We start from the raw sequence: 72,089 nt of genomic DNA on the forward strand, positions 1-72,089 counted from the left end.
GCACATGGAATATCTTCTCCCAATCTGGTGATTTCAAGACTGGAGCGGTAATGAGTGCCTCTTTCAATTTCTTGAATGATTCCTCACATTGCTCTGTCCATTCAAAGTTCACTATTAACCTGTAAAGTGGTTGGCCTATTATAGCGTACATGTAAATGAATCGTCTATAATATCCGCAATGTCCCATAAAGCTATGTACTTGTTTCGCATTGGTTGGTCTAGGCATATCCACTATAACTTTTATCTTCTCTAAATCCGTGGATATTCCGTTTTGTGAGACAATATGTCCCAGGATTCTGCCCTGTCGGACCATAAACACACATTTCTCAGGATTGAGACAAATGCGATATGTCCTACATTTCTCAAATACTTTTCTTAGGTGTTCTAGATGCTCATCTCTCAGTAGAGAATGTACACATAAGTCATCCATGTATATTTCGAGAAACAGCCTTAAGTATTCTTGGAAAGCATGCGTCATCAGCCTCTGGAAGGTTGCGGGAGCATTGGTTAGACCAAAAGGCATAACCCGATAAGCATAAATTCCCCACTCCGTTGCAAAAGCTGTTTTATGTTGATCTTCCAGTGCTATGGCTAGCTGGTTATATCCTGAAAAACCATCAAGAAAGGAGTATGCTGTTTTCCCTGATACACGCTCTAGAACATGATCAGTTATCGGCAGGGGATAATTGTCCCTGATTGTTGCAGCATTCACTTTCTTTAAGTTGACACACACTCGGAGTTTTCCGTTCTTCTTAGGTACTACCACAATCGGAGATACCCAATCAGTGTGTTCAATCTCGTATATGAATTCAGCTTCCATTAGCTTATCTATCTCTTCTTTGATTCGCTTAGCAAACGTTTCATTATATGTGTATGGTCTCTGTCTGCTAGGCTTTGCGTCTTGTTTCAGTGGGATTGTGTGTTGGCATATCGATGGGTCAACTCCCTTTAAGTCCTTATAAGACCATGCAAACACATCCCTATACTCTCTGAGAAGACTCAAAAGTCTCTCTTCCTCGCCTGGAGACAAATCTGTGGCTATGTATACCGGTCTAGGTGGCTCACCTGGAGCTGCTAAATCAACTTTTTTCGCATCCTCCGGTCCATCATAAGATTCGTTCTCCTTCCTCTCTCGAATAGGTGGGGTTAATATCACCTTCCTATCCTCTATTGTGAATTTCCTATAGTGAGAGGGAACATCCATGTTTTCCTTGATTTTGGCGTTTTTGTCCTCTCCACTCTCAATTTATGTAGTCCAAACTTCTTTCAGAGTTTTCTTGAGCTCTCTGTACTTGTTTCTACGTTCTATCTTGGACTCCGTGTGTTCTCTGTTGCGCTTGTTCTTTTCTGATTTTTCTGTTTCAGTTTTCGTACCATTCTTTTGAACTTGATTTCTTGAGCCTCTTTTGTCTTTTCGTAAGCTATTTTGATCACTGCCTCTCATTCTTCCAGAAATCTTATCCTTAACACAATCTTCAGCCTTTACTAGCATTAGGAATTGATTTTTTCCTCTTATTCTAGGCATCGGATTGGTTCTAACCCCTTTTGTTTTTTTCTTTGCTCTACAGTGTTTCTGGCGTTGTTTTGTTTGGTTCGAAAAATCATAAAATCGGACATCCATTATAGTTTCTTCGTTTCTGCTTGAATTGTCCGTTGACTCGTTGTCTGCTTCATTTCCCCACTCTGGATGATTGGGAATGTCGTGAAACACCTCTTCTTCATCTTCCTTTTCCAGTGTATCGTTCTTTTCGGTTTCTTTTTCGAGCACAGTTCTCAACATGAAATACGGAACCACGTCGTACCCGTCCTTATCGCAAAATTTGTTGTGGGACCATCCGGAATTGCACAAACATCTAGGGTTGCTAGAATGTGTGTCCATTCTAATGGTTCAAACGTGTCCTCTGGAAAGGGTTCTCCTACATAAGTTTCGTCTTCGATAGCCCTTTCTAAAACACATTCTTCTCGTTTTAGACTTCCACATTTCGAAGCTCCACACATCCATAACTCCTTGGGTTTACCTAACCAAGCTGGAAATTCGGATCCCGCCAAAGTAGCTGAATCAAACTCCTCTACCGGTGTTCGGTTCACATCTTTGTAGCTATGGTCTTTCAGGTTCACACGTGTAGTGGTTTCCATACTTCTCAGGTATATGTGATCGTAGCCCCAATCCTGGACCATTTTCAACTGTCTCATGAATGGTCTTCCTAGTATGATATCATAGTTATTCTCCTTGCCAAAATCGACAATAGCAAAAGTATGTTCGTATTCAATGCCGCAAGAAGTCACTACAACTTTCTCTAATAATCCCATAGGTTTCTCCATGTGTCCATCTGCTAATTGGAGTTTCAACCTAGTCTTTCTTATTGCTGGTTTCCCCCATTTTTTCCAGATTTCTTTTGTAGCAATGGCTACCCCTGCTCCGCTGTCTAGTATTGCCATCGTCTTCACTCCTTGGAATTCAACTGGTAAGGTTGTATTCCCCTCTTCACCTTCGCAATACTCTCCGACCTTGTTTAAGGGTACAGGCTTAGCGTTCTTTTGTGGCTTGCTCAGCTCCTCTATGCTCTCTTGCAATCTCGATGTTGGATCTTTTATCCCGAATTTCTCCAAGCATTTTCCTACAGTGGTCCACATATGTGGTCTTAGCCTCAAAAGCTCAGCTAGAGTGATAGTGCATGTCACTGGTGTTGACAAAATCTCTATCAATCCTTGCGAGTCCATGACTTTTTCTGATGAGATTTTTCTTGAGGGAAGTGCTCTAATCTCGGATTTTGCTTCATACTCTCCTAAGTATGAAGGTAAGGTTTTCAGTGAATGAGGTTTGCTCTCCATTGTTCTAACAGAGCCCCCATCTCCCCAGTAAGATTGCAGATCCAAGTCCACTTGAGATCCTGCCTCAAATTCCACAATGGGAGGATTTCTGATGTCCCTTTCCCAATTTGTCTGATTAGCTTGGCAACTTAGCTCATTTGCAAAGTTTGCCTCTCTCACTTGTTTCCAAAATTCATTGTAATCCTCATCTTTTCCGTAAATCCTCTGTATGAATGGATGAAAACTCTCTATCTCCTGATCGGTTGTGTTCAATACTATGCGGTCATCCTTTTGTGTATTTTCAGGCTTTTGTGCACTAGGAGTCTTTTCAGCTACCCGTGAAACGATAGTCTCTTGCTGAATTGGGTTTTCCTTTCCACAATTCATTGTTTCTTTTGGTGGTTCTAATAAGGCTTGTGCAGTCTCGATCATTCTCTGGCACATTTCAAGTCTCTGCTTTTCCAATTCTGCGTTTGGGTATGTCATCCACCTCTGTTCTTGTGTTTGGTTGTTCTTTAACCTAGCTTCGTAAGCTCTCATCAGTGCGTCCAATGGTTCGTGTACCTTGTCGACTAGCACTGATCCCCCGGAGCTTAAGCTCGTTGTTTCTTTGATACTCTTTTGTTTCGTTCTTTCCGGGCTCATCTCTCGTTTCCCGTTTTGACTCTCAAGTTTTTCTAATCTAGCTTTAGTTTGCTTTAGTTCCTCAGCTAGAATAGCGTCTTCACGTTCTTTTCTCAACTTCATGCGTGCTTTTCGAGCTTTCCATGTGTTTTTCTGACTCCGCTGTCCTTGACTAACTACGTCAGTCACTAACTTTCCATTCTCAGGTTCTCTAGTGGTTTTCTTAGCTTGAGCTCTAGTAACAACTTGCGTTGGTATCAGAGTTTCATTTTCAGATCCACTGCTGGTAGGAATAGTTTCTAGCATATTCAATGTCGTCTTTTGCACTTTGTTTGGATTCTTTGAACAATCCTCAATGAAGTGAGTAACCCCACACTCAGTGCAATAAGCGTTAATTCTAATGATTTCCGTATGTGGGCAAACATTCATCAGATGGTCACCCCCACACTTGTAACAGGGTCCTAGTGCTGGTCTTGGTCCCATTTGATTCGTCCTTTGTGGATAGGATGGTCTCTGTCCTGTTAACCCTCCATGAGCTATGAACATCAAGGTTCTTGCGTCCATATTGTATCTCTCTTCATCAGAAGCACTTGTAACTGTTGGTGTTCCAACATTCCCCATCATGCCCCATGGTTCTGGTTGTTTTGGTTCTTCTGGTGGGTAATACACTGTCGGAGACATGTGTGCACCCGATTCTTCGTAATAGGCTTGAACAGGCACTAAGGCTTGTTCTTCCTGATTCTCTAAGGTTGGTGCATATCTAATGCCCACTGGTCTTGCTCCTGGTAAAGGTGGTTGTTGTCCCAATACCGGTTGCGGTCTTTCTATCCCCATAGGTCCTGGTACATTTCCCGTTGGGTATCGAGGTACTGGATGTATCTGAGGTGGTGCTAATTGAGCAGGAGGTGCATACTGGCGCTCCCTTACATACCCTTTGTTGTAATAACACTCCTCTGTTGGATGATTTGTCCATTTTTGTTCAATAGCACACCATTTCAGTGTTTTTGGCAATGGTTTTTGGTATGGTGCCATCCTTTTTAGAGCATCTTCTATCATTTGCTCTACATTTGGCATGGTTGTTGTTGGAACATTCTTTTTAGTGGTAGTCTCGCTCGCTACGGAGGAGGAGCTACTGGATGCAAAATCTGTATCCGCTGACACTTCTCCATAAACCGTACAGTTATCCACTAAGTACAATGCCTCTCTCGTTACTTGCTCGAAACTTGTACAAGCTTTCAAGTGCAAGTCCTTCTTGAGAGTGTCGTTCCTCAGTCCCTCTATAAAGAGCACAGATAGTCTGTCATCTTGTGGTCGTTCACGTACTGGACATCTCTCAATGTATTGTTTGAAGCGAAGTGAAGCTTCCTTCACTTTTTCGTGTTCTCTCTGTTTAAAAGCATATATTTGTGAGACCGTATTGTGCTTAATCCCTCGTTTTGAGAATTCCTCAGCAAACTCTCTTAGCAAATGGTCAATGTCATGGAATCCCCCTATGTTCAGTGGTTGAAACCATGTCAATGCAGTACCTTCTAGAGTAAGACCAAATCCCTCGTATTGTGTATGGAAATATGTTATCTGCTCAGCTCTTAAGACTTGCTTAAAGAGTGACACATGTGCATACGGATCTCCTGAACCACCATACTTCTTTGGCATACACTTGGCTACTTGAGATGGTCTCATACGTCTATGATCTGCTACCAATCTCATTGCTCCTGTGTCTCGGCTAAAGCTTTCTCTAGCATCATGGACTTCATGGGTTACCCTTGTCGGTTCCTCTGCCCTGAATCTACTACTAGGAGGTAAATGCGATGGTTCCGCTTCAAACCTTGGACCTGGCGTGGTATAGGTGGGGATTGGAACTGCACTACCTCGATTCGTCTCCATTGACTCTCTGGAATGTAATGATCCCATTGGTCCGGGCTTCGAGTACTGAGGTTGACTGAAAGAGTCAGCAACCTGAGTTCTTTGTCCTCCTGTTGTCATTGAGTTTTGCACTCCAGTTGTTGGTGCTGGTCTATGTGAGCTAGAAGTAACATAATACTGATGTAGAGGTCCCCCAAAGTATGTATATCCTTCTAATTCTTTCTTGCCCATTGTTGAGTATTGCCTGCCATACTTATCGTAAGCGGCAATTTTCACTTCCGATCCCTCTGTGTAGGTAAAGACATAAAGTCTTTTTTGGTCTGTCAACTCTCTGGTGTAGGGTTCTTCACATCTATAATAGAGATCTTGCTCCCCATTATTATATTTGTACAGCCCCACATAGATGTTATCAGTGTTGATCCTTGTAGTTTCATTCTCTCTTCTTAACCTCGCATTAGGGAAGTTCATTATTGGTGCTTTCTCCTCGAGTTCTTCATCTATTTTGGCTTTGGTGCCCATCAATCCCCACTTGTCCACAATGTTAGGGTTTAGGACTACCAAGTACATGGTACCCTCGTCATCTAGATATCTATCTCCGCTATAGCTCACAGGCACTAAGTCCTTGAACTCACTAGGTCTATCTTCTATCTTTACACAATAGCGGTCCATTCCATCTTTGTAGATCTTGGCACCTTGCTCATTGTCGTACTGGTATTTTATGAACAGTAGCTTCATTGTGGCGGAAGGGTTTGATGATCCTACTGCCATATTTTCTCTGTTGTTCCTTTTCGAGTGTTCCAAGTTTTCAGTGAAAATCTCGTAAGATCTCTCCGAAGAAGTATCAGAGACACTTCCTTCAAAGATCGGCTCTAATGGTTGCACCCAACTTTGGTTTACACTTCCCTCGGTTGATATGACACTTGCTGGTTCCCCTTGTTTTGGTTGATTATTCCGGAGATTCCTGCCCGATCTCAAATTCATCAATTCCCCTAAAGGACTGTAGCTTTTCCGTCTCGGCAATTTGTTTTCCCCAAGTTTTTGTGGTCAGAATTGATCCAAACTGACTGATACTTGGTCAATTGTTTAATCTTGTCAGTTGGATAACTTCCGTTTCATCAAGTGAGAATTTTGTTGCAGTTATGCTGAAAAAGACATTATACGTGTATGATGTCTTTTTTCACAGATTTTGACTATTTTGGTTATGCTCACTCTCAGTGACCCCTTTATGCTCTGTTCACTCACAAAATTCAGTTTGAACTCTGTTTGAGCAAGCTATGGCTAGTTCAGGCTTTTCTTGGCAATTTTCTGCTTTTGACTTGTTTTTTGGGTCAATTGTGATCCAAATGGTATGAAACTTGAAATATAACCTCTAGACAGCTATTACAATGGATCTGTGTTAGCAAAGTATCAAAATATGTCCAAAATTAAGTCAAAGACATCATACGCGTATGATGTCTTTTTCATCAATTTGAGTCCAAACTTGATATTTATGCTTTCTACAGTGTTTGTAACAATCTTGTCAGGTCAGATTTCAAAAATAAGCAGTGGAAGTGCCAAAAGACATTATACGCGTATGATGTCTTTTTTCACAGATTTTGACTATTTTTGGTTTTAAGCCTTCTCCAATGTTTATAATTGAGTTTCAAGTGTTTTTGTCAGGTTTGAATGTAAAAACAAGATCTGAATCCAAAATTTCCTATTCTTTGCGTTTCTTGGACTCCGACTTGTCTTTTTGGGTTTCTTTGAGTGTGAATGTTCTTGTTTTAAGTTGATCTTAGGGTAAAACCCCCCTTCTAAACACTCTGGCAATGTCAAATTTTCAATTTTAGTCTCTGTTTAGGTCCTAAGACATCATACGCGTATGATGTCTAAAGTTGCAGATTTCCAGTTTTTCAGCACAGAACTCTTCCTATAGCTCCTTCAAGTGCTCAGCAACAATCAGTTACACAGAAAATTTTTCTGAACTTGTTTATTGCATATTTCACTACCAAAGCGACTTTTTCAGTGATCTAACATGCAATCAAACACATCAAGCAAATAGAACACCAATTGATAGCTCTAGATCAGGATCAAATCAGGCCCTACCTAAGCTACTTCTAATCATAAAATGGATTTTTTGCAATTGAAAATATAAAGAGATTTACTACCACACAAGGAGTAGCAAATGCTTTTTATGTCAACAACCACTTAAACACCACTTCGCGATACGGAAGACCCAGGAATACCCCACTTCCTAGTATCTCTCGAGACCTTCGGAGTCCACCACTCCTAGATCTTTTCTAACTAAAATATACAAAGTAGTTTATACGACTCACCTCGTAGGATTAGTCTAAGGTCACCTACTTAGGGCTCTCGTCCCCGGTAGCGGCGCCAAATGTTAAGGCGGTTACGCCGCTAGCGGAAGCTAAATAGCGAGAACTCAACCAACAACAGAATTTGTCAGACGAGGACGGAGCTTGACCCGCAGGCGCATGGAAACAACTAGGTGGGTGTCAAATCACCTACTCGACCTTCTAATGACAATCACTACTAAGGAAATCAAATCTAAGTTCTAAAATACGCAAGTGACTGAAATCCGTACTACGAACGAATGCTATACGAAACAGGATCTAGAATCGTCGAATCGATCTCAAACTCAAGGGGAAGTCTATGCACTAGGTAAGAACAACACCCTAAAGACTTGAACTACAAAATCAACCTATAACCACTCCGTGCGGTAAACGCGTATGAAGACAGGCCGAAAAATACAGGTGACCGAAACTTGACCCCGATGGTACTAATGTGTAGCTCTACTCGTTGTGGTTCTATAGATATGCTGCACGCTCTATTCCGACACACGAGTTGGAAGAAAACTCACACCGAAGCTCGTAGGAACTTACCACACGTAGAAGCCGATAGCGCGCACTCTTGGTATCTGTGCATAGCTCTCACCGTTGCTAACGCAATGGTGGTGTCGCTTCTCCAATGGCGGTCCCGTAGCTCGCGTAGCAAGGAGATAAGACTCTCTCTCTCTCTCTCTCAGACACAGTCACGGCGCTCAAAAAACTCACCTTGATTAATAATTGAATCTCCTTTTAGGTTACAAAACTTTGGCTTATATACCTCAGCCTTGGAGGTGAAAACATCTCTAATTATTTACATCAGCAGGTGAAATTACGTCGGGATTACAAGCTGGAAACTCAATTGAGTCCCGTTACTTAATGAATGGCTCAAATCAAAATTAATGTCGGAAAGACATTTATTATAATCAATGGTTACATAATGATGGGTGTGAGCAAAAATGCGGGTGTGATCCTTTGCTGGCTCAACAAGCACCAAATGGATTAGTCATCTATCATGGAATGATGTCGGCGGGTAAAAAAGGATCCTCTACCCGCTAAGACAAATTGACTTATCACTATGACTTTATCTCTTTTACCTCATAGTCGAGGACGCCTATGATTTCAAGAGAGAGGTAATGTCATCAAATATCTAATATCTGACCAACCGAAATGATTTTCTCATATTAAAATGATCATTTAATATGGGATAATAAACGGGAACAAAGGATAGAATATAGACATGTGCTTACCGATCTATCTCAACACGGGGCCAATAGTAAAGGGGCCCAAATGAGAGATGGTCTGTCAAAGAGCAAGGTTAAATAATGAAGCTTAAAAGACCTTAGGGTTAGCTTCATTAAAGACCTCCAATGGTTAGTGTTAAAAGTCCTTTTGACCTTAAGCAAGCTACGGTTGATTCTAGGTGGGAACCTTAAGCAAGCTAGGGCTGTGCTTGAGGTGGGAACCAGACCTAAACTTAGGGAAGCTAGGGTTGTGCTTGAGGTGGGAAGCCGACCTAAAGTTAGGCAAGCTAGGGCTGGGCTTGAGGTGGGAACTCCACCTAAGGTGCTTGTCATGCTTTATGACTAAGGTACTTGAGGTACTTGTCACATTCGATGAGGAAGTTGCTTGAGAAGCTTCCTATGCATGGGGGGTAAGATGCTTGAGTCAAAAAGAGAACCTACTCACTTAATGAGAAGTTGCTTGAGAAACTTCCTATGCATAAAAATCTCAAAGTTAGGGGAATTCTAAAAGAGCACATGGGACACATGTCAGACTCTCACTAAGCTTAACCACATGGTGTGCTTGAATGCTATTGTTTGGGCTAAAGAGGGGTCCAATGAGCTTCTACTTCCATCTAACAAATATCTAGATATTTTCAAGCTCTCTCTCTCTAAGGGGTAAGGAGGACACTTGTCAAAAGTCTACCCATGTACTTGACTGCATGCTACATGTGATTGGCCGGGGGAGAGGGATCCAATGAGCCTGCAATATGTGGAAAAGTCTCCACTTGCCCAAAGCAAGGAGGGGGGGTGCTAGGGGGATATACACCATCACACACGCTCATTTGAGACACCATTCTCACTTGCTGAAAGTTGAGGAACACCACCTCCTTCTCCAAGATTGTGAGAGTGAAAGCCTACACCAACACTCTTGGCTATGGAATGCAAATCCAACCAAGAGCCATGCTTCAATGCTTAAGCTTTCCATCTTCTCCATCTCCATTACTATGCTATTATGTATGCTAGCAAGAAGAGTAATGATAAGTGAGGAACTACTTCTTTTTCCTATGGAATGTTTCTTCTTCCTCTTCCCTATCCTCATTCCCCGCTAGCTCTCTCCACCTTCGAAGGTGTTTGAGGTCTTGGGACTGAGGCTTGGGATAGTTAATGATTTCTTCAAGTTTATGTTATGTTTGTGATGCATGAGGCTTTCCATCTTCATTGCATCACCTAGGTCACAAGGAACACAAAGATTGTATTGTACCAAGTCTCTCTTGATGGGAGAAACTATAATACAAATGCCTATTGGAAGGGGGACCGGCTCCATATGAATCCGGTCCTCAACTATTGTCATGTTCTCTAAACTCTCTCTCTCTTGCAAAAGCATTGTTCATGCAAGTTAACTAAGTACCATGTTTATGTTGCTACCATCAACTAAGTTCACCCCCTATGCTCACAAAGTAACCTCTTAAAAGTGCTTCACCTAATTTCCTAATTCCGCTACTTCCAAAATTCATAGGAAATTTCCATTACAGCCTTGGTCGACATGTATCACAAATGTGGTGCGCTTCTTAGAGCACAAAAAGTGCGCTACAAGCCTCGACCGTGATGTCTCTTAGAATGCGCTAATTACGGGATATGTTCAACTTGGGTATGGCCAAAAAAATGTATGTTGTTTTCAACAGATGTGAATTGAGGGTGTTTCTCCAAATGCATATCACATTCGCTTGCACCTTGAAGGCAAACATGGCAAGGTGAAGGGAGAGATCTATGACGAGACGTTTGTAGCTCGGGCTCTATAATGGGGGAAGGAAAGGTAAGGGTCAGGGTCACAAAGCTCTGGGCTATTTTTAGAGGGGACATAGGGGTATAGGTAGCGTACACACACACACACACACAGATGGTAGAAGAAGTATTTGTACCAAGGCAATAGGATACATGTTGATATTTGTGATAGTGGGTTGCTTGAAAAAAACACACTATCTATATTATAGGTGGGCGAGGAGGGTTTTCGGTCCCTCCCTCGACCACGTATCATGAGTAGCTTGATCCAATCATGTTCCCTACAACCCTGACGACACACACACACACACACATATCCCTAGCTTTGTCTTCTTTCTTCTAGATCTCTTAAGATGTAGTTGTAGGTCAGTTATCTCTTATTTTTCTTTATTTGAGCTCATGGTTTATGGAATCTTTTTCCAATGCTACCACATGATTGTCTCTCATGAGAACATCTCTTTCGGCATGAAGATGCATTGGGTACCTTAGAAGTCCTGCCAACAATCCGTAGCAATGAAGAGCTACCAAAAAATGTGGGAAGGGGGGGGGGGGGGGGGGGGGGGGGAGGGGATCTTTTGATAGAGTCCATAGGATAGAGGCAACCACCAATCAATAAGTGAAGATGCTTCTTTCCTTCTAATCTCATAGTATGTAATGGAGCCAATGAAGGATTGTTTCTCATATCAGGAAGATGATACATACCTGGGTCCATCGTTCCATTTATTAATTAATTTCCTAGCAAGATTCTCTCAACATTTTAAGTTTTAGCGCCAGGGCCTTAGTTGCAGTCGACGCACACGGTCCAATCTGCTTGGTCTATTGCACAAACAACTCCCTCCCTCCTCGGACTCTCTTGTCATGACTATCTACTTACACAAACAATTACACACTTACAGCAGTCCATACTCTCCGACCTCGGCTAGTCAAGAGGACAACACAATCTCTCTCTCTCTCTCTCTCTCTCTCTCTCTCACACACACACACACACACACACACACACACACACACACACACACACACACACACACACACACACACACACACACACACACACACACACACACACACACACACACACACACACACACACACACACACACACACGACAGAAGAGTGAAGACGATGGACCAATCCTCCTTTGGGTTGCATAGTGGCCCATGTTCTGCTACATTGTTCCTCAACCAGTCACAACGATGGCACAAAAAGTCAATCTCTCTCTCTCTCTCTCTCTCTCTCTCTCTCTCTCTCTCTCTCTCTCTCTCTCTCTCTCTCTCTCTCTCTCTCTCTCTCTGCGGGTGCGTCAAAAAAGCCAGCATTGCAGACATCATATACTGCCCAATGCTGGCAACACTGAAAAAATCCCACTACCGCTTGGCTCGTCACACTGAAGAATGGCACCTCTCTCCTCTCTCTCTCTCTCCCCTGCACGCTGTCGGAGGATTTGTGTTCGAAAGGTGATCCAGGAAGTGCGAAGCCTCTGGCTATGAGAGGTGTGTGGAAGAGACTTGCAGCAAACACAATTAATGTAGACAAAGCTTAAAACTGACAACTTGAACACGGTTCTGAAGCTTGATTATGGAAAAGCGGACAATTAACAGTACCGCTACTTAAATTATTTAAATTCCTTACATCATGTTAATTTTCCTTCATTGGCTTGTCGAGCTTGCCTTGATAATAATTGTCTCCTTCGTTTTTCCTCTGCTGCTTTAAGATCGATAGAGAGAGAGAGATCCCAGGAAAATGATTAATTATGGCTTGAGAAAGAGATTATGACTTGAGTTATGGCTTCTTTGATTAGAATGGCTATGGAAGCTTGGATTAGAGTGGGCTATGGAAGCTTGGAAAAAGAGTTAAGAGTGGCTTATGGTGGCTTTGATTAGATTGGCTATGGAAGCTTGGATTAGAGTGCGCTATGGAAGCTTGGAACAAGAGTTAGAGTGTTCAAAGCTTATGGCTTCCTCCCCTGATACAATAGAGAACAAAACCTTGAATATCTCCTAATCGGTGCAGATTTAGCCTCTGTACGTTAGACGCAAAAATATTGAAAACACCCTTTTCCTTCTCCCTACTCAACCTGTTTTACAAAAATTTTACAGACTAAGACTTTTTCAGCTTCCCTCATGCAGAGGTGTGAAGTCTCTCACACACTTTTCTTTTTACCACTGACCACATGTCTTCCTTTACCCAAGTTGCCTTGCATGTCTTAAGATCTTTTTCACATGTAAAACCCTTTTCTTCAAGCATGAAGTATGTACGCTTAGGCCTTTATAACCACATAAAACATACACTTTTTGGATCTCCTTCCTTGTTCTCGAGCCCTGGTCACTGCTTCAAAAGATGTGTAAGCTTCAAATAGACTTTTTCTGCTTCCCTTTGCTCTTTTTCCCATCATGGAAGTGGAGCCGCACGACATCGCGCCCTTCTCTTTGTCAGTGCGTCTGTCTCACTCTGTCTCTTTTTTGTTGCGCGCCAGGTGTTGATCAAGGCATGCTCTTTGCTTCCAATGCCTGGAATTCCCAAAATAACAACCCCCCCCACCCGTTTTCGACATTAAATTTCTTCAAAGATAGGAGAAATTGTAGCTTTTCATAAGAAGACAAGTTTGTCAAGTAGGCTTTGGAGATGGATTGCTTCATTAGTTTTAAACATAAGTTCCTTTTAAGCACTCAAAAAAGCATCTCAATTGTCAAAAAGGAATAAAGATCAGAAAATCTGAACACTCAGCCAAAATACATACAAGGGTATTTGGGGATTTTTGAAATTTTAGAGGTGTTTTGGGTATTTTCACAAATTAGAGGGATATTTTGGTAATTTTCCCTTCCACTTATTTGTATTACACTCCAACTTTAGCGCGAGAAGGTGAGACCATTCTCTTACCTTCCATGTCCAAGTTTCCCTTTCCTTTTGCATTTGCCTAATCTTTTCACTCCTTCAAACCCCAAGGCATCACCCAAGATACCGCTTAAAACAAATGAAGGAGGAACATCTGCGCCCGTATTAACTCGAATCTACCCAGACGTTCCTAAAGTCCACGTATGCTGTCCAGGTTAGCGGATACTGCGTAGCGCCATGGATGCACAGTGTTGCCTGCTTGTCTGGCGCTGCACCCACAAGCCTGTTGTCTCTCGCATCGCATCTCTTCCACCCCCTCCGCACCCAACCTCCCCCCACCTGCACCCACAACCCTGCTGTCTCTCGCTTCGCATCTCGTCCACCCGCTCCGCACCCAACCTCCCCCCGCTTGCATGTAACCTGTGCCCAACACACATACACAGGGCATCTCTTCGTTTCTCTCTGGCATCAAATCTCTTCCTCCCCCTCTACACCCAACCTCCCCCCGCCTGCATCCGCTGCACCGAGAGACAAAGACAGGAGAGAGAGAAATGAAATGTTAATAATACGCGCCCAACACATAGCATCTCTTTTTCCTCGCGCCTCCACCTGTGTCCTTGCTGCTTTTTCACTACAAACTCTTCGAAGGGATCTCCCAAGATACCCCTTGATCGACCTGCTTCCAAAATTGGGCACACCTACTTTATCAATTCCAATGGTTGCTTTCTTGTTGTTTCCTCTCTTAGACTTCACTAGGCTCCGATGCCATTAAAAGAAAGAGGAGATAAAGAGAGACACCTTTCTTGCAAGTTCACACGTGCACACCCATAGGAGAAGAAACACAAGTAGATCAATGACCCAAAACATCTTCTTCTCTATAAAACTAAGCATTGGCAACATAAGATAATCCTAGCTACATACTTAATACAAACAACGGTATACACGGTCCTTAGTGTGAACCTGCTAAGTAGTTATGCTAACGAGATAGGTATACCAACTGTCGAGTCACCTACAAAGATATGCCATTTTTATCATCAACCAAGTAAATAATGCAAATGTCACCAATGGTCACCAAGGCCCATCATGAGTGTTAGCTGATGGAGAGCTCAACATCTCCACACCAACTTGCTAGGTCTTCTCCTTCTAGTGATGTGTTGTGAGGCATGCACACGACGGGGCAGGGGGACCTCGACACTATTTGACACAGGGTCTTAATGACCACCAAGCAATGGGATCGGCGGTCTTAGTTAAAGCGCGTGGATGTCGATGCAGACAAAGGGTGGAAAAATATCAACGGCAATGGTAGCCAAGGATTCGAACCTAACACCTTGGCGTTGGCAGCTCCATGAGCTAACCATGCCGGTGCATGCAACTTGTTAACACCCAAGTGAATTTACATTATTATAAAGCTCATCGCTACCCCCCCCCCCGTTTTCATGCCCTTGTCTACTTTTTTCATCCATGTTTACTTTTGTTGTCCTTGTTTACTTTTATTCGCATCCGACATCTGTACGTGTCTTTGGTTTCGTGTTCGCACTTCTGCGACATTGATCCCAATGCCTTGGCTGCATTTATAACCCCGTGTTAGATAGTGCTTTTTTTGGGTTTTTTTTTGGGGGGGGCGGATCATTTCTACTTAGAGTTTTGAAAAGTTACCCTTTGAAAAATATGGGAGTCACTTCCGTTAAATCTTGAAAGGGAGCGCCAACATTGGTGAAGGTAGAGGCTTTGGATCACCTCATTGTACAGTTGAAAGTGGTAGCTTGTAATGCTACAAATAAGATCTACACCAAATAGGCATTAGCTGCCCCCTCTCTCAAATGCTTCAATCTTCTTATACTCAATAGCTCAGGTCTGGTCTCCACTTGCGGTTAATATGGGTAGAGGTGTAGGCTTTTAATATACTTAATACTAAGCTAAAAATGGTTTTGTTTTTTCAAAACTCACAATTTGTGAATGGATTGTATTAAGCACAACAAAGAATTTACAAAACAGCCTCAAGCTCAAGCCGAACCTTGAGAAGATTACGAAATGGATGTCTACCGCCTCTCACCGAGGCTAATCATAACCGGTGAACTATAGTTCTAGGCTTTTACTTCTCCCATGTCGACAATATAGCATGTGTAGCCTTGAACCACTCTCCCAAGTCTTGCTTGCTTTCAATCGTAACGATCATCATGACTTTGCTTTCTTGTATAATCTCTGAGAAGCTTGCTGCATCAAGGTCTCCCTCAAACACACAATGGTTCCTTGCTTGCCATATACGGTGAAAGAAGAAGTATCTGATAGTTTGAGAGCATATAAGAAGAGCAAGGTTTCCCATCTTCTTGTCACCAAGGAACAAATCAGTCTTGAAGAGCCTGATCTGCCATGTCTTTTGGATCCACTTGTAGATTTTCCCTGACAGACCTCTGATCCTCTGGCATTCCATGAAAAGGTGGGGCAGATCTTCAGTAGCTATCTTGCATCCCAAGCAACGATCAGACCAATTCCTCTTTCCTAGATCTTTACGCCCGTCTATAGAGCACCCCACATCACCTTCCACAAAAATATCTTCATAAACTGCGGCCACTTTGGCTTCAAGATGTTGTCTGTGACTTCCTCCCATCGTTTTTTGGCCATTGTCTCTTCTGAGGAAACTAGAACAATTATTCGTGTGTATTAATGCATGATAGATGCCTTTAGAATGGGGTTTCTAGAAAAGACTACTTCCAGACCATCTGCGGGCGTTCCACTCAAACCCAAATTTATAGATTGGCACTACAACCTTGTCCAAGTTTTTTATCACTCTGTTGACTAACAATATCTCATAGCCATTAAGTTGATACTGGGTTTCCAACAAGTCAATGGTTTTCCAGCTCTTACTGTTACTGTCCTAGAAGTGAACAAGCCAATTCGGACCCTTATTATTCACTTTCCTGGGAGTTTCTATCCAATAGGGGCTTTGTGGTGGTCCTAAAACTTTAGCGAGCCAGGGGGGCGAGTGTAAGATGGAGTTTTTAAGTACCTAGTTTCTTCCCCCCATTCTAATACTGCAGCTGCTCTTTTGCACTTCCTCACCAATTCCCTTGAGATGCCACCCAGACTTAGGCTAGATCACGTTGGGACTAAAAGTTTGTCATGAAACTCTACCCCTTTCAAATTCCCACCTTTCAAACCAAGATTAGCTACATCTAAAATATTCTTGATCATGATAGCCCAAGATTGGTTCTATTTATCCAATGAGATCATAAATTTGGTACACAGGGTCTCAACATGGGTAACTAGGTTAAGAATTCTGAAACCTCCTAGGTACACTAGTCAAACGACTCACTCCCATTTGGCCCACTACCATGGTTTTGAGGTTTTCATGTTTTCATTTTATTCATAAAAACTATTTACTGGTTTTAAGAATTATTTCCACTGACACTTAGCCATCGTGAGAAGTGGGTTGTTGAAGGCAATATAAGGGAGCATAAATGAATTTATCACTTTAATCTGTCTCGGGAATGGAAGAAGAGCATACTTCCACCTCCTCATTTTTATTTTGACTTTTTTCCAAGACCCAATGAGATTTTTTTTTGTGAGTCATATCCATCCCCAAGGGGGCTCCGAGGTGCCTAAAGATATTCCTATTTGAGACAATCTCCCTTGTCCAATTCGAAGGGTTGAAGGAGTCGTCAAGGAGATCACCCTCGACTTCTCTATATTACACTTTGAACCCGAGGCTATGGCAAACATTTGCACAATCTCCATAGCTTTCTTGACAACTTGGGGGCACGCCCTCAAGAAGAGGAACGAGTAATCTACAAACAGTTTTGCCAGGAGTTGGTCATTGCTCAGTAAAGTCAAGCCTTGCATATCTCCTCGTGCAACACTTCCTTCAAGAATTGTGATGAGAGAATTCAATCCGATGGAAAAAAGCAAAGGGGCAATGCCTGCTTAATAGACCTTTTAATATCAAAGGAGGCCACAATTCTGTCATTAAACAAGAGCTCTGAGTAGCTACTAGCTCCCAGAGTGCGTATGAGGCAACATTGGCGAGGCCCAAATCCCAGAGCTTCCATGACATCTTTTATATATGATCTTGTTATCCTAGCATAAGCCTTGTCAAGGTCAAGATATAGCAGAATGCACTCTTGCTTGGTGGAGGCTGCATATTTGATGCCCACCACTACTGCCAAAGATGTTGTCATAAATGGATCTTCCTTTAATGAACCCATGCTGATGGGGAGAGATGATCCTGTTTAGTAGGGGGACCAGTGTGAGGGCCATTACCTTGGATTTTTTTTTATAATCTACTGACATCATAGTAATAGGACATCAATGCTTTAATTGAGAGTACCAAACCTGTTTGGGGATGGTCTTTATAAGCCCTCTCTTCATGCTTGTATCCAATCACCCTTTGATAATGGCTTGGTTAACCAACCATGTGACTGTGACCTTGAGATCATCCTATAATTCTCTGAAGAATTCATCCATCAGCCCATCCCAACCGAGGGGACTTCTCCTTACCAAGATCTTGCAATGCTAATTAACATTTGTCTTCGAAGAATTCCACTTCCATGCGGTTGGCTTACGATTGGGAAACCTTCTTCTCGACACTCTCAAGAAAAGTCGATATGGCTTCATCCACTTCCTAGGACCGGGTCTTTGGATGACAAATAATCTAGCTTAGATAATTTAGCATTAGACCAACCATCTCATCTTGGTTATGGACTGCATTCCCATCTCATCATAGAGCAAGTGGAAGGGGCCCCGGGTCTTCTTGACTTTCAAAGCCCTAAAAATAAGTTCTTGATTAGAGGCTTTCGATTGTAGGAAGGCCTCCGTGGAGAGCAATCTCATCTTCTTGATTTTCTCAACCACTTGTGCTCATCCTCTATAGCTAACCCAATAGCCTTTCTTGAGGTTAGCTGAGCCACCTTTGCTATGAGACATTTGAGATGCGTCTCAGTGGATTTTTTAATCCGAGGGCCTAAGCTTTTGATCGCTTTTTGAATGCTTCAAGCGAATAGATCCCAAGCATTAGGTTTATTGAGATCCACATCTTTCTTGAGATTACCTAATGCTTTCTTGGTGAGGCTTCTGAAAAGACGGTCTTTTGAAGAGATGTTTCTTTATTATAAGAAGGTTTTTCACTCCTTTTGGGTATGTTCCTCCACCTTTGACTTCTTGAGCAGGATTTATAAGGGCATCTACTTAGATATTAAAAAGACAGTCTTTTGAAAAGGTGTGTCTCTGTTACAAGAAGCTTTTTCACCCATTTTGGGGTATGTTCCTTACCTTTAGCTTTCTTGAGCAGGATTTGTAAGGGCATCTACTTAGATATTAAAAAGACTGGCCGGGTCATCTTCATGTGACTACAAATGCTTGCAGACAGGATGCCCCTCTCTTTCTCTTCCTCTACCAAATGCTTCCTTTTGCACTTCCCATGCCAACGTTGGTTGCCAAAAGAGTGGTTTCTTCCCAAAGTGGGATGCCAACGTGGGCACATAATGATGGGCCATCAAGTTGCTACACAACCCTCTCAGCTCATTCTAAATATTGTTGTAGCCAATGGATCATGCCAATTACAACGTATTAATAGTGAATTGACTCCTTGAGTTGCAAGCGCTCTCAAGGCTCCCAAATGATTAAATCAAGATTTCTAGTTCATTTGCCACTTAGTTCTCATGCTCTAAATTGGGATGAGCATCACATTGACGTTGAGAAAGCCGTTATGAATTCAAAGTCAAACCTACATTAGTAGTTTTTGTTGCCTAAGATTTTACAAGCAGCTTGCCAATGCTACTTCTAGACATAGAGGCAAACCTCTTGCTCTTTATACCATTGATCACACTCTCAAGCCTGGACATGATTGATCACACTATTGAGCTTGACCTAGAAATGATCATACTCAAGTGTGGCCATGCTTGCAGGTAACAAATGGTCCTCATTAGCTCCCTCTTACAAAGCTACCATGGTCTTTGTACAGATGTTGTTTGTGTTTGGTGCATTGTAGGTTGTGAATAACTCCTCAAGGCAACATCAAATGCTTCTTCTCGCTAGGTGGTGGTTTACCTTTCATCTCTTGGCCAACCTAAGGTCATCAGGGCTCTCTCTCTCTCTCTCTCTCTCTCTCTCTCTCTCTCTCTCTCTCTCTCTCTCTCTCTCTCTCTCTCTCTCTCTCTCTCTCTCTCTATGGTGGCATGCTTCTCGATGCACAAGGTGATGGGAAATGCACTAAGGCTGTGAGGGGGTAAGAGAGATAGATATATGGATTGAATTATTGCCCACAAAGGTCAGATATGACCCATGGGACCGGAGACCAAATCATTACAATGTGACCTTCTAAGTAGGTGCATTAGATACATATTAGTTAAGGACTGAGGGTTTGTCAACAAGGTGGAAAAGAAAGAAACAAAACCTAGGTGGGATTGGGTAAGGGGAGAGCCCCTTTGGGAGTTCAAAACTCCTGGATGATGGCCTTACCCCTTCGGTATACTGCCCATTTACCTTTTTTTTGTGCTTCGTGGACCTTTTTGAGCTCCTATTTCTTCATCTTGAGTTGATTTGTGGTCAACTCTTCAGCAATCCAAACCTTTGTTCCCAAGAGTAGATGGGTTTGGTACAACAGCCGCACCTACTCCTTTGTCCTTGAAAGTCAGAAGGCAATGCTCTGGTGGAACTTGCTTATGTGTGTCACTGATCCAAGAAATGGCTTCTAGCTTGATGTTGATTGTTCGTAGAATATTGTTGAGCTTGATAATTGCTTCTTCGAGGGTATCATCGAGGGTGCACCATGGTGAGGGGAGCCCACCAATCTAGACCTTGAGGGAGTTCTCTTCTTGAAGTTTTTGTTTTCAAAGCTCCGTCGTCATACAGATCTGGACTTTTTCAATGGCTGCAAAGTGAGCTTGGGTGACTTTGTTCAACTTCTTTGAATTTTTTTGCGACCAGATTCACCATAGAGTCTAAGATTTCCTCAAGCTTGATAAGGCGCGCTTTGAGGTTGTGATTCTCTTCCATAAGTTGATCAACATCTCTTTGAAGCTGTTCGATCCGATCGTGTTTGCTCGATGTTGCTACAACAGCCGTGAAACTAGACTGACTCCTCACAGTGACCTTTAAGGTATTCATGATGAGATTTAGCTTTAGTATGACCTAGCTATAAACCAAGCCTAATTAGCAATTCAAAAGGGTTTTACAAAGCTTCGTTAAATGATGGGATGTTGTTGTCCGAGTGGGTTTGCAAACCTTTGGCTCGGATTTATAGAGCGACGAATTGGAACTGTTGTTGTGTGAGGTGGTTTGTTGAGAGAGCTTGAGCTCGTGACCAATTGGTTTGATGAAGGAGTTGGAGCAAGGGGCATGGTACTGCAGAGGCTCGTCCTGGCTTGAGTTCATACAGGGCAGGGCAGAGGCTAACGGTTTTTGGGTTGGTTGAGTTTGTGTAGGGCATCATAGAGGCTAATGGCCCCCATAGGGCAGCCCCTTGCCCATAGGGAGGCTGAGGGAGGCACGAAGCAGCAACAAATCTAGAGAGAGAGAGAGAGAGAGAGAGAGAGAGAGAGAGAGAGAGAGAGAGAGAGAATAAGAATAAGAAGAAGAGCCCTACAAGTCTCAAGACTGTCAATCACCAAGAAACGTAGATAACCAATCTATCAAAAGTACCATGGGTAAATTTGAATGTGGAATCCTGCTAGGAATATACAAAAAATTAGGTAATATGTCTCTCCTTTTTGTTGCTGTCATAGGCAACACTGCCACTAGAGGTGGCTAAGGAGAGGGCACCCTAGGATGGTAGAGATTCTTCTTCTACTTATGCATTGCAAGGCATTCAATTCTGAAGGTCAAACTCTATGCTTGAAATCTTGGTGTCAGGACAAGGGTGCTATGGGGCAAGGCCCAACCAAGGGGGTCAGGGACCTAGGCCAAGGGCCTAGACTGGACCAGTGCGGACTGGGGATCCGCCTAGGGCAAGAGCTAGGAGCTATGCCTATATAAGGGGCGGTACGGAGGAGGATCCTATGTTCAGCTACCCTAGGTCTTACATTGGTATCAAAGCTAGGGAGAGGAAGGAGAAGAACGAGCTATGGAGGAGAGGGGAAAGGCTTGCATGATCTTGCATGTTATCTCTCTCTCTCTCTCTCTCTCTCTCTCTCTCTCTCTCTCTCTCTCTCTCTCTCTCTCTCTCTCTCTCTCTCTCTCTCTCTCTCTGGAGGACCGTGGGCAAACTCCATGAGGAGACCCTACTGCAAGGCAGGCATGGCCCCTTGAGTAGAGGAAAAAAAAGTCGGCTAGCCGCGGGGGAGTAAGCCCTTGCATGAGGGCGTGTGCAGATGACCATCAGAGAATTGGTTTCCCTTTCTCTCGTTGTGCTCACAGCAGGGGGTGGAGTACTTATCATCAGAGATGCGCTGCAAGATGAGCTACGCCGCAGGTAGCGGGGGCGCATCCTTCTTTGCGTAGACGGCCGATGCCGTCTTTACCCCTGTGCCAGAATTTCTTTTCCGATTGGGTCGCCCATGGTGACCTTTGGACAGTCAATAAGATAAAAAGAAGTTTATGTAGGGGTGCCCATGGTCGGCCCCCCCATCATCTTCTTGGGTGGTTCGACGAGGCTAGCAAAGTACACGGTTGCATTTTTGCAGCATAGCCAGTTTCGAAAATTTCACTAAATTATAGAGACTGTTTCTTGAGAAATCAACAACAATTTAACCGCATGCACAAAAGGCGCCATATGCAACAGAATTTTGATAAGGCTACGCACCAACATGCATGCAAGGTATGGATGGCGAGGTGCGTCAAGAGGAACAAACGGTCTTGTAAAGGCTATAATTTCCAAGGGCCATTTTCTCACGAATGCAGCAAGGGAAATGACTTTGCCGGCGCGAGGGTAGCATGCAAGCATAAGGCAACGACATCTGACATGTAGGTTTCCTCGGTGTTTCCTTTGATTAGTACGACGATAAACTGGGCAGCAAGAGCACTTACTGAGGTAAGCAGTAGCTTTTGATTTTCCCTTTACTTTCAAATTGGTTATGTCACCATCTGCATTTTGTTGGGTTTGTGAATACCAATTTATGCCATGATGGCCACCCAAGGGGTAGGTTGGACTTTATCAAGCAAGGCTTGATTGTCAGTCCAACATGGCTAATATTAACTTTAGTCACTTACATTTCTTGGCATGGAAGATTAGCTAATATGCCTGATCATTCATGTACAAAATGCATACGCCTTCAGCATGTGGGACATATTTATCATTGGAAAAATTGTTTTATGCATGTCTTGGCATAAGACCCATGCTTCCCTTGCCAACTTGAATCAAGCATGGCTTGAGTATGACATGGTTATGATGTTTCTAACAGCAAGGCTGTGTATTGCTTAGGAAGCGTATTCTTTAGATAGAAGAAGTATCACCTCTATTGCATATCTCTACATGCATCACAGAAAGTTCATCTTCTGCACTCCAAGCACAAGCATGGCTTGTGAGAGTTATCTGAAACATTAAATTTTGTTGCCTACATTGTTGGTAAAAGCCCAAAGATAAGCTTGAAAACTCAAATCAAGCACGGCTTGACTCCCAAGCACCTGGCTCCGAAGCACGACTTCTTAGCGGTTCACTTTGATGCAAAAGCATAGCAAATTCGTGATGCTTTAGAATCTCAAGGAGATGATCGGCACAACCTATTGCTCGACTTGATGAAGGGTGCAAAGTACTTGGCATGGATGACTAATGGTCACTGCTTCTTGAAGTCGACAAAGGATGCTTGCCACACAACACTAGCCAATTTTGGTTGAAATTGCTTGACAAGGTTGATTTTCCTTTGCTACGACATCTGTCTGTTAGCAGGAGTCTCCGTTAGCTATGAGCACAGAAACTCTATAAGTACTTATGTGAAGCAAGGCTTCAATTTCTACATCTTTCATTGAAGCTGGCCACGTTTGGCATATGCTATGAGGATACACAATGGGGAAGGAATAGGCAAGGTGTTTGCAAGTTGATTCAATTTTGTAGGTTATGGCCTTATGTACCAGACGAGTGTATAGGACATACGAGGGCATCTGTGCAGATTTGGCTATGGGTTGTTTTGGAATGAGTTTTTCTCCCAACTTTCATGACAATTGGTTGTAGCAACAACGACCAGGTTAGCCAAGTTTAATTTTTTCCCGTTTCTTCCTGTTTACACTTTACTTGGCAATTACTGTCATTGTGCAAAGCAAAGTGCTTTGGCAATTTTATAGGAAGTACGGCTTTAGAGAACTGGCAAAATAGGGGATATCAGCTCACAGAATCCCTACCAGTTTCAATTGTGCAAGATACTTACAGTTTTGGTTCTCACGGTTGAGGCCATCACTCTGCACAAGGGCTTACCATTCTTTATGCAAGGCATGCTAGTGACGTGAATTCAATTCTGTCGCTTCATGCATTACGCTTCCACTAACACACTTGCAACTCTGTCAAGGATAGAGTACGATTAGATTGTTGGTTGCTATTGAGGCAAGCTTTTCCATGCATGGGATATTTTTTCTCTTTTACCAAAAATATTTCCTATTATATAAGTTACTTTTGATTTTTCTTCCCTTTTTCACAAACATTTTTGCCTTTATTAAATAAATAAGACTTATGCTAATCAATCATGATGTACCATAAATAAGTAAGCTTTCTTTGTTGATCTCTCTTTTGACCTTAAATATTAAATATATATATTTTAAATTACATTATATATTTTAATATTTTCTAATATATTTTTCATGTATATATATTATTCCAACCTACCAAATATTTTATTCACTAGTTTTCATTTTCAAACCTCAACCCCACTTTCAAATTTCAATAATACCTCCATCTAGATGATTGCCAATCTTTTCAAAACTCTAGGTCATGTTTTTATACACATGAAGGAGCTTACACTTGAAGGCAAGAGAGAAGTCCACTCAAAGGGGACCACCAAAAGACCTTTGCAACCACAAATAATACATTATTTGGCTGAATTTTTTAAGTAGAGAAGAATCCCGAATTTGAAGGAGCGCTCAACATGAAAGATGTAGCTCGTGATCTCAAATTTTAGCTCAATTTTTTTCAGAATATTTGGAGCCATGAACGCGGAGCTATGATTTTTGTGGTGGACCCCAGTTTTCTCGTGTAATTGTGACACAGGCCATCCCCAATTTTCTTCCCTCTAGAATGGCTATGGTTCTACAAGTCTTCAAGCATGATTACAAGAGACAAGGCTCTTTTAATGAGGTCTTGGCAAGTTTAGAGTGATTCTATCACCATTTTTGGAGGATCCATCCTCATCAACAAATATCCACCTTCGACAATCTCTCTTATAAATTTCTTACCTCTCTCTTCTCTCCCTAATAAGCTTATGTCTAGCCAAAGCTAGACTATTGTAAATATCTCCTATCCTCTACATCCTACCCACATTTTCTCGTCTTCTCTCTCTATTGAATCTAGTATTTTAAATAATGAGGAGACAAGATGGGAGCCACAGTCACATGCACCCCATTTTCCTAGTCACCAAAGTGGGACACTCACCTCAAATAGAAATATTGCTAAATCCTTCCCTCCTTCCCTATATAAGGAGGCCATGAGAGCTCACTAAGGGGGGATAGAGACACACACACACACACACACACACCCCTATCCATACACACTCTTGTGCTACATGCTTGTAGCATGAACCCTAATCACATAATCACAACACCATCATCATCACCATCACCATGCACAAAAGTTGAGCACCACACCACTTGTAATTAAGGGTTGAAGGCACAATTTTGAGAAGAAGAAGGGTGGACACACTCATGATATTCCTCGCCATCAACTCCCATCTCTCCATTATGCCTCCTACGATCTTGCTCCCTTCTCATTTTCCTGCCATACGCTACCTATTGTATTCATCTTTTGCAAGCAATCAACACACTCAATTTTGGTGCCATACTTTGTGTCGCTTTGGATACATCTCATAGTGAGTATGGTATATGCTTGTTCCTTGCCATTTTTTTTTTCTGTTTATGTTAAGGTGTGCGGATTCATCACCATACACACACACACACACTCTCTCTCCCTCTCATATTCCTATCATCTTGTTACTTCCATGTTGAGGTGTGCGAATTCGCCACCTCTTGTATGATAAGTGAGCATACTTGCATGTATCCCTGACCTCGTTATCTTCCTTACTACATGCACGAGTAGCGAGCCCATTCTCACTCACTCACCACTCCTCTCACCTTATTCTCTGACCACCCCATTCCACATTTGGGCGTGGATCTTGAATTTTTTTTCCATGGCATGTTTCATTGTGTATATGTATGCGTCCTAGCCGCATATCTTGCTAGGTGGTGCCCCTATTGCGTATTTCCCATGATGAGGCCATTGTGCATAGTCTTGGTGTAGAGGCCACCGGGTCTATTTTTTTTCACTTCCGCCTCTCACTATCAACACTCAACAATACTAAAAAGAACCTAAAATTTCGTCTAGATTCACTGGCAAGGTGCCCCTTTCAAGTCATCCTCATACAATCATGACCCTACACGGTAGACGGTCAAGATTTAACTTGTGTTTTCTGTTGCCTCTCTCGATGAGAGCGTCATACAGACAGATTATGGAATGCGTATAGGATAAGATACAATTCAGGCATAAGATGTCTAAGAGCACACATTCTGGGCACACACTCTACAAATTTAAGGAAAGTTCCTCAGCCCAGCATGCTCTTCTTTTCTCTCTTTTTCTTATTTCTTTCAAGAATAACGAAACTCTTCTGAGAAGCTTTTGATACATATTCTGCTCGTGAGTCAGCTTGAGCCAAGGTGCTCTAACTCACAGCTAGCACGTGGTTAAGATGCTACTCAAATTAGTCTTCATCGGTTTGTCGATTGAACACTATTTTGCATAAGGGCTATGAGCCAAACAGGCTAAGAGCCGATGTCAGGACAAGGGTAAGACCCAACTATTGGCATTCTTTGGGTGATTGTTTTCCAGATACACCCAAGGAAGTACACATCGACGTTAATGGACAAGAAAGTGTCTTGTCATTATGGATGTTTAGGGTGTCATTTTTGCACTACATGTTTTTAGTGCGACACTCAAGTTCAGTTTTTGATAATCTTCAACTCACAACAGTTGATCTCTACAAGAAAGTCTAGATGCGGCAATCAGTTGCGACAGCATGGCTGTCCATAAGAGCTCGACAGCTCAATTGCATGGGTCTCCTGCTCTCTCTATAGCACTACGAAGTGTCTATGGACATACTGTTTTGGGATAAGATCTAGCGGGGGATTGCTACATCACCCCATAGACATTAAGGATCACAATTTGATCTGCATTGAGGATCACAATTGATCTTTACCAGTTATACTTTCAAGGACAAAATTCTGCAATCTACCAAACGCGATAGCAGATGAAAACACTTTTCAAGTTGATTCCAATCATTCTGTACACGGTTGACTATGTTGGTTACCGTTACCTGCTAGTTGAGCGGTTTCTACAGAGAGTCTTACCAAGGGGTTTGACTACGTAGATTCTAATCCAAGGGCTTGGATTGCAAACGCAACACCCAGGGTTCCTAGTGCAATGTTGTTTGTTTTTTTAGGTAGGGGATGTGCTCCTCTCCATTTGAATACAGGTAAGTGTACATTACGTTCAAATCTCCACGTACGCATCTATTGATTTGGTATTATTCCATTTTTAGTATGCTTTGCTTGGTTTTTCAAGACGTTTAAGTACGCTTGAATGTTACAGAGCCATGCCAAGGGCATGTCGGCACAAAGTATTTTGGGCCAAGTGTCCAATCTATTTTTTTGTCTTATGCTGTTACGAACGTACTTGTAGGGTTCAATTTGGCACATGTTGTCACATGGGATACAACATGGTCTAGGAACTCAAGGAGTTTGGTTTAGCCAGTGTGGAGCAAGATAATGAGGGTCCCTCTCACTCTTGTCGCGGAGTGTTTTGTAGTTCCTCCACACACAAGTACATCTTGTACTTGATGGATGTCGCTTTTTCAGCCATCTTTATTTGAGACATATTCCACATGTGGTGAATATGAGTCTCATATAAGTGGCGGTAGGGAGAAGGATCCAAGAGCTAGGAGCTAGGCCTATATAAGGGGAGGTAGGGAGGAGGATCCTATGTTCAGTTACCCTAGGTCTTACACTTGGATAAACCGAGCATGAACTATCTACCATGATTGCCGATTAGGAGCGTCTTAACCCCTCAAACCAAGCTTTGGCCTACCCTCGCATCACCAGCGGCACAGTCCTTGACTTGGCTACTTCGGTCACCATCCGCATCGACAACATCCAGAGATCCACATCTTACATCCAATCTTCAGCATCTTGCTCACCTGAGAACTCTAACTCGCAATCTGGCACCATGTTATTGAACCACGCCATCACTTGAGCGATTAGTGTGATCCTCCATGGGGGCACCACAAGATGGAAAGGGGAAAATGGAAAAACACCCAACACACACAGTGTGAATGCCTCTCTATGGCTGAGAGTCTCCACAATACGCCTAACCCCTAGTAAACACACAAAGACTCCCAATCTGTAAATGACTATTGAACCGGATCCGTACCCAACCAATCCCGAATACACATATCATGCCATAGAACTTGTAATCATAGCTTCAACATTCGACCATTAAGAGCACTCTTTAAGCCCTTTCCAAAAGATAAGTCACACTAGATACCTTTGTCATAGGCTTGCATATACAACACACTAGATACCCACAAACCCTTTGAGATCACCGACATACACTACGTCTAGATGCAGATCATCCATACAATCGACAAACCCAACCTTGCACCAAAATCAATCACACATACAACACACATAGAGGCATGAGAGAAAGGGAGAAAATGGTAATATTTGTAAAAATAGTAAGATAGGGATACTATGAGTATGTCGACTCGACTAGCTTCAAGAGTGTACAATGATGGAAATATATCAAAAACGTTTGCCTTTAGTGTAGCATTCGAACAATCAACAATTCAGCAAAAACCGGAGAGCCCAAACCTTCTTCTCAATACCACCACCGCACGTTGGACGTAGTGCTACGTTTTTAATGCCACCCTCAACAATCTGGTGCTCACAACCTTCAACCTGCAGTTATCGGCTGCTGGTAGCGCAGCATATGCAAGAACACCAGCCTGCCTCAACTCCTTGGAGGACTTCTTGTCCTACTCAGGGCACTCCTCAGCAGCTAGCCCCCAAGCAGCCCCTTCTGCATTCCTCCATGCGCTCTTAAAGAGCATTGATTGCTCCTTCTGGTGACCTCCAACCTGTCCTTCTCCTTTCCGGTACTCCCAAGCTTTCTCCTTCTCACGGTCCTCCAACCCGCAGCTCTGCTCCCTTTGATCACATGCCCTTCCCGCATACCCAACAGGCGGTCTATCACTCTTGCTCACGAACCTACTCGCCTGCAAATGCCTGGTAGCCTTCTCTCCAATTTAAACTTACTGCATATAACCATGCACTCCCCCCCCCCCCCCCCAAGATCATGCTCACGGGATCCTTTGAGCCCTCTATAACAACCTACCATGATCGACACAAGTTGCTCCTGCTCATGCAAACCCACGTGCCCCCTCTACAGTGCTACCCACCTGTCCTCTTACCCCTTAGAGCACTGCAGTGGCATCTACAGATAGCGCTACTGCGTGGCCTTCCAAGTCCTCATGCTACCGGCGGTTCTACTCCGTGCAGCCACCCATCTTCCTTCTATAGCCGACGTCACGTTTCCATGCAATGGAGTTTGTTTCTTTGTATCTTTTAAAAGTAATCTCCACCTCTACCATTTAAAGAGACTTTTCTGGCCTCATTTCCCACTTCTATGCAACTGCCGAAGGTCGGAAAAAACATTATTTTTCCCCCTTTGACCTCACTGCCTGCACACCCATAGCACGGCTTCGATCTCGGAACTCCACCACTTTAAAACAATCATGTTTCCCGTCGCACTGCCATGAAAGAACCATCGCCCTTTCAAGTCAACAAGCTAACGATCATACATATGATCGACCACTTGCTTTGAACTCTGTATGCCATAAAACTCCACCGAAAGAACCATTTTCCTAGCCGATGGCCTCATGGTCTTTGCTAATTCGAAACTGCAATTACTTTCCATGACTTCTGATTGGAAAATTGTTATCCAGCGGTCTCCAAGCATCTTTAAAGTTCAAGGTATCTTGATCAGTTGAGCTTGAAAACCACCTTTGGTCTGCTAAAATCCACATTTTACATACTCTTCCCGGTAGTGCCAGCCGTACCTTGCATCAAGCAACTGCACAAACACTATATTGTCTGCTTCGAAACCTCCATGTGCCGGCTTTTGACATGGTTATGGGCTGACCAAGTTTGGATTCACCAACGTGTGTGTGTGTGTGTAACACACACACACACACACACATAGAGAGAGAGAGAGAGAGAGAGAGAGAGAGAGAGAGAGACACTACAACAAAAAAAGGTGCCTTTGACGTAGATTTCAACGCTATCCGTCGAAAAGTGCGTCGAAATACCCGTCCCTGTGAAACTGTTGAAATACGCGTCGATATTTGCGTCAAAAGGCATTATTTTCGATGCGTATTTTGACGTCCCTACCGACGCGTATTTCGACGACCATATCAGAAAAAAAAAATCTTGGGCAGAGGACAGGCAGCCTGGCTTGTGCCCAGTGAAAAGATGGACATAGCCACAACCAGACTTCCTGTCCTCTGCCCAAGAAAGCGAGCAGCACCAAAAGCAACCATGCTCCCGCAGAAATTTCGGCAGAGTTCTCTTTCGTTTTAACATAAACTTTTCAAAAAAAACCATATGTATACGCCTCCTACATGATATCCATGTAGGATCTTACATGAGATTTAAGGCAAATGAAAGAATGAAATGAACTTTATGCAAAACCATAACCAAATTAAAACCATAACCATAACGAACGTCATATATAACGAGCTTTGTGCAAAACCATAACCATAACCATATCGATCAAAACCATAATGATAACCATAACCATAAACAAAACAATAATCATTAGTATAACCATAAAGTTAAACATAACCATAAACAAAACAATAACTATAACCATGTCTATACAAGAACAATAACCATAACCATGTCTAAACAATAATCATAACCATGTCTGAACAATAACCATAACCATGTCTAGTATACAAAAAAGAGACACAGAAGCGTGCTTGTGTCTCACAAAACATATATAGAAATCCACTGATGATTGTCTCCTCCTCGCGTGTCGGGGCTCGATGCATTGCAAGATTTTGCGTTTATACAAAAACCAAAGTAATTAAGAATAGATGATTTATCGCGTTAAAAAAAAAATGCCATAGCTAGGATTGGATTGGAAACTTACAAACTCATAGCGAAAAGTTGAAGTCTCCACTGCCAAGATGAGATGTGCCTCTGGTCATCTGTCGTACCTCCATGGTCTGACGCTGCTGTCTGAACCGCGTGTCCGCTGTCCGCTCATCCTCCCTGATCTGCTCCCATGTCTCGTGTGAGATGCCCAAAGGCTTCAGCGAGCTGGTCCTGAAAGCTCGACGAGCTGCATCTCGACGATGTTTCACGGCGTCCCGTGCAACACCCTTGATCCACCTCGTCAAAAGATCCTCTGAACCCGGAGCAGACTGATACTCTCTCATGATGGTCTCCACTATATAATTGATTTTGTTGCGATCTTGCTCAAGCCAAGGCGTCAGAATGCTGGTCGAAAACTGCAGGTCCGCGAGCTGGCGAACCCGTTGTCTCATCTTAGTCCCGACTCTATCCATGTCAACATAACCATTTGCCCGTATAGTATAGAGCTTGGAGGCACTAGGATCGTGTGCCCCCGAAGGTGTGTGAGGTGTGCTAAGAGGTGTGTCGAGAGGTGTGCCTTGGTAGGACAGGGGTCTTGAGCGAGGAGGGGTCGAAGCATCTGTGAACCCTCCTCCACAGCAACCACCACCTCCACTTGACGATCTTCGAGATCAACGAGTGCGTCTGTGCTACGGAGATGAGGACATACCCGCCTCTTCCGTACCTCTAGGTGTCGAAGCGATCGTGATGGGAGACCTCGCAGGCATCGTACCCATAGGCGTCCCCCCCATAGGTGTCCCCCCCATAGGCGTGGGACCCTCGGGTGTGAAGCGCGGAGGCGTGGTACCCGTGCCTCTGGCTACCCAGTACCAAGACGCATCTGCCATCTGACTGGGCGTCATTGAATGTCACAGTAGTACTGCGTTGTCTGGCTGACTTTCCTCGAGAAGCTCTTGCCCTTCAAGTACTTGTTTATTTCTTGGAGCAACCTGAACCCGTCAGTCTCGAGGGTCTAGTACAAAGACCACTTGCTTGCAATGTTCGGGGAGAGCAAACGTGTCGCTCGCATCTGTCCAAACCTTTGTAGAATCTATCTACACAAGCTTGTTTCCATCTCTGCGTACTGTTGCATTGCGACCGGAAGTAATCACCTTGAACCATTTCACATCCAACAAAAACATCTCAAACCGCCTGAAGCTGAATTTCAAGATATCTGACACTAGACCACAGTAATCCAGGTTGCTAGTGCTCTCATTCATGTCTCTGGCACTAGCCTTGCTCCTTTGCATGAAACTAACCATTACCCCACTGTTAAACGTGTGTCTTCTGCTGTCAATTTGTTATGTTCTGAAATGCTTTTCATGCGACCACAGTGCCATGTATGTATCATTAGGAAAATTTTGAACTCATTTTTGGGCCTTTTAAGAGTGCCACATTATCAAAGTTGTACAAAAGAAAGCAACCTGGTAGACCCCTCTAAATATTGCTTAGAACCCTATGATATGACCTATCATTGGAAAGTTCTTGAAAAATGGATTCTAAAGAGCCAAGGTCCGAAAAGTTTGGATGACTTCTATGAAAGTTATGCCATTTTTTTTCAATCATCCAGGTTTTGTTACCGTTACGGTAATCTAAAATCACCTTTTTCTAGATCTATATGAAGGTAATGTCCGATACATGCATGCTATATATCAATAGATAGCATTTGAAGAGTAGATTCTAAATATCCAACCTCCGACAAGTTTGGATCTTATTTACAAAAAATTTACCAATCCCCACTTTTTGAAACCTATGCCACATCAACAATTCTTACAAGGCCCATTTTTGAGTCTAAACTTTTCCTAATGGATATCTCCAGTCACATCCAATAGCCAGCTCTTCCTCTTCTAGAGATATGGGTTCTCCGATTTGTCGAGCTGCTCTCACTATCTTGTCCAACCATGCCATTGTAGGGAATTCAGGTAGAGGAGCGAGATAGTATGGCAAGGGTAAGCCTCTAGTCATTCGGCTTCGCCTGAAATCGTGTCGCTCCCTATTGCGTCTCTCTTTCTCTTCTTCGTACCTTTCAAGCTATTTTTGCATCGGCTCTGAATTTAGTATACAGAACTTCATGATCTTTTCTCGCATGGCGTCGTTCATTTTCTTCGGCACCCCTTGCCCCTACGGCTCCTCTCCCACCAATCTTACATCCTCCTCATCGCTCCATAGTCGATTCATTTCTGGGTCAGAAAGGGATAGAAATTCGATCGTCAAGACAAGAGACTCATGCACCAGCCATCCTTCTGCCATGCTCCCCTCTGGACGCGTTTTTGGCAAACAAAATCCTTAAGTGTTTTCATGAACCGCTCTAGAAATAACATCCAATGGTTGTGGACTGTACCCTTTTGACTTGTTGTTCCTCGCTTTTTAGCAATACCCATGGCACTCTTGGATGCTTTGTTTGGCCATCTGCATTGGTGAAAGGCCACAGCTCTGGCATCTTTCCAACTGACTGCAAATCATCTCGTGAAGCTCGACCACATTCTTGAATATATGCATTGGATCCAACAAATGGTTAATTAGTAGATCACCCCAGTACGGCAACGTATGGAGAATGGACAAACGTTTCATTCCTGGAACAGGTTGCCCCTCATGTTGCTCCCATCGGTGACGCCACTCTTGTACATGCATAGGACGACATTCAACATGACCAAGCTAACCTTCGTGCAATTGATGGCCATCTGGAAGATAACGATGGTGGCCTTATATCAAATGACCATTCTTGATGGCAAGCCACGGCCGGAGGTTGTAATTGATAAGGCACACATGCCAAGTGCTCCATGACGATCTTCTCAAGCCAAATGGATTGACTCCATCCATTGCCATGCCCAAACGCAAATTGCGTGGTTCACTCTTAAAATGTGGCCAGGGATCTTCAATGTGCCTCCAAGCCTTTGAATTAGCGGACACCCTAAATGTTACGTCAATGGATCTATTCGTAGAATGCCACCGCATCAACTTTGCAGTGGAACCACAACAAAACATGCTTTTTATCCTCGGAATAATAGTGAAATACCGCAACACTTTAGCTGGCACTGTCTCGCCAACCGCATCTTGTTTGTAGCGCATTGCTCCGCACTTAGGACACGACAAACAATCTGTGAATTCATTGCAAAAAAGAATGAAATCATTTGGACATGCATGAATCTTGTTGTATTCCAAGCCAACTGAGGTCAATAGTCGCTTTCCGTCTGGCCTGGGGAGGGACATTTCATTGCCAGCCGGGAGAAGTTGCTCCCGCAACAACCTGTTTAAGCCACATTAAATAAAAAGCTCCCCAAGCACGTCACTGTTGCAGTCGTAAAATCTCTTTTGTAAGTTACGTACCTAAACAAAGCAGTGATGCTTGCATCTGACCACCCGTACACTGACTGCAGATTCAAAAACGTCAGACAAGTAGGAAGCACATATATTTTGGCCCCTTCATAGATTGTTTGACGTGCCAACTTTCTCAACATGTCTTCAGGAGATAGGCGCATAGCTTCTGGTGCTGCTTCATTAGCGTTTCCTCGCTTATCTGGAAGAAGTCATCCAGCATCTCCTCCATGCCGTCGTCTTCTGCCTGTAAGCCCTTTTCTGCTTCCATCCTTGGCTCTATATTGATCGCACCTTCACGCATAATCCTTTTTCTCTCTCTCTCTCTCTCTCAGATGTAGGTGTTATGTCGCGAAAATCAATGCTCGTTCCATAGGAGTCGTATCGTAGATTCTGTAGCATTTCTCTAGCAAACTCTCCGTACTTGTGCACATGCTCATTACATATCCTATGCTTGCATGGGATTTGATACTTGCAGGGCGTGCACGAGCATGCAATCTTTTCCTCCATGTTAGTTGATGGCGTTGCCATCTACAATGATTATGAATGTTGTTTTAATAAATATACTCCTCACAATGTAAACTACCTCACATTCTCTAGCATTGCACGATCTCCGTACACCTCGGTCCAGAGGTGTACGGAGATCGAGACCATCTGGTCTAAATCTCGTCTTTATTGGTCAAATCCTATATGGGTAGATACATACGTGCTCTCCCAGGTGTACATGACAATGCATGTACCGGGCAAAACCCTGTCCATCTCCGTAGCTATCTCTAGTTAGTTCTTTTTCTATCTCTACCTCTATCTTTGGCTCTCTCTCTCTATTTCTCTCTCTCTCTCTCTCTCTCTCTCTATGTACCCTATCTCTCTTTCTTTCTCTCTCTCTCTCTCTCTCTCTCTCTCTCTCTCTCTCTCTCTCTCTCTCTCTCTCTCTCTCTCTCTCTCTCTATGTACCCTCTCTCTCTTCTCTCTTCTCTCTTCTCTCTCTCTCTCTCTCTCTCTCTCTCTCTCTCTCTCTCTCTCTCTCTCTCTCTCTCTCTCTCTCTCTCTCTCTCTCTCTCTCTCTCTCTCTCTCTCTCGCGCGCGCGCTCGCTCGATCTCGATCTCGCTTTCTCTATGTCTCTTCTCTCTCTCTCTCTCTCTCTCTCTCTCTCTCTCTCTCTCTCTCTCTCTCTCTCGCTCTCGCTCTCTATTTTCCTCTCTCTCTCTCTCTCTCTCTCTCTCTCTCTCTCTCTCTCTCTCTCTCTCTCTCTCTCTCTCTATTTCCCTCGATCTCTATTTCTCTCTCTCTCTCTCTCTCTCTCTCTCTCTCTCTCTCTCTCTCTCTCTCTCTCTCTCTCTCTCTCTCTCTCTATTTCCCTCGATCTCTCTGTCTCTCTCTTTAATTTCTACGCACATCTCTCTCTCTCTCTCTCTCTCTCTCTCTAATTTCTACGCACATCTCTCTCTCTCTCTCTCTCTCTCTCTCTCTCTCTCTCTAGTTTCTTACACACACACATACACGTTTCTCTCTCTCTCTCTCTCTTTGGTTTCTCACACCTCTCTCTCTCTCTCTCTCTCTCTCTCTCTCTCTCTCTCTCTCTCTCTCTTTCCTACACACACACACACACACACACACACACACACATATGATGTAGCTTGAGAGAGAGAGAGGGGGGGGGAGATCAATAATACCTGTGTTGCAGGTTTCCAAGAGCACATCTGTGCGCGCACTCATCGCAGGCGAAAATGACCGCCTGCGCGTGGATTTCCTTCTTTTCTCCCTAATTTTTTCTGTTGAAATATGCGTCAAAATACGCATGGAAATACGTGTTGAAATACGCGTTGTAACATTTACCTTTCGAGAGGCATTGCCACGCGCATTTTGACGCGTATTTCCATGCGTATATCGACGATCAGCATGCCTGTCGAAAGACGCATGGAAAGGTACGGTGCATCGAAATGTGGTGCGTATGTTGTAGTGAGAGAGAGAGAGACAAAAAATTTACTAGAGAGAGAAATAAGGATCTGGAGGTTGGAACGGGCTACGTGCCCTGTGTGTGTTGCTCTTGGGCTTCTTTGGATGCACACACCTCTACTAAGTCTACTCTACAATGCTCTTCCCACAAAAAATGTGAATTTATTTTTGTTTTCTAGGGAAGATATCAATCAACTTGACAATCATCTAAGCACAACTCTCTCTCTTAATTGAATTAAGTCAATTAAGGTCACTATGAGATGATTCATATGCAGCACACTGTACTCCACTCACAACACATAGATATTGGCCTAGTAGGTGGTGGGCACATGGATTGACAAATAGGATAGCCTCATTACTAGTTGGGCACAACCATAAATAGTCTTCTACTCACTCCTTGTATGTGGCCCACATAGGAGATATAGGATGAACTACCATCATCTGCTAACACCCCCTCTCAGCTTTGGGATCGTGTAACAACCCAAGGGAGCTAGAGTGAGTTGACATAAGAGTTTGTGGTGGAGGTTTTATCAAAAGATCTGTTAGTGGATTTGATGCCAGAGTAGAGTACTATAACTCAAGCATACCATTTCCAAATAAAGTGGTACAGGCTCTTGATATGCTTGGTTTGGGCACGAAAGATGGGGTTCGGGCTAGCTCTGCTCCTACAATGACACTGCGTCAAAAATAACTTTGCAAGTCATTGAACTGACATCACAATACTCACCTTTTGTAAAAGATAATTCTACTATTGATTTCTTGTTGCTAATCCACAAGACTGCATAAGATCCAAGTAAAAATGTATAACTAGTGGTAGAGAACACATTGTTTGGATCACCTCCCTAGTTGGCATCATACCAACCATGTAGTGTGATATCAACGTCTGATCCTCACACAATATACCACAAATCAAGATCTAGGGCATGTCAAAACTTTTTCTCAGATTAGTTTATGTGGATTCCTTGGAAGCTACATTTGTATGCAATGCAATGCAATTTACACTATGTGAACATTGGACCATGCATTGTTTTAAGCAGGAAGTGTGCTAATGGAATTGCATGGTTACATAGATGTAGATTGGACTGGCAACGTCACTGATAGACGATATACTAGAGGGTTTATGTTTTCACTTTGGAGTGTTTCTATCACTTGGAGCAGGAAGAAGTAGCCCACAATTTCCTTGTCAAGTAGAGAGGCTAGGTTTAGAGGGAATGTTGTTGCGGCATGCAAGGTATCTTGGTTATGCAAGCTAGTCATGGATTTTTGGGGTTGCACATGGAGAGGAAGGTTGCCATCTATTGGGACAACCTCACTAATGTTCAGTTAGCCAATAAATCAATATTTCATGGATGAACAAAGCACATATAGGTCCACTAGCACTTTGTTTGAGAGTAGAACCTGGAGGGCAGCATCGACTTCTTCTACATCAATACATAGGAGTAGGCAATATACATCTTCACCAAGGCACTAGAAGCTGAGAAGATTCATTAATTTTGGACTAGTACTCCATTTGGCATCAAGCTTGAGGGGGAGTGTTGAGATGTCAATCTTGAAGAGTAAGTGTGCATGGATGCATGCGTGCACGGTGTGGATGTGGTGTGATGTGTGCATGCAAGAAGGGGAGAGGGAGAGATTACACCGTGTGTGGGTGGACATAGACTCTAATGAGCTACTCCTTATTCTTGGTATATGTACAAGAATAAGGTGGTCAGTGGGTAGGTGCCCATAGCACGGGTAGTCGGGCAAGGCATAAATGCCTTTACCCCAACAATCTCCCACTTAAAGGAGAATGTGTTGATAAGTGGGTCCTACTAGATAAACTACTAGTATGTACAAGAACATAGGTGAGAGACTCTCTCAACCTATGCCCATTGGCTTGCTCAGGCGATCTACATGCAGCTGTATAGGCTCTAATGGTAGGCGATCATGTGTACCCAGGCTAGAGCCTTCATGTAAATCGTGCAAACTACTCAGTATGGTCTGGAAGACTCCAATATGCATCATGCTAGTGTCAATTCTTTGTGCTATTTGCAACAATCATTGCATCATCACGACTATCCATCGCGTATGGACGTGTCAACACTGACACTAAGATGGATACATCCCTCTCACCCATAGGCAAAATTGTGTGCCCTAGCACAAACTCATCAGACTCTAGCATGAGTACATGTCTGTCATCTCTATCTGTGTCTCTAGGGAGTAGACCTGCTCTACCTCCGCTTGCACAAACCCTCACAACGCCTGTTGTGTCTCATTAAAGCACTATCTCTCTATCTCTGTCTCTATACAGTCTATGCGCACATCTTGTACATCTAAATGCTCTGTCTCGTGAGCATGGTGATGCTCACCCTTGAAGGTTGATAAGTCTCGTCTCTCGCTCAAAGCATGCCAGCATTAAAACTGAGACTATGCCATCTTGAACCTCAGACACATGCATAGGATATACCAAGCCATTGCGGGCTCCTTTGGCAATCACTAATGAGATGCAATGTATCTCAAAAGACTGCTCTCTAAGAAGTCTTTAACAACCAAAATATGTTAGTTCTCACTGAGATCACACTCTATCGCGCAGCTGAGGAACATAGCACACATGTCGTAGCATGTATGATGCACCACTGGGCAATGACAAACAAACATCTCTTGCACCCTCCATGCCAAACTCCTAATCATCTACCAAGTTTACACAGCCAAAGTTCCCACTACAAAAGGTGCTAAACCATTCACAATCTGGTATGACATGGAAGACTGCATCCTCATCTAGCAACCAATGTTGAGAAGTGTCACCTCTCGAAGACATGTAATCAGGGAGAACACCAAAGGAAAATGTGACATCATCGTCTTTGCTAGCATATGAAGCCATTGCTCTAGCATCATGTTTCAAAACCTCATGTGTATCACACATAGATCTCCACTACTCTCTCATACATCTAAAACAATGATGCCAAATGTGGCCTGTGTGACCACATTGCCAACATCGCATCTATCTACAAGAATGAGATTGATGTCTCTCACGAGTATTCATTGTAGACTCTAAATTATCTCACATGTCTGCAAGCATAGCAAAGTTTACCCTATAAACTGAGAAAAAAAGACAAGTACAATCTCTACCATAAACCATGCCAAATTGGCAACAGAGTGTGAGATAACTCGACCACTACACAATCACAAAACTCATAATCAAACGCATCAAAACCAATGCTCACATATGCATAAAATCAACTCCACAATTTGCAAACCACAAGCGCACAATGTGGGACAAACAACTCACTTAGCGTAAGGTGCATAGCCATATACGCAAGTAGTGAGCAAACTAGCTCAAAACGCATCCCACAAGAGAAACTACTTGCAAAAGTTTGCAAAATACCTATGAAACTTGTGATTGGAAAAATCTGTAGCCACACAAGCATACACAATCCTCACTCATGCGAGAGTGGGTACAAGAACACTAAACTATGTCCAAGATGACAAAACCTGTCAAAAGTGAGAGTGAATACACGATCAATATCAAAGTGGGAGTCAAACTCGACCACTAAACCATCAGAGATCATAACCGTAGACATGCATGGAACATGGCGAGAATCTAGGACAAATCCGACAAAGTTTCCTTGAAAACTGAGCGAAAACTCATCGATATTGCATAAAAACAGAAAACAGACACTCAGTGTCTGAGTAAACAGATCCACAAATGGTATAGATAAAATGATAAAACTCTAGCAAACAAGCTCACATTTGAACGAGCATCTCTATGGACCTGTGCCTATCCAAAAATGATGTAAACCTATGAACCTGCTACCTCTAAGCTATAGCTAGCTCAACCTATATCCGCAAATGCATACATAGCATGAGACTGCATGAAATCGTTCAAAAAACCGCTCTCTAGAATGCCCCACACAATCATGCATAGTCTGCAATGCAAGAAAGCGCAAGGTGTAAGCAAAATGTTGGGAATCTGGTGAACTACCTTATCACTCAGAAAATGCATTGACCAAAAACCAAGTACAAAGCACAACCAGATGTCTATGGTCAAAATTACCATCCGAGAGCTGCACAATGGGAAAAACTACTCCGGAATGGACTGTCGTAGCCGCTATGCGTTAGTGAGGCCCAATGAAGTTGGAAATTAGGGGTCGTCCAAGCTGAAATGGCCAAGTAAAAGCAGAGATTCTAGGTGTCATAAAATCTAATATCTAACCAACCCAAATGATTTTCTCATATTAAAGTGATCATTTAATGTGGGAGAATAAACGGGAACAAGGGTTAGGATATAGACATGTGCTTATAGATCTATCTCAACACGGGGCCAATGGTAAAGGGGACCAAATGAGAGGTGGTCTATCAAAGAGCAAGGCTACCAATGAAGCATAAATACCTTAGGGTTATCTTAATTGAAGACCACCCATAGTTAGTGTTAAAAGTCCTTTGACCTTAGGTAGGCTAGGGCTGTGCTTGAGGTGGGAACCTGGCCCAAGCTTGAGGTGCTTGTCATGCCTGATGACTGAGATGCTTGAGGTGCTTGTCATGCTTGAGATTCTAGGGATGTACTTGATGTGGGAATCTAGCCCAAGCTTGAGGGGCTTAAGGACCAAGCTTGTGGTGAGAACGAGGCCCAAGGTTGAGGGGCTTGAGGTGGCACAAAAGTCAAAGAAAATCCCTACAAGGAGGGGGCGGGCCATGCAAGAAGGGGGGTGGTTTCTTGACCACTCTCTCTCCCAAAGGGCACCTCTTGTCCAAGAGGCAATTAGGACACATATCAAGACCCTAGCTAGGTTACCCTTGTTACCATATACATGTGGTAGTGATGTGTGTGAACACACTAGGACCGTCGGGGCATTTTTTCCCGCTTTAGGAGGTTTTCCCCTCGTGCATTGTATATACGCCCATCACTCTAGGTCTATCTATCTTTTCATTGCACACTAAGTAATACACTCTTTGTTGTGTTCCTTGAGCTTCCTTCATCTTCTCTAAGCTGTGTGTGTTTTCTTGCAACCCTAATTCCAACAATTGGTATCAGAGCAGGTTGCGTCCTCCCAGGCTTAGTCGTTAGTAGCTCCAGCACACACCTGCTCACTTTCTCTGATTTTAGTGAGCTTTGTCGAGCGTTCGGAGGTCGACAAAATATCGAGTAAACTCGTAGAGCTTAAACTGCTCAGATTCCTGATTCTGACTCATTTCGACCTCCGTTTCTACTGCAACCAGGTCTGCACATGCAATTTCGTCATTTTGTGAAAAAAAAATTCAATTCCAAATACTGCATAACAGGTCCCACAGAGTCTACTGTGAGTTGTGCTAGCACATGCTGGTCTCACTCAGTTTCTCCTCATTTTGGGCAGTTTTCACATTAGGTGCAGGCATTTTCCATGCTGACAACAACACAGATGTGTTCAAGATGTTTGTTGTTGAGGATAGATTGGATGGGGACAATTACCTTATGTGGGCTTACATGATGCAACATGTTCTTGTATCAAAGGGTGTCTGGAATATTGTGCAGGGCATTGATGTATGTCCCATTTTTGAGGATGTAGGCGATGTTGAGGACGTGGCAGGTTTTTTTGCAAGGATAGCTGCTATTAGAGTTGTTTTGCCTATGGTAGAAAAAGCTCGTTGACATGTAAAGGATGCGCAGGCTCATGCATTGATTGCGTTGTCTGTGAAGTGCACCATTACTCCTCATTTTCTTTCAGCAAAATCTGCAAAACAGGCTTGGGATATTCTGTCTAGTCTTTATGCAAGCCGCAATGAGGCAGAGATTGCTTTGCTGCGTAAAGAACTGGAATCGAAGATTATGCATGAGGAATATGATATGGACACTTTCCTTGCTGGTGTCAAGGATATCAATGAGCAACTTATTTTTGCAGGTGAAGTCATTTTAGACAGTTCCCTTGTGCATACTTTTCTTGATGCCTTGCTAGATTCTTACCAGACTTTTGCCAGTACTTGGAGACTTATGACCCAAGAAAATCCTGAACTTGTCAAGTTTGATACATTATGCACATTGTTGTAGCAAGAGTTACTTTCTAGAAAGAACAGGATTAGACAGCGTGCAGTTGAATAGGCTTTTATTGCTTCTCAAACAAAGGGTGGTAACAGCAATGCAGCCACTTCTTATGGTTCTGCTGGCAAGTGGCAAAACTTATGTTCCCAATGCTTCTAATGGAAGCACTTCATCTGGCAATTTTGGTGATAAGGGCAAAAAGAAGATGCGTTTCCATTATTGTAAAGCTAATGATCAATTGATCAAGTAGTGTCGTAAGTTGAAGGCCAAAGAGGCTAAGAAGAAAGAAGGTGGTTCCACTGCAAATGTTGGTTCCACTACAAATGTAGCCATTGTTGAGTCTTCTGTGAAAGGAGATTGTGATGCTGATGTTGATGCAAAATGGGCTTTTAGTGCAGAGTGCACTTACAATAATGTTTTCCATGATGCATGTCAGTTGCTGCAGATTCACATATGTGGTATTTCGACAGTGGTTCTACAAAGCATATTACCTCACATTGTGAATTGTTTACCTCTTTCGAGTTTGTCCCTCATGGGAATTTAGTCACTTATGCCAACAATGCCTCTTATCCAGTTCAGAAATTTGGAAAGATTGTGCTTACTACTGCAAATGGCAGTTTTTGCACACGTGTTTATGCACTTTATGTACCTGGGATCAAGAAGAATCTTTTGTCTGTATCTACACTTGCTAGACTTGGACTTGTAGATGACAAATGTACAGTTCATGATCTTAGTTTTGGTGATAAAATTGCTGCATCTGGCCTTTTATGCCGTGGGTTGTATAAGGTCACTTTGTATGACAAGTGTGGATAAAATTTTGCAAATGCAGTTGTAGATTCAAGGGCTATTTCAGATGCAAAACTTTAGCATGCACGTTTTGATCATCTGAATTTTTCCAGTTTGTTGCGTTTGCAGAAATCTGATATGGTTGCTTCTTTGCCGCCTCTTGAAGCACCTGTCAAGCATGTTTGTGAAGGCTTTATTCTTGGTAAAATGCAGCGTTCTAAGATTCCAAAGGATGGCTCAATTAGGGCCACATGCAGGTTGCAGCTTGTGCATAGTGATGTTTGTGGGCCCATGCAAACTCCGTCCTTGGTCAATTACGTGTACTTTGTGACTTTCATTGATGATTACTCCAGGCATGCATGGGTATTTTTGCTTAAAGCGAAGTCCGAAGTTTTTATGTGCTTCAAACAATTTTTGGCTATAGCTGACTCAAAATGTAATATGGATACCCTCCGTTCCGATCGAGGGGGGGAGTATATGTCTCATGAATTTAATGCATTTCTGGCTAGTCGTGGGATAAAACACCAATGTATAGTGCCTTATACACCTCAGTAAAATGGTGTTGCTGAGAGGAAAAACATGTCACTTAGGAAAATGGCACGATGTATGGTCAAAAGTCAAGCTTTGCCCGCATTGTTTTGGCTTGAGGCCATCATGTGTGCCACTTGTGTACTTAGCAGGTGTCCTACGAAAGCTTTGTAGTCTATTACTCCATATGAACCATGGCATGATAGAAAGCTTTCTATTGAGCACATGCGTGTTTTTGGTTGTTTGGCATGTGCTTTGGTGCCACAAACACAGCACAAAAAATTGGATGATAAGGCTGTCAAATGTATTTTTGTTGGTTATAGTGCTGAAAGCAAAGGTTACAGGTTATCATACGCAATCAAATTGTATTCTGGTTTCATGGGATGTAGCGTTTGTGGAAGATTCTATTCAGCCCTTACTGTCATGTACTAGAGACAGTAATGTAAGCTCATAGGACATTTATGACACTTTGTTGCCTATTTTCAGTGGTGGAAGCTCGAATGTAAATTCCAATGAGGCAAATGCAGAGCCTATGGGGGTTTCTGAAAATGTTACAGATCAGTCTATTACTGATGCAGATGTTCATGATGTACTTGATGAGGAAATGACTGAAAATGAGCAGGCTACAGGTATTCCAAAATGGCTGGTGCATACATTGCATGTCACTAAATTGGATGCACCTTTGTCTAGTCGTACTCATTCAGGCTCTTGCCATGCATCTTACGCATCAGATTGTTATGCTTTGGCTGTGTCTAGCTTACATGATGTTGAGGAGCCTCTGTCTTTTGATGAAGCAAAAAATTTCAAAAATTGGATGGCTGCCATGCAAATTAGAATATGATGCACTTATAGAAAATGAGACATGGACTTTATGTGATTTGTCTCCTGACAAAAAGGCCATTGGTACGAAGTGGGTTTACAAGTTGAAACGCAAGCCGGATGGTGAGATCGATCGCCATAAGGCTCAACTTGTTGCAAAAGGTTATAGACAGCAAAAAGGCATAGATTATGAAGAGACTTTTGCTCCCACTTGTCGTATGACTATTGTGCATTTTCTATGTGGATTGGCAGCTCATTTTGGTCGGGATGTACATCAATCAAACATTGTTACTGCTTCTGGAATGGTGACACATTTGAGGAAGTTTATGTAATGCAGCCTCGTGGTTTTGTCAAGAAAGGACAAGAGGACAAAGTGTGCAGATGTAAGAAGGCCTTGTATGGGTTGAAGCAATCTCCTCGTGCTTGGTATGAGAAAGTTGACACTCATTTGGTCAAACAAGGCTTTTGTAACAGTCCAACAGAAAGCGCATTGTATGTAAAGTGTGAGGGTGATGTACTTCTCATTGTGGTTCTTTATGTAGATGATTTGTTGATCATTGGACCAAATGAGAGACATATTTCTGAATTTAAAGATGATTTGAATGCTACTTTCAAGATGAAAGATTTGGGGCTATTGCATCATTACTTGGGTATACAGTTTAAGCAATGTGATGGCGGTATTGCCTTGTGTCAGAAAAGTTATGTAGAGATATTTCTATGTAAGTTTGGAATTGAGGATTGCAAACCTATTTCCACTCCCATGGAAACAGATTTGAACTTGAGTCTACATGATGCTAGCGATCCTGCTGATGTTACTCTTTACCAAACTACTATTGGATGCCTCATTTATGTATGCAACACGAGGCTGAATATTCAGTTTGCAGTCTCACAGGTCAGCAGATTTATGCATAGCCCATGGTCTAAGCATATTTAGGCTGTCAAGAGGATTTTCCGTTACCTTAGTGGCACTTTACATCTTGGCTTGTCTTATCCCAGCGGGGGATCATTGCCAGCAGACTTACATGCTTTTTCGGACTCAGATTGGGCTGATTTTTTTGACACGCGAGTGTCCACAAGTGGTGTTGGTTTCATGCCTGGTAGTTCATGTATATCATGGTTGAGCAAGAAGTAACCTACTATGGCCACTTAGAGTTTTGAGGCTGAGTTTAGGGCAGTCTTCATAGCTACGGTTGAGTGTGTATGGCTCAGAAGCGTTATGGATGATTTGAGTGTTGAAAACGACACTGCCAATAGTATCTAGATTGACAGATAGAGCACATTGGCAATTGTGAGGAACCCAGTTTTTCATGCTCGCACAAAGCACATTGAGGCACATTACCACTATGTGAGGGAGAGGCTCTCAGCAGGAGATATTGGCTTGGTTTATGTGCCAACACAGGACAACCTTGCTGATCTTTTCACAAAGGCATTATCTCGTAAGAAGCTCGAAGTTTTCCACAAAGATTTGGGCTTACTCCCCTTTGTGGACTGATCATGTCCTCATGGCATGGCACTTCCCTTTACACATGTGCGAGCTCTCATTCACCGCATCACTCCAGTGGGGATTTGTTACCATATACATATGTGTGGTAGTGATGTGTGTGAACACACCAGGACCACCGGGGCTTTTTTCCCTCTTTAGGAGGTTTTTTCCCCCGTGCATTTTATATATGCCCATCACTCTAGGGCTATCTATCTTTTCGTTGCACACTAAGTAATACACTCTCTATTGTATGCCTTGAGCTTCCTTCATCTTCTCCAAGTTGTGCGTGTTTTCTTGCAACCCTAATTCCAACAATCCTCATGGTGTGCCTAAATCCTATTGGTTGGCCACCCAAGGGGTCCAATGATAAGTTAGTGAATTTAATTAAGTGATTTATCATAAAATAAAGTCTTAAAGTAAGAAAAATCTGGGGAATAGACCTTTGCAATTGGCAATGGCTTGGGACTATAGCCCTAGGAAAAGACCTAGTCTTGTCTCGCAAATGAAAATGGGATAAAATCTAAAAGTTCAAAAACTTTTTCAACCCTATAACTTCTACAAATGGGCTAAGGTATCCTCATCCAATGCTTTTTTCCCTCTATGTGAGTGAGGGAACAGTTGTCTGCTGGTGGACTTCTCTTCCAATGAAGACGTCTTCTAACGTTTAGTGCACATGAATGGATAGTTACCTGACTAATCAGGACCACTCATCCATGATTGACAACCTTAGTCAATCCCCACTTACCCCCCCACTCACACATGCTACCTTGTTTTCTAATTACTACTACAATCTTTCAACACTTAAATAATGGTTCATTTTAACTTCCCGTGACAGTGGTTTTAAAACAAGTATTAAAAACATTATTGAAAAACATTCCTTAATAGAAAAAACATCTTTGAAGTCAAGACACGGTACTGTCAACCAAAACATTGACCATAATAACCATGACCAGTACTTTCCTTGTGTCATGATCACCTAAGGGTGAAAAATGGCATCCATTCCCTATTCATAATTCAGGGTGAAAATATCACCAAAAAGTTTGTACACCAAACGAGTTGTCCATACAACCGAGCGGCTCCCCTAGGATAGGAAACGGTATCCTAACTTATGTAGAGACATCAATACATGATGGAGTAGAGACTCATCATTTATGGGGGTAACCGACTTAAAAGTGGCCTTATAGCCGTCCTTATTTAAAAAATATACCAAGGAGTTAGAGGTGTCTTGAGACAAGCTGTCTTAAGAATGATCAATCCTATCTTTCCTAGTTCAACTACACTAATCAAAACATTTATTTCCTAGCTTACAACGATTGCATGATTGTTTCTTGGAAGATATTCTTCCAGTTTTTAGCCGATTTTAACACTTCCTAAGTCCTTATCCACTCTTTAACGGATGCAATGTTATAACTTTAAAACAAAATTGAACTACTTATGAACTTTATCTACAACGGAAACCCACATGTGATTGATCAGGAAATAGTTGAAGCTCAGGGGTCCAAACACTCTTGTCCGTAGGCCTATTGCTCAGATCAGCCTCGTGGTCATGTGTGGCGCTTGCCCTCTTCGTGTTGCCATCTTCTTCTGCTGGCTGATTTGACTAGGTCCTCTTGGGAGCGATGATTTTTATCCTTATAAAAGAATGTTTAATCATTAGGCAATGCATTAAAACTTAAACTTACCAAGGATTCCATAACGTATTTTCATGCATTAACCCAAATTATTTTCACTAAAAGCTTCGGAAAATCTGTTGGCTATAATATTATAAGTAGATTCCTATGGGGTGATATCATTTCTCAAAAATTCTTTGTACCTTAGTTTAACCATATAAATTCTTGCCCAACTTTAGGACAACTAATTCACTAGCACCCAACTTTAGGACAAATAATCCGCTAGCTTTTCTCGTTAGATTATAGTCAGAAGTAGTAACGTTCTGTCCTAGTAACTAGCTACTCATAAAGTGAGATATATTTATCCTTGTTTCTTAGTAAGATTTTAAAGCTCTAGTAATTATCTTATAATTTCTTGAGTCATTTTTCTATTTTTTCCCTTTTAATTAAGACTAAATATGTTCTTTTTTATTTAGTAATAATTATTATAGTAATTATCCATCTCAACTTCTTAACAAGATATTATATCTCTAGTAATTATCTCCAAAACTTCTATATGGATTTACTAATTATCTCTATTATTTTTGGCAAAAAATAAAGTTTTAAAGCCAAGATAATTAGTAAAATTAATTAACTAATTATGAAGTAATTATCACAGGTAATTTCTAATACTACAATCTTACTTTGATAATATCTCATTTGCTATTTATCTTGCTTAAGTTTTCGCTAAAAATATAATTAGTAAAACTAATTAACTAATTATGAGGTAATTATCACAAGTTTCTAATACTATAATCTTACTTTGATAATTATCTCATTTGTGATTATCTTGCTTAATTTTTAGCTAAAAATAGAGTTTTTAAGCCAAGATAATTAGTACACCTAACTAACTAACTATGAGGTAATCATCACAAATTTTTAACTCTATAGCCTTTCTTTGATTATTATTTCACTAACTTTTAAATATTTTTTCTAATTATCTTGATTAATTTTAGCTAAAATCAAAGCTGTTAGGCCAAGATAATTAGTGAAACGAGCAGCCTAATTATGAGGTAATTACCATGAGTTTTTAGCACTATAATATTTTTTGATAATTATCTCACTAACTTTGAAACATGTATGCTAATTATCTTGATTAATTTTCAACTAAAAACAAAGTTTTTAAGTCAACATAGTTAGGAAAACTAATTAAATAATTATAAAATAATTATCATGTGTTTGAATACTATAATCTTTCTTTGATAATTATCTCACTAACTTCTAAACATGTTTGCTAATTATCTTGATTAAGTTTCAATTTAAAATAGACTTTTAGACCAAGATAATTCTTAAAACTAATTAACTAATTATGAGCTAGCTACCAAGATTTCTTAGCCTTGCAATATTTCTCTAAAAATTATCTCATGCTTTAATAAACTAAAGCTCTAAACTTCCCATCAATTTTAGGCTGAAAATCATATAGTTTTGGTCTTATTAAATATTAAAATTAACTAAAAATTTATGATGTAATTTTTACAATCTCTAAAAATTGACTCGTAATTAGCTAAGCTTAATTGACATATTTCTCCTTAATTAAGAACAAAAGTAAGCAATTTCAGTCTATTATAGGTTAATAGTTATTTAGATTACTAATTGTAATTAGAGATTAAGTAATCACTAATAAAAATAACATATAAAAGAATAATTAATAATAGAGAAAGGTTTAATCCTTCCTAATTAATAAGATAATTAGAAAAATCAGACATAAATTAATATACCTTTTACTAATCAACTAGGATTATCACTAATTACCTTTGTTAATCACTAGAGGTTTTCTCTCTGGGTGATTTTTGAAAAGAATCTCTCTAAGCACGAGAGATTTTGTCAAGATCTTGGAGTCTATGAGGAAATGTGAAGCCTAGGATTCTATTTATAGTTTTTTGCAAGCTAGGCTGAAATTAGCAGTTTCCTAGCTTCTCAGGCAGCCCTCCAGCTCCCCTTAGCACCCCCTGTTGCTAAATCTATCCCTGGCATGTTCAATATATCAACCCAAGAAGCTACCCAACTTCAATTTTTAATTTTGCTATCTTTTGACCTTTTTTTTTGTAAATATTTGGTCATCATTTGTAAGGCCATGTGACTAAATATCATTCAGGCCACGTGATTTAATAATTATCAAAGTCTTCAATTATTTTTTTGAATTAAATTAGCCGTGAAAACTTCTAGACAGAATAGCGGGGTCAGTTTTTGCCTTAATCAAGTTTTGAATTTTTTTGGCTATAGTATTATTAAGATTTCAAAAACACCAATTTTGTTGGTGTGGTGCTCTCAAATACAAATCAGGAGTCATTTTCCTAATTCTTGAAAGGTAGAAACCTTGTGGATCTTCATTGGTCCATTGTGTTGAGAATGCGCCCTTCATGGCCAATGGTGCAATGCACACATACATATCATCTTGTGTGCTTGTGTGTGTACTCATGATTATGGCCGGTCTTACCTTACACTCCATGTATAAGGCAGTATCTGAACCCGTTTGTGATTTGTACACAAATATTCATTTTATAGTTAGGTATGTGTGCTTTATACATGTCATTGTGCTACAATGATAGAGAAGATGTTTTTCTTGAAGCTTAGCTTGAGCTTTTGAAGTTTGATGCTCTTGGAATGGTTCTGGCCTTTGAGGAGTGGGCTCGCTAGCCGTGAGAAAGAGATCTACATTGAGGAGCTTGAGATTCAAGGCCTACAGTGGGAACTGTTTCTTGGTTGGTTGACTGACCTTCGGAAAAAGGGGCTTAGGCCAGACGATGAGATGGACGGCATGGCTAGGGCAAAGGATTATGGGGCCCAAGGTGTCACCATGGGAGCTTGTCCTTGTAGAGCTGAACGTACTCTAGACCAGATTGAAGGGCATTGCTTCACGCTCGCCATTGACAGGCAAAAAAAAATTTGTGTGATGCCCTATCAGCGGACCCGTCATTGCTTGTAGGGTGAATTTGAGCACCTTTTCAAATCCTTCTAGCTTTCCCTTACAAAATCCATGACGAGTTGACCACCAAACCTCACACATAGCTGTGAACCAAAATTCAACAAGGTAAACCAATTAACCCCACGTGCTTGGTTGTGAATGAGACCCAGAATAGCCAATAATACCGTGCATTAGTAGCAGGGCTTCACACAAATCACACACCTAAAGATAGGATGGAGGTTAGCCGAGCTAATTAGCTCCAAATCTAGAGTTTAGGGACTCAAAATGAACCTCAAAACAAAGGGATTTTGCGCATACAATTGGAGTGTCAAATCACAAGCAATGTTGACATTCAATAGCTCTACAAAATGGAGTTGATGAGCACAATGCCCAAACATAAAATACAAAAAACAATTGCATAATACAATGCTGGCAATGCTAATGCAAAATCGATTGAAAGTGAATACAATAGCATACAAATTACACACACACACAATTATTATTAAAATTCTACTAATCAAAATCACACTAATCAAGAAGGGTAGTGGTTCATTGGTATTGCCAAGAACGTTCCTGAGATTAATTAGTGATGCTAGTGATTATGGAGAGGGAGAAGTTAATTAAGCCTAGGTGCGAACCATTGGCTCTGATACCACTTGATGGGTTAGTGATTGCGGAAGCATACTCCCTAATCACCAATAATTAGCATTAGGCTATGGAGGGTGAAGATTTAGCTTAACCATGGTGTCACGGTTAGGGTTAGGATTAGAGAGATGGTGGTTAGGATTAGCTTATGCCAAAATCAAGAGCAGAGAGAGATAGAGAGAGAGAGAGAGAGAGAGAGAGAGAGAGAGAGAGAGAGAGAGAGAGAGAGAGAGAGAGAGAGAGAGAGAGAGAGAGTAGACACAATGATAGGACTTAAAGTGAAATTGTTTGATTAGAAAGTGGCCTCTATATAGGCTTGGTGCTTTACAATCATTGGCTAGATGGATTTCATCCTCTTGCTATTGGACCATGTCATTTCCATGTGATCAGTTATCTCTTCCTAGGTGGCTAGAGGGCATTCCCACATGGTGCCAAAAGTTGGGCTTACCCTTAAAATTATCATTTGTGCATCTTGGCTTGCAATTGTCTTAGAGGATGGGATTATCATTTGTGCATCTTGGCCTATCATGGAGGCATTTTATTTGCTAGGTTCTTGCTTCTCTTCCTCTCCTTGACTTGGTAGGAGAGAGCCTGTGCCATGGTGCATGTGAGGAGTGTCCTCACCTTAGAGTTTGATCTTGTTATCACTCTAGGATCCCTCAACGGGGTTTACTTGTGCTAATCAATGGCCTCTTTGTTTTCCATGCTTGCATGCCACTCTTCCGGCTATTCATTTTTCCATCCGTTGTGGGAGTATGGCCTTTTTGGGCCTTTGAGTGGCCTCATTGGGAAATAATTGATTGGTAATGTTGGAGCAAGGCCTTTATAGGCCATTTTAATGCCTTATTTGGCGGTTCAACGGATGGGTTGATGTTATTACTGACAAGTGAAGCATATAAGAAAATTATTTGAGAAATGTGAAGGGTTTGGATTAAGAATATGTGGAAGATATGATTGGAATAGGATAGGAAAATGGAATGGAAACTATGGATAGCAGGGACATGAGAGCAATAGTGGCAGACATTGGGTACATCAATAGTGGAGGGGATCAAATATTGTATCAATTTAAAGTGTTATGCGGATCGACTAGTCTTTGTCATACAAATCAGATAGGACTTTCCCATAGGGAAAAGGAATAGAAGGTACCAAGTGAAGGTGGTTATGGTCTATTTTTTCATTTGATCTCGCTATATGTGAAGGTTTATGAGAATTGGTATTTGAATTGGTGACTTTGATCAAGAGTGTGTTAGAGCTTGATAGCGATGTTACTCCCATGAAGATATCAACAAATTTTATGTGCCGTGGATAAGGAAGCTTGGTTGAGGAGCATGATATGGAAAGCTCTTGACATGTTGAGAGAACACGTAAGTTTGAAGAGCATTCATCAATAATCATAGTATGTACATCTTGTTCCCATTGAAGATCATTTTGATATTCAATGAACAAGCATAAATCCTCAACAAAGTCGGCAAACGTGGAAATGGTGGAACCCAATGCTTGAAGAAGCATTTTCTTCACAAGCAATTGTGATTTTTTTAATTAAAAAATTATAACCTTTTCTTATTTACTTTGTTTTTTAATCGGATTTTATACATACAAACAAATTCAAAAACACGACACCAATTGGAAATGAAAAGGCCAAGACAACAAGGGTGATATGGGGATACAAGGGTTTGAGTGTGGAAATCCATAACTTGTTCCACTCTTAAGATTTGCTTAAAAAGTGAAACATGTGCGTATGGATCCCCCAACCCATTATACCTTTTGAGCACACACTTTGCCACTTGAGATCCTTGCATTCATTGTGTTTCAGACACCATTCTCACTACTTTCTGCTCTCCTAAGATTGTGTCTCTTGCTTCATATCACCAATAGGAACTTTGGTGGGAACCCTTCCGATCGTTCGCTCATTAAGTGCTACCTATCTAGCTTTGGCCCTGGTGTCTTGAACCCTCGTAGTATGAATAGTATTTGGAGCATCATTGACTTGATGTGTGGTCATTAGAATCCTTGAACTCAAGGATCCCAGTTGTTGAAGGATGTGGTCAGCTGAATGAATCTTCCACTCTTGTTCTAACAGGTTTTTCTATTGTAAGTTTTTGTCTCATCTCTGAGACAATTGGTCTATGAATGTTAGGACTAACATAGTAATGATGAAGTGGTCCTCCAAATTTCATATATCCCTCGTTCTCTTTGTGATCTATGGTAGAGTACCTTCAGCCATACTTGTCAAGCATGATCACTTGGGTATCTCTACCCACTTTGTATGTAAAGACACTTAAGAATTCCTGCTCCCAAAACTCTTTAACATTGGGCTCGTCACATTTGTAATAGAGAGAATTTTCTCTCCATTGTTGTACTTGTACAAACCCACATGTGTATTGTCCGTATTGATATGAATTGCCAAACTCACTCTCCTAAGCTTTGCATTGGTAATGTCCAGCTTCGGTGGATTTTCTTCAAGCTCAACATCAACCTAATCCTTGATGCCTATTAATCTCGCGGGGTCACTTAATAGTTAAGTGACTATTACGTGAGTGCAGCAAAAGGGGTTATTAGATTTTATTTCTTCTCACATATAGAAGGGTGTCATAAAGTGGAATTGAAAAAAAAACATATTGAATAGAAAAATTGTGTATTTTATTTGTCAAAAACTCATAGATAAGGAGTATTATAAATAGTCCTTGAACACATGCAATATACAAAATTTATACATAGTGAACCTTGCATGCTATTAATCCCCGTTTTTCCACAATAAAGGGATTTTGCACAACTAAATACATGTTCCCCTCATCATTAAAGTATTAATCACCACTATAATTCATAGGCACTATGGGAATGATTTCTCTAGGTCTCTCTTCTAACTCCACATAGTAATGATCCATATCATCTTTGTAGATTTTTGCACCTTCTTTGTTTTCAAATTGGTATTGCAGAGGAAAAGGTTTCGTGCTGATTGGGATGGTCCTACTCCCATTTTGGTCTCCTCTTTAAAACTCACAATCTTGAACCTTCCATCATGTAGGTGTAAGATCTCTCCAAAGAAGTATCGAAAGATTTTCTACTATATTACTCTACACATGACAGACAACCATTAGATAAATATAACATAAGTTACTTCCAGGTATGAACATAGTTCAACACAAAGCAAGTAACTACTAATTTTAACTATCTAACATAAGTTACTTCTAGGTGTGAACATAGTTCAAGTAACTGCTAACTTTAACTATTCTAAATCACTTCCAAGTGTGAGTTTTCTCTACATAAGGCAAGCAATCACTAACTACTCTACTTAATTTACCTCCGAATGTGAGATATACTCCACACAAGCAAGTAAATTTTAAACTCAAAACTCCATAACCTAAAAAAAAACACTTAAACCTACATTATCTTTATTTAATTAATTTAACTTTTTACCCTAAGCTCTAACCTTTTACTTAAATTGACAATTGTTTACAAAATCTACAAGTATTTGTTTTTAGTACTCTTTTGATGTTAAAATCTCACCTAAAGAAGAGCTTGAAGCACTCTTTTCACAAGGGGTAAGAGAGCTCAAATAGAATGAGAAAAATAGTCAATTTTCACATATATAAGAGACTATAATTTGATCAAAATGTATATTTTGATTGAATTTCTAAGAAATTATAAGAGATGATGTTTTTGATGATGTGGCATCATATAATACGATTGAATAAATATAGATGTCATATAATACGCCCGTTTAAAGCGTATTATATGTACATTGTATAATGTACAATGCAACTTAGTCGATGTATGCCTCATTTGACTTACACAGTCTCTCATAGTTTCCACCTGTTCTTGTTTGAAGCTATAGATTTGTGCTACTATGTTGTGTTTGATTCCCATTTTTGAACAGGAAATGACAAATCTCATAGCCAATGTTGGTAGATCAACAATAGGTCCAGGAGGTATGGTCTAGAACTAGGTGACGGATTTACCTTCAAATGTCATTCCAAACCCCTCAAACTACAGCACTTGCCTGAAGCTTGCTAAATCGTTATGTGGATCCCCTAATCCACTATATTTTTACCCATTTTTGAAATTCAGCTAGTTTCACCCTACGATTGTGTTCTACACCTACTCTCCATGATGTTGTTTCTCCCACCAAGCATTCAAACCATTTTCTTGGTAGGTGTGACTCATGCGGACCTCTTCTTGTCCTTGTGTCACTCATTCGTCTCCATTTAATGGTGGTTTTTGCAACTCTCCCCCAACTTCCATCATTGAGGTGGACACCTTAAGCCGTGATTCCCCTTGGTTGGCCATACTTCCAAAGGCTCTTTCATTTGGTCTCAACTTTTTTTCTTTTTCAGGGTCTCATTTTCTCTGATCAAGTATTTTTGGTACTTCGTCTATTCCACCTCCTTCGGAGTCATCATAAAAAATTTATTGATATAGCAATCCGTAAAGATATGGACAGGAAGGTTTTCTAGGTAATCTTAAAAATATAAACGATTTTCAAGGGTGTCAACTGCACTGGTTTTGCATGACTTGTCCATATTAAATTAGTGACATTATTGTCCTCCCAACAATAAATTCCACATTGTAGACTATCACTAGATATGTGTTTCAAAGGTTTTGTATCCATTTGGGCATAGCATTCTAATTCTAACACAATTGGTCGCTCCATAGTGGTTATGACTAGAATCAAAGTATCAGCTTCTAGTCCCCTTTGTTGTTAGGATTCTAAATTTGGAGATATTGCACTCCGTTTCTGTCCATATAGAAGGTATTGTGCTTGTTGGCTCTAGCCTCCTCTTCAAAATCAATTGTGTTATCATCAATCTTTACCACATACTCTTTGTTAAGATCCACATAAATCTAGGCCCTCCACCTTTTAGTCTCATAGAAGGTCAAAATGTGCTTGAACCTAAGAGAGATTCCAGTTCTAGATTGGGTTGAGAAGGAAGACAACTCGGAACTTGATTCAGAGTAAATGTCAAGAAAATATTCCACTACACTCTTTAAAGGATTCCCTTGGTTTATGCTCTCCTCAGTAGAGACTAGAACTCTTAGTTTCTTTATGATATCCTTGATTTGGGACAATACAGCCAGAACTTAGGTACATAAAGACTTGAAATACTCAATGGAAATGAATACCTAGCCTTGAGTACTAATACCAACCCATTTAAGTAGTCGTAAATCCGACCTGACAATTTCCCAATCAATTTAGTACATGATATGATGCATCAAAACCCCTCACATACACTTCCTAAAATTGCATGGGAAGCAAGTAAAAAAGTTTAAAAGATGGATAAAAGCAAGATCTTGAGCAAAAGATTTATCCAAGACATAAAGAAGTGGTTTGGGAGATGGGATGCATTACACTTTCTACATGATTCCTCAATAGTCTCCCAAGTGAATGAAGCTCTTCTACAATGCCAATGTATTACGGCTTGGGAGGAATTAGGTGGGTCACACTTCATACATTACACCAATTGTATTGCCTCCAACTACAGAATCATGTTCTTTGTTGAAAGAGGAAACCATACTCAGCCTATCCCCATCTCAATGATACTCTCTACCACAACCATTTGGCTTAGCTTCCACTCTCTTCGATGTGAGACAAGGCATTGGGGCTGATAGAGAAGAGTCAAATTGTTTGTGTACATTATGCTCACTACAAGTTCAAAAGTTTGAGTACCACACACTACTAGAATGCTCAGCTTTTGGTCACATTTGAACTTGCTTCCCTAGCATTTTTTGCCATGACGTAGACCTACTTACTTTCCTCTCCCAGCCATAGTGTGGGATCTCCATTGTGGCCACTCTCATCACCATAATTTTGGAGCATCGAGAATCACTCATTAGAAACACACATACTACATCACATGTAACTTTGGTCTCATATGTCATATTTTCTCTCCAAGGATGATAATAAAATCTACCTACCTATCTATTTTTCTAAAGAGATAAGGGGGAGAGAGATAGATAGAGAATGAGAGAGAGAGAGAGGGGGGGGGGATAGATAGATAGATTTTATTATCATCCTCGGAGGTCAAATATGACCTATGGGACCAAAGTTACTTGTGATGGAGTATGTGTGTGGCTGATGAGTGATTATCACTGCTCCAAAATTATGGCGATGAGAGTTGCAATGGAGAGACCACCTTCTGGGTGGAAGATGAAAGTGTGTATGTCTAAGTCATGGCTAAAAATGTAAAAGAATCAAGTTTAGATGTGACAAAAAGCTAAGCATACTACTATTGTGTGGTACTCAAACTCTTGAAATTTTAATGAGTATAATGTACACAATTGATTTGACTTTTCCCCATTGGCCCAATTTCTTGTCTTGCATCAAAGGGAGTGGGCGCTAAGATGAAGGCTATGCAATAGCATGTATAGCTGACAAGGGGGATACACTCAAGCATATAAGCGTGACTATGGTTTCCTCTTTGAGCGAACATGGTTTTTTAGAATATGGGGCAAACTCAATGGCTATGCGATAGCATGTATACATGGCAAGGGTATAGGCTCAAGAATATAAGGGTGACTATGGTTTTCACTTTCAGCAACTCATGGTTTTGTAGTTGGGGGCAATATGAGTGGTGTAATGTATGAAGCATGACCCATCGGATTCCTCACAAGACATAATATATTGGCATTGTAGAAAAGCTTCATTCACTTGGGAGTCTATTGAGGCATCATGTAGCAAGTGTAATGAATCTCATCTCCCAAACCATTTTTTTATGTCTTGCATCCATCATGTGCTCAAGATATTGTTTTTTATGCATTTTTTGAACTTTTCCCCTTTCTTCCCATGCAATTGTAGGAAGTCAATGTGCGGGGTTTTGACACATCTTTATCTTGTATTGCACAACCCTTTCCATGCCCATAACCTCAATAAGAACGGATCTCAAGTCAAGAAGTAGGAGCATATATGGTGTTTTTTTCTTAACTTGGAGGAGAATTGCCAGAAATTTCTTTTGGACATTCTCAAAATCTTTCCAAGTAGACTTTAAGATGCTCCTGCCCCACACTACAACTCCACAAAGAAAAACCGGGGTCACTAATGTGTCAAGAAGGTACTTCTTGAAAACCCAAAACATGATTCTTCCCACATTACAAACCTCAAGGCCAAGGTACTTAAATCTCTCAACAACTTTAAGTGTCTCATTTTTGTACACAATGCATGACTTCTCCTTATGGTTGGTCTTCTCACAAGCTACCTTTTGTTTTGGATTCATTCAAATTCAGCCCACTATCCAAGCAAAATTTATCAATGATGACCATAAGATGTTGTGCAATATCTAAAGTGTGTGCTTCAAGCACTAAATCATCCACATACAACAAAAGCATGACTACCACGTTGCAAATATTGATCTCTTCAATTCCTTCTTCTTGCATAAAGTCAAGTACCATTTTTTCCCATTGATCGATGCATAGACCAAAGAGATAGTGGAATTAGGGTTGCAGAGAAACACACAGAGCTTGGAGAAGACGAAGGAAGCTCAAGGCACACAATAGAGAGTGTGTTACTTAGTGTGCAATGGAAAGATAGATAGCCCTAGAGTGATGGGTGTATATACAATGCTCGGGGGGAAAAACCTCCTAAAAAGGGAAAAATGCCCCGGCGGTCCTAGTGTGTTCACACACATCACTACCACATGTATATGGTAACAAATCCCCCCTGGAGTGATGCGGTGAACGAGAGCTGGCACATGAGTATAGGGAAGTGCCATGCCCTGAGGACATGATCAGTCCACAAAGGGGAGTAAGCCCAAAGCTTTGCAGAAAGCTTCAATCTTCTCATGAGAAAATGCCTTTGTGAAAAGATCTGCAAGGTTGTCCTGTGTTGGCACATAGCCAAGCTGATCTCTCCTGCTGAGAGCCTCTCCCTGACATAGTGGTAATGCACCTCAATGTGCTTTGTGCGAGCATGAAAAACTGGGTTCCTCGCAACTGCCAATGCGCTCTGACTGTCAGTGTAGATAGTGTTGGCAGTGTCATGTCCAACACCCAAATCATCCATAAGGCGTCTGAGCCATACACACTCAACCGTAGCTGTGAAGACTGCCCTATACTCAGCCTCACAACTCAAAGTGGCCACAGTAGGTTTCTTCTTGCTCAACCATGATATACATGAACTGCCAAGCATGAAACAAACACCACTTGTGGACACTTGCGTGTCAAAACAACCAACCCAATCTGAGTCCGAAAAAGCATGTAAGTCTCGCGGCAATGATCCTCCCTTGGGATAAAACAAGCCAAGATGTAAAGTGCCACTAAGGTAGCGGAAAATCCTCTTGAGAGCTTGCCAATGCTTAGAACATGGGCTATGCATAAATCTGCTGACCTGTGAGACTGCAATCTGAATATCCACCCTCGTGTTGCATACATAAATGAGGCAGCCAACAGTAGTTTGATAAAGAGTGACATCAGCAGGATTTCCATCATCATGTAGACTCAACTTCAAACCTGTTTCCATGGGAGTGTCAATATGTTTACAATCCTCAAGTCCAAACGTACATAGCAATCTCTCTATGTAACTTGTCTGACACAAGGCAATACCACCATCACACTGCTTAAACTGTATACCCAAGTAATGATGCAACAGCCCCAAATCTTTCATCTTGAAAGTAGCATTCAAATCAGCCTTAAATTCAGCAATATGTCTCTCATTTGGTCCAATGATCAGCAAATCATAGACATAAAGAACCACAATGAGAAGTACATCACCCTCACGCTTTACATATAATGTGCTTTCTATTGGACTGTTACGAAAGCCTCGTTTGACCAAATGAGTGTCAGCTTTCTCATACCAAGCACAAGGAGATTGCTTCAACCCATACAAAGCCTTCTTACATCTGCAAACTTTTTCCTCTTGTCCTTTTATGACAAAACCGCGATGCTACGTTACATAAACTTCCTCAAATATGTCACCATTCAAGAAAGTAGTAACAATGTCTGATTGATGTACATCCCAACCAAAATGAGTCTCTTCATAATCTATGCCTTTTTGTTGTGCATAACCCTTTGCAACAAGTCAAGCCTTATGGCGATCGATCTCACCATCTGGCTTGCGTTTCAACTTGTAAACCCACTTTGTACCAATGGCCTTTTTTCCAGGAGGCAAATCACATAAAGTCCATGTGTCATTTTCTATAAGTGCATCATATTCTGATTGCATGGCAGCCATCCAATTTTTTGAATTCTGTGCTTCATCAAAAGACAGAGGTTCCTCAACATCATGTAAGCTAGACACAGCCAAAGCATAACACTCCGATGCATAAGATGCATGGTGAGAGCCTGAACGAGTACGACTAGACAAAGGTGCATCCAATTTACTGTCACACAAAGTGTGCACCAACCATTTTGGCATACCTCTAGCCTGCTCATTTTCAGCCCTTTCCTCATCAAGTACATCATGTACATCTGAATTAGTAATAGGCTGATCTGTAAAATTTTCAAAAACCCCCATAGGATGTACATTTTCCTCATTGGAACTTACATTCGTATTTCCACCACTGAAAAGAGGCAACAAAGTGTCATAAATGTCCTGTGAGCTTACATTACTGTCTCTAGTACATGATAGCAAGGGCTGAACAAAATCTTGCACAAACACTACATCCAGTGAAACCAGAATACGTTTTGTTTGCGGATGATACAACCTGTAACCTTTGCTTTTAGCACTATAACCAACAAAAATAAATTTGACAGCCTTATCATCCAATTTTTTGCGCTGCACTTGTGGCACCAAAGCATATGCCAAACAGCCAAAAACACGCATGTGCTCAATAGAAGTCTTTCTATCATGCCATGCTTCATATGGAGTAATAGACTGCAAAGCTTTTGTAGGACACATGTTAAGTACATAAGTGGCACACATGATGGCCTCAAGCCAAAAAGAATGCGGCAAAGCTTGACTTTTGACCATACATCGTGCCATTTCCATAAGTGACCTATTTTTCCTCTCAACAACACCATTTTGCTGAGGTGTATAAGGCATTGTACATTGGTGTTTTATCCCACGATTAGCCAGAAATGCATTAAATGCATGAGACATATACTCCCCCCTCGATCGGAACGGAGGGTGCCCATAGTACATTTCGAGACATTTTCAGCCATAGCCAGAAATTGTTTGAAGCACATAAAAACTTCGGACTTCGCTTTAAGAAAAATTACCCCTCGATCGGAACGGAGGGTGCCCCCTCAATTGGAACGGAGGGTGCCCATAGTACATTTCGAGACATTTTCAGCCATAGCCAGAAATTGTTTAAAGCACATAAAAACTTCGGACTTCGCTTTAAGCAAAAATACCCATGCATGCCTAGAGTAATCATCAATGAAAGTCACAAAGTACACGTAATTGACCAAGGACGGAGTTTGAATGGGCCCACAAACATCACTAGGCACAAGCTGCAACCTGCATGTGGCCCTAATTGAGCCATCCTTTGGAATCTTAGAACGCTGCATTTTACCAAGAATAAAGCCTTCACAAACATGCTTGACAGGTGCTTCAAGAGGCGGCAAAGAAGCAACCATATCAGATTTCTGCAAACGCAGCAAACTGGCAAAATTCAGATGACCAAAACGTGCATGCCAAAGTTTTGCATCTGAAATAGCCCTTGAATCTGCAACTGCATTTGCAAAATTTTTCCCACACTTGTCATACAAAGTGAGCTTATACAACCCATGGCACACAAGGCCAGATGCAACAATTTCATCACCAAAACTGAGATCATGAACTGTACATCTGTCATCCACAAATTTGACTACAAGTCCAAGTCTAGCAAGTGTGGATACAGACAAGAGATTCTTCTTGATCCCAAGTACATAAAGTGCATCAACAAGTGTGAAGAAACTGCCATTAGCAACAGTAAGCACAATCTTTCCAACACCCTGAACCGGATAAGAGGCATTGTTGGCACAAGTGACAGAATTCCCATGAGGGACAGACTCGAGAGAGGTGAATAATTCACGATGTGAGGTAATGTGCTTTGTAGCACCACTGTCGAAATACCACACATGTGAATCTACAGCAACTGACAAGGATGCATCATGGATAGCAGGATTGTAAGTGCACTCTGCACTAAAAGCCCATTCTGCATCAACATCAGCATCACAATCTCCTTTACAGAAGACTCAACAATGGATGCATTTGTAGTGGAACCAGCATTTGTAGTGGAACCACCCTCTTTCTTCTTAGCCTCTTTGGTCGTCAACTTAGGACACGACTTGATCAAGTGATCATTAGATTTACAATAATGGCAATGCATCTTCTTTTTGCCCTTATCACCAGAATTGCCAGACGAAGTGCTACCAGCAGAAGCATTAGGAACATAAGTTTTGCCACTCGCAGTAGAACCATAAGAAGTGGCTGCATTGCTATTACCACCCTTTCTTTGAGGAGCAATAAAAGCCTTTTCAACTGCACGCTGCCTAGTCCTGTTTTTTCTGGAAAGTGAATCTTGCAACAGCAATGTGCATAATGCATCAAACTTGACAATTTCTGGATTTCCTTGGGTCATAAGTCTTTAAGTACTAGCAAAAGTCTGGTAAGAATCTAGTAAGGCATCAAGAACAGTCTGCACAAGGGAACTGTCTAAAATGACTTCACCTGCAGAAATAAATTGCTCATTGATATCCTTGACACTAGCAAGGAAAGTGTCCATATCATCTTCCTCATGCATAATCTTCGACTCCAGCTCTTTATGCAGCAAAGCAATTTTAGCCTCATTGCGACTTGCATAAAGATCGGTCAAAATATCCCAAGCCTGTTTTGCAGATTTTGCTAAACGGATGTGAGGAACAATGGTGCACTTCACAGACAACGTAGTCAATGCATGAGCCTGCTCATGCTTAACATCCCAACGAGCTTATTCTGTCGTAGGCAAAACAACTCTAACAGCAGCAATCCTTGCAGCAAGACCTGCAACATCCTTAACATCGCCTACATCCTCAAAACCAGGACGTGCATCAATGCCCTGCACAATATTCTAGACGCCCTTTGACACAAGAACATGTTGCATCATGTAAGCCCACATAGGATAATTGTCCCCATCCAACCTGTCCTCAGCATCAAACATCTTGAACACATCTGTGTTGTTGTTGTGAGCCATGGTAAATGTTGCACCTGATGTGAAAACTACCCGAAAATAGGAGAAATGGAGCGGGAACAACACGTGCTATATAGCACAGACCGTATAAGACTATAAGACACATGTTATGCAGAAAAAGGCACTGACAAAAATTCTGCACAAAATGACGAAATATCCTGTGCAATACTGCCTGTAGTGGAAATGGAGGCCGAAATGAGCCCGAATCAAAAATCTGAGCAGACTGAGCTCTACGAGTACACCCAAAATTTTCGTCGACCTGCAAACGCTCGCCAAACCTCACTGCAATCAGAGAAAGTGAGCAGGCGTGTGCTGGAGCAGCTGGCAACTAAGCCCGGAAGGACGGAACCTACTCTGATACCAATTGTTGGAATTAGAGTTGCAGAGAAACACACAGCTTGGAGAAGACGAAGGAAGCTCAAGGCACACAATAGAGAGTTTTTTACTTAGTGTGCAATGGAAAGATAGATAGACCTAGAGTGATGGGCGTATATACAATGCTCGGGGGAAAAAACCTCCTAAAGAGGGAAAAAATGCCCCGGCGGTCCTAGTGTGTTCACACACATCACTACCACATATATATGGTAACAAGAGAGTTGGTGAAAACAGAGATCCTTGTTTAACCTCAATAGTGCTTGCAATTTTTTTGAAAATTTCTCTTTCCACACACAATTGACACATCACCTTATCATAGATTCAAGAAATTGCAAGCATAAATTCACTAGCCTCTTGGAGCTCTTCCATCCTTCTCCAAAAATATTTATGCGGAATCATATCAAAGGATTTCTTGAAGTCCACAAAGCAACAACAATCGCTTGCCTTCCAACGGGATTTCCTCCATGAGAACATAAAGAGTGACAAGATGATTAATAGTGCTATGTCATTGACAAAAACCTGCTTTTCCTTGTGCATGCTTGCAATTCTCTTCAGCCTACTAATAACTCAATTTCATCTCTATTTTGCATTCAAACAACTTTTACATAAGAGAGAAAATCATTATAGCCCAATAGTATTTACATTCTTTACATCTCCTATTGTATGCAAAGGCCTGCCCCAATTAGTGCCTTAATCACAAGGCACACAATACTGAAGTACAAGGTTGAACATATCACCCATCAAACATGTACCAAATGTCCCATCCATTTAATCATTTTTTGCTTAATATATTAAAGATCTCTCGCTTTATGAGTGGCCAACGTTTTGAGCCCATTGCACACATCCTCATTGGTAAAAAAAGATGGTAGACATGGTAGTGAACCATAAAATGGCATCTTAGAGCCTAAAAACATATCAAACTGGAATGTTTGTGCATTCTGCTTGAAATCCGTAGACTTCTTGCCCTTCTTCTTGAGATATTCATATTGATTCAAATAGTACCGATGTCATCTCTTCTTCCCATACATTGACTTGTCCAAGGCTGAACTATTGGAGGATGAGATGTGCTCGTCAGAACTATCAAAATGCTTTTCTATGGGATCTTCTCTTATTAGTTTTCTTGTTGTTCTTGTTCTTTGTGCTCTTCTTAGTCTTTCATCGCTTTTGATGATTCTCATCCTCCTCGTTGGAGTCAAAGGAAGAGGAACTCTCCAAGCTATCAGAAGGCACTGATGATCTGGGATCATCCACAAAGCAAACATGCTTTTTGGATTTTTTTGCTGCCTCAAAAGTAGATTTGCAACCCAAATAGCCAAGATAGTCTTCTAATACTCTTCTTTCGAGAGCTATTTGTATATTTCATCAATTTATTGACTTCCTGCTCCATAGAATTGTCAAATTCATCTTGCAAGTACAAATTTTGATTGTGTGTGCTCGGGTTTGGATTTTGTTTCATGGCCGACTTGTGGATGGCAACATGAAATCATGAATGGATCTTGTCAATTGGGCAATTCTTTAGGAATTTTTCATATTGTGGATCCTTGGAGTGTGTGAGCATTTGATGAACACTAGTGTCCACCTGTTGTTGATGTTGAAACTCCATTCTATCAAAGTCACTTGGAAGGAATGGTGCATGCTCTTCCCTAGATTTCTCAGAGAGAGGCCAGCTCGTGAGAGGACCTACATTGGTTTCTTCACTCGTGTGAGTATGTGGAATGGTTTCCTCCTTGTCGCATTCATTGCCTCAATCCATGTGTGGTGCAGGATAAGGGAATGGATCCTTCGTAAGAAGAAGAAATTCATAATCTATGATACCACTATAAGAGCCTTTGAAATTCCAAAGGAAAGATCTATAGAAGCACACACGTGAGAGAACTGTAAACAAAGTACGACCACTAGACCATGAGCAAGACCATGCTCATGCTCATTGACAGGGACGGGGACAGGACAATTGGGGCTTTTTCTTTTCCTGGCGTACACAAGGACTAGTTGGAGTCGTTTTGTTTTGGCCAATTCAAACTAAACCACATTCGTGTGGCATTTTTTTTTTTGTCTTTTTAAAAAAAAACAATAATTACCAAAAAAAGAAAATGCAAAAACTATTTAAATTAAAACAAAAAATGCAAGAAATGGAAAAAAATATAATATTTTTTTGTAAAAGTACAAAGTTGCAAAAATAAATACAAAATTACAAAAATTAGTGCAAAAATTTAAAAAAAAAGCAAGAACTATAGAAAAATGCAAAAAATGCACCTCCACTCAACCATAACAGTAATTATATACTAATGCCATAACAGATCTGCACAAAACAACATTCAACCTAATAAATCTAGCTTGTCACACACAGATCTGTGCAAAAACCAGAAAGACTATAAAATATAGCTACACAGTTATGGGCAACGATGCAAAAAATGTTGTATCATAGGGGATTTATTGTTCACTGTGTGTGAGACACTAAGGCTGCAAGCACACAACATAGATGTGGACAAGCACACGAATGTAGACAAGCGTGTTACTCACCTCTATATCGCCGTCGATAGGATTTCATATTCACATAATCATGGGTTTTTTGTGATCACACTATTAATTAAAACATTTCTCAATTTGCAAGTCTTACATTCATAAAATGACATGGTGAACTCAAGGGAACATGGGGGGGGGGGGGGTGGGAGGGGCGGTGGGATTGCCGAGTGACATGCCCAGCCCAACGAACCCAGCGTGTAGCTCGACTGGCCCCTCAAGGATCTATATATAGGGCCCCTAGGGACCCACATTTTCCTCACAATTCCCTTGCCCTCCACTTCATAGTATCCTAAGAACTGCCAAGTTCCGAAGCTCTCACAAGGAAGACAAAAATTTATGATATAAATGTTAGCCTAATCTCATAAGTTCTTCATATTATTTGTATTTAACTTGGTATAATTCTTTTTTATAAATTTTTTATCTAAATTTAAAAGTATGTTGATTTTGCTTTTCATGTCGGCATTGATTCTATTATTTGACTAGAAGTGAAACGCTAGACAAGTAGGCACTGTTTTACAACATGCCAACTATGTTCACAACATCGGTTCTATTTTGGACCTAAAGTGTTGTTGTTAAACTTAATTGATTACATTCAATTTAGGTAGTTCTATTAGTCTTGTCATCGGTATCAATTCTATTATTGGACCAGGTGTGTTGTTGTGCAAGCTAATAGGTTGATTTCTATGTTTTGTGTGTGATATACATGCTTTTAGTCTAGTTCGGTGTTTCTTTTGGCATCAACTCTACTATTGGGCTAGATGTGTTGCTATTTTTATTGAATGATGTCCTAGTTTTTAGGCTAGTTCAATGTTGCTTTTGACATCAGCTCTACTATTGGACTGGAGATGTCATTAGTCTCATTGAATGATGCCCTACTTTTTAGGCTAGTTCAATGTTGCTTTCTGCATAAGCTCTACCATTGGGCTAGAGGTGTTGTTAGCTTCGTCAAATGATGCCCTGGTTTTAGGCTTAGGTTGGTGTTTCTATCAGCATCAGCTTTACTATTGGGTTGGAGGTATTGTTAGTTGCATCAAATGATTCCCTTCTTTTTAGGCTAGTTCAATGGTGCTCTCAACATCAGCTCTACTACTGGGATGGAGGTGTCATTAGTCCCATTGAATGATTCCCTATTCTTTAAGCTAGTGTTGTTGTTAGTTTCAATGAATGCAGTTTATATTTGTTATAAAATTTCAAGTTATGTTGTCTTTAAAAATCACAAAATATGTTATCATTGTAGCATAGATGGATTCTTTGGAAAGGAAGGAGTAAAAAAAAAGAACTCTCATAGTCACATATATATGTGCCCTGGTCATGAAGGAGATCACCTCTATATTGGAGAGTGAGACATGTAGAGAGCGTTTCTTTGATGTGATAAATGAAGCAGTTCGGATACACTTCTCAGCTTACAATGCAAAGGCTATCTATAGGCTAATGGATAGTGTTGTGGGATGTCATAAATCTAGCATCTAGATTTAACCAAATTCTTTTCTTATGTTAAACCGATCATTTAATATGGGGAAATAAAAAGGGAAACAAGAGCTAGAACATAGATATGAGTTTTTAGGCCAAGCTCAACACAGGGCCAAAAGGAGATGGTTCCATCTCAGCAAGGGCTCACAAGGAGTTGGTCTACTGAAGAACAATGTCTACATAATGGAGCTTGGAAGACCTTAGGGTTAGCTTCATTAATAAACTCCAATGGTTAGTGTAAAAGTCCTTAGACCTTAGGTTAAAGCTATGCCTATGCTTGAGGTGCTTGATGATTAATATGCATGAAATGCTTGATAACTAAGGTGCAACTTAAGCTATGCATTTATCAAGCCTTCTCTCTCAAAGGACACTCAAAGGCTACCTCTACTACTTGACTTACCTAGGCTAAATTAATTATCTATGCATTTATCAAGCCTTCTCTCTCAAAGGACACTCAAAGGCTACCTCTACTACTTGACTTACCTAGGCTTGTGATTGGCTAGGTTTGAGAGCGTCAATGAGCAAAAAGCATGATCTAGAATGAGGGGTCAACCCAAGCAACTAGCGGGCTTGCTTGTAGGATATACTCTCTCCCACATACTCACACACTCTCTCATTGTGTGAAGTGCAAAGTACAAGAGCTTCGTCTCCTTTTCCAAGCTTGTTGAGAAGTTAAGGGCCTACACCAACACTCTTGGTTATGGAATGCAAATCCAACCAAGAGACATTAGGAAAAGTTTGGACTCAAATTTGAGCCTTGTAAGAAATTCCATGTCAGCATAGAGAGAGATAATAGAAAATTCATTTTAACCCTTTTTTATACATATTCATGCAAGGTACGTTTATTAAAAAACCCAAAAAGTATTCCAGTCATGATAGCACTTCAGTGTGCACGGTGGCTACTGAATTCAGTGTTGAATATCTCAATCTTCTACATTTTTAAAACTAAGCGCTCTTTCCTCGCCTCCTTCTTCCCCCCCATTCCCTCCTGCATTCTCTCACATGCGTGCGATATTCAAAATGTCATTCTTCTATTCCCCCCACCTCCTTCTGCACACAGTTTTGATCAGTCATGTATCAGTCGACACTTGTAGCTTCTCCATGAAAACCTTCTACGAGGAATAGGAGAGATGTATATCACATGCACATAGAGCTCTCGCAAGAGTATGAACCCCTCTACAAGAAAAACAAACAGCAGACGCTTTTTGAAGCTTTGAAGGAGAACTTAAGATTATAGGGGATGAAAGATGTGGACCTTTGGCTGGACGACAAAATGTATCCAAAACATCCTATCACAAACTCCACTCCACCTTTTAAGGATATTACATCCTTAATGAACTATGTCGGAGATGGCCACCATGGCTTGTATGGATACACTAAGCAATTGGCTCTACAAGAAATGACGTTCTGCAACAAGAGAGAGATATTGTATACAGCGAGAATGGGCGCTTATACACCTGAAAGTCGTGCAATGTGCTCAACAGGTTGAAGGCATCAAGGAGACCATCAAGGAGCTTACACAACAACTCAAAGAAAAACAAAACAGCGCTAAGTCTTTGCCAAAGAGAAAGAAAACTAAGAGCCATCAAGGACTTGAAAGTTGGCTCGAAAGAAATCAAGAAAAGAGTGCAAGCCATCAAGTGAGTGCATCTATCCTTCTTAGGTTTATATTCATAAACTCTTAGATCTCTACTGCTAACATGCTTGCATAGATCTTTGCTTCACCCTGACAAGGAAGTGGAGCGCATCACAACCACCTCCTCGGCCCATTATGGGCTCATATTGAATTGTAAAAATGTAGCTAGCCTCTTGGATGATAAGTGCTATGGTAGGATTGTTGCTAAACAACTTGATAGACTTTTACACAAGAACCCTCTACACGGGACATTCAATCAATTTTGGATAAAGTTGGTATATCCAATAAGGGATATGCTGCCATTTTCAAGTATGTAGCATCGTTTGCAGTGTTGTTCCACTAGAAAAGGGTTTTGATTTCTAATTCCTCTTACTCAGGTTTGTGCAAAGATAAGTCAAAAAGTTCTGCATCAAGCACACGCTACTTCCAAACCCTTTCTCTAATCAAAAAACAAGATGAGGAGTCAACGAGGAGGTTCTTCAAAAGCTAGGAAGTCATTTCGACATTGAATTGACATATAGATCACTAAAAAGGAGAAGAAATGGTCTATGACAATTATAACAATTTTTTCTATGATATGATCGCACTACAATCATACATTGTATAGTTGTTCGATGTTACTATTGAAGAGTGCAACGGTGTCCTGAAGTTTGTTATCAAGCTAGATGAGTGTGAGATTGTAAAGGAGACAAAGGTTGAGCGAGTCATTGTGCAATATGAGCACAACATTTTTCTTCTTGCGACGTCCAAGGTGCGTAAAAGTTATGTTTAAGATAATTTATCGTTATGTTTCAGTTGAATGCTTTTGAATGTGCATTATAAAGAGTTCAAAATTATCCTTTCATGTTCCCACTTAGAACTTCAATATATTGAATTGGGTTTTTCATCAAAGAAACGTACCAAAAACAATAAGCAAACACAGAAATGGAAAGAAATTGGATGTGGAGGACATGGGATCCTACAATGTAGAGTGGCACATGGATGGAGACCTAAAAACCTTGAAATGCATGTACAATGTTTCCAAAGGAGCAAAAAAAAAAAGCACTTTCTTGTATTGCATGGGAGGGTTTCACGTCCTTAACAAACCATTTTGGAGAAGAGCTTTGGATAGGCATCTGCACGACCCTAACTTTCAATCCATTTTGGATATCCCACTATCTAGAGTACACATATGCACAATGCATGCACTTTGTAGAATAATAGAAAAACTAATGTTTCTTTTGTTTTTCTTGGACCACTTGACCTCTCTCTACAAAGCAAAAGGCAATCTCAGCCCTAGAGACGGTCTCCTCAGAAATGGGTTTGCACGGAGGATATGTTAAGATAGAGCAGGATGAGAAGAGATCAAAAAATGGCCAGGATGTTCCAAAGAAGTTGTCCATTGGTGGTGTGAAAGCCCGACTCTTCCTTTCAGTATCCACAACTGGACGACAACGCAAAATCCAAAGTGCACAAGAAAGACAAGCATTAAGATACAACAACTGGAAAAATCTGCACAATGTTGTAGTTGACCATGCAGACAATGGTGCAGCAAAGACTTGCAAAGCGAAGGTATGGAAAACTTTGGATGCAGAATTCAAGTTCTACGAATTGAACTCATGGACTAATGGCAAATATACAAAATTCCAAGACGCTGGGGAGACCTTCCACAAGACATTCATAGGTGCGTTGACAAATCAGCATATTATTCACTACATGGTACTGTAACTGGTTTGATGACATGCTAACCTTTTGAATTACGAATACTCATCCTCATAATGTATGTATGATTTGTGTGCAACACATTACCTATAATCACATGCCTTGGTTTGCAAGGCAATATGGCAGCTTGGGTGTTTGGTCTACATAGGGCATGGAAAAAACCCACTACCAAGCTCATACTGGTTATTTTAGTCACACTCAACATGGAGGTGGTGCGGAAAAAGAAAATAGCTTAGAGGAGCTACACCAATGGACGTATCAAAAACTAATGCACATGTCACATCGCAAGGAACAAGTCAAAAAAAGTCAGATTGGCTATGCGATGAGATTAGCCAAAAAACAGCGAAGAAATTAGGAGATATGGGAGTTATCGTATGCAGCTAGACAACATGCGGATTGGTGGCCACAAAAACAACGCGTGGGAAGGTTTGGACAACACCGTCGCAAGTTATGACATAACTCTCAACCATAGCAAGATCCAAACACCAAACTTAATGTATCTAGAAGAATCGATGTAATTGCAGCTTTTCATATTGTGAATGATGGTTGCAACAAAATAAAAAATTCTGCAAGACATTGATACTCTATCATTTCAACTTTTCATAATGTGAATGATGGTTGCAACAATTGCAAGACTTTGTTACATAATCAATCTAACTTTGATGCATAACAAATACATTCTATTTATTTCTAATCATCTAGAAATGATGCAAAATATTCTAGCCTCTTTCCCTTATCTAAAGGACCCTCTTCCTCATTCCTTGGTCTCTTTGAATGATGCGTTTTTTCATCAGCATCCATCGTAAGCACGTTGAGGTTGAACAATTGGATCTCCTCAGATGCCTCAACTTGCGGGGCCTCTTCTATAAGTTGAATGATTGGCTGCTTTTGTTTCAGTAGATCATGTTTTCCATATTGTGGAAACTGGCGTGGGTTTGTGATACCACAAGCTAGACCATATGTAGCATGTGACAAAAATTAGCGACTCTGCAGGCCATACATGCCAGGCCCTACACCAAAAATTGAGATTGTTGCTTACTTGTCTAGCAACATCACCTTGTATGCATTCCATCTGATGGCCGCACCTTTTAGATATCTTGAGAGAGTCTTCAATACAAAAAGAGGTAGTTCAACCTTGTCCTCAGAGAAGCTGGAATGGAAGCAGAGGAAGTTTGGAGCGTCCAAATTCTCCAATTACTGACCAAGGGAGGAATTATTTCCTAAGTCTCCTTTACCTCGTCCGCGAGGATGAGGAATGAACTTATCATCATAGACTACAAGCTACACGAAATAAAAGCCAAGTGTTGGTATATACATATGAAACTCTCATACAGGGAAGCAAAAAAATATTTACACAGGAGTATACCTTCTGATTTTCATCTTCTTTGAGTAATGCAGCATTTCATAAGTCAAGTGTACTCCATTTTGTAGAGGATGAGGATGGCGTCAATGTTGT

The sequence above is a fragment of the Adiantum capillus-veneris genome, chromosome 16, assembly GCF_014529385.1.
Source record: "Adiantum capillus-veneris isolate H3 chromosome 16, ASM1452938v2, whole genome shotgun sequence".
Lineage (NCBI taxonomy): Eukaryota > Viridiplantae > Streptophyta > Polypodiopsida > Polypodiales > Pteridaceae > Adiantum > Adiantum capillus-veneris.